This window comes from Erinaceus europaeus, chromosome 6, assembly GCF_950295315.1.
Source record: "Erinaceus europaeus chromosome 6, mEriEur2.1, whole genome shotgun sequence".
In the NCBI taxonomy this organism is placed as follows: Eukaryota; Metazoa; Chordata; class Mammalia; order Eulipotyphla; family Erinaceidae; genus Erinaceus; species Erinaceus europaeus.
The window spans coordinates 22,114,658-22,175,605 of record NC_080167.1 but is presented as its reverse complement, the minus strand read 5'-3'; the positions used below and the strand labels follow the sequence as shown (position 1 = coordinate 22,175,605).

Genomic DNA, 60,948 nt, shown 5'->3' with positions numbered 1-60,948 from the left:
ATCCAACAACGACTACAACAATAAAACAAGTGCAACAAAAGGGAATAAATAAATAAATAAATAAATAAATAAAAATTATTGAGTACTGAAGTCATGCTAATTTGAGAGTCAGAGCCACGGCATTGAGGAGGTTGAGAATTTTTTCCAGCTTCCCCTTCTGTGTGCATCACTGTAAGAAGCATTATTGTGTGACATTGCACAGTGATAGTCAGCCTCATCCTCAGGCTGGAGTCTAGAGATGAGCAGGAGCCCTGTATTGGCTGAGGCATCTTTGGATCCAGAGAATCGGTTGGGGACACCAGAACTCTGGTGCTTATTTGACTCAGACAAATATCTCAGAAGATACCTGGGAGGGATTTCTGACTTCTGCTGGTACCAGTATATGTTTTTGTTGCCAACACTGATATCATGGTTCAGGGTGCAAGTGAGTCTGGCTGTTGATCCAGGAGCTGCAGAGAGGGAGGGAGGCAGAGTTACCTCAGACTGGGACAGGTAACCTGCAAATAAAGACACTTTTGAATCTGAGGAAAAGATTAGGGCAGAATATTTGAGGATTCTGATCAAGGAGAAAGAAATGCTGGGGTTGTCTTTTCAGCTTGTCCAGACCTGTGGAATGAGAGAGGAGTATGAGGAGGAGAGGTAGCCAGGCCATGATGAACATGAGTCTCCGGTCCCACAGTGAGTCTGAGCTGCCCCACGCCCCTTTTTCTTCTACACTCTTGGTGAGAGGAGGAAATTCATGCAAATGAGTTTCCATTCAGTGATTTTCGAGCCCCTGCATGAGTCTTGATGCTGGAGACAAGCGAATACTTCAGACTGATGAGGATGCATGCTTGCCTCACCCCTTGGGAGAGTCCTGGGAGGAAGAACCTGCAGACACCACACCAAGGTTCCTGCTGCTAGGTCACTGCCAGACCCAATAGAGCACAGCTGCTGAGTTCCCACCAAGGGGCACAGGGCCCAGTCTCTATGTTCAGGCTCCATTATGTGTATAGTCTTGATTAAACAATTTTTTTGAGGACAACTGGACAGTGTCATATCACCCCCTGGTGGTTCCAGGATGTTACCATTTCTTTTTTATTTTATAGTTTTAATAATGATTGACAAGTCTGTTGGATAAGAGGAGTACAATTCCACACAATTCCCACCACCAGAGTTCCACATCCCTTCCCCTCTACTGGAAGCTTTCCTATTCTTAATTCCTCTGGGAGTATGGACCAGGATCATTACAGGGTGCAGAAGGTGGAAGGTCTGGCTTGTGTACTGACTTCTCTACTGGACAGGAGTGTTGGCAGCTTGATCCATACTCCCAGCCTGTTTCTATCATATTGAAAATATGTCAATATGGGGGCAGGCTCTAGAGAGATAACACTCACCATTTCCATCATAGAATATATACAGATTCTGGTCAAGGAAGACACAGAATCGATTGCCTTCAATGTAAAACAAATAAAATGTATCTGCTTACTTTAAAAATAGGAAATGCTATTATGGAATCATTCCACAGACTACTAAAAAGCCATAAATAGTTTCAGTGGGAGCATTAGCAAATCTGCAGTGATCAAGTGGTTGATGTTTTGTATAAATTAACAAGGAAGGTGTAATGTATGATGTCTTTTGGAAAGTAGTCATAATAGTAAACACTGTATCTGAAAAATAAATTGAGCAAAAGAAAAATATGCCAGTAACATTAAATATTAATCTAAATATTATAAATAAAATGTAGCATAGAAATCCCACTGGCAGATTAACAAATATGTATTCTATAGCCAAGTAGAATTTATATCAACAAAGCCTACTGACTTGTTTAAAAATAAGATTTTATTTATTTATTTATTTTATTTAAAACTTTCTATTTATTCTCTTCTGTTGCCCTTGTTTTTATTGTTGTTGTAGTTATTATTGATGTCGTCGTTGTTAGCTAGGACAGAGAGAAATGGAGAGAGAGGACAAGAGAGAGGGGGAGAGAAAGACACCTGAAGACCTGTTTCACTGCCTATGAAGCGACTCCCCTGCAGGTGAGGAGCCAGGGGCTCGCTGGTCCCTGGACTCTGCGCCATGTGCGCTTAACCTGCTGTGCTATTGCCTGACTCCCTTAAAGATAAGGTTTTAATAATGCATCTTAGTAATACATCAATACACCATTACACCACCCCACCACCATGGAATGCTGGTTATGCTCCCATCTGGTACTGGGATCAAACATATGACCTCATGCAATACTAAGGTATGCACCCTAAATGCTGAGTCATTTCCTGCTTAATAGCACATCAAAACCAGAAGGAAAATACAGTGTCAAAAGAGTCAGCATTTGTTCAGTGTGGTGCCTGGCCATGACTGGAAGGGCACACAAATACCAACAAGGAAACAGGCCCACTGGGAAGGTAAAGATGATAATCCTATCTAGCTCCAACAGGACGGTGTGAGAGATTTTAGAATCACATACAGAGACTCTTGCTTAATTGTGAAAAACATCTGAAGCCAGTACAAAGGATGGTATTATATTAAGGATTAAAAATCAGAACAAGGAAGGTGATCTGTATCTATCTCTACCTCTATAGAGAGAGAGAAAGAGAGAGGGAGACTACATGCTAATTTGGTTAGCAGAATCATATCTAGTACCCTGGAGTTTAGAGAGGAGGAGAGAAAATAATTTAACCTGATAATTTTTACTTATTTTGCTATCTGGATCAAAAGGCAGTGGCCATGGACCCCACCAGGGCCATTCATGTTTCACTTAATGCAGGGACTTGTCCATTCATTGTATGAGGGTGAAGAAGGTCTTTATCTATACTAAGGCAGGGAAGCTCTGAGTTTTTGCTGAGGCCTTTTTTTCCCCTTCTCCCTAGCATCACCATTATCTTGAGCTGAACAGTATTCTGGTGTTTCTGGTGTGTCTTTCTTATGGGATTTGTGTCATGAAGAGAAAATGAAAACAATATTTGGAAAAAATATAAGATATCTTTGGTTGGATCTAGTCTCTCATAAGGTGCATTCTACTCTGTGTCCACAGTGAGGCCTATTTTTGACACTCTAGTTTATTTCCTTTTTTTTTTTTAAATTATCTTTATTTATTTATTGGATAGAGAGCCAGAAATCAAGAGGAAGGGGGTGATAGAGAGTGAGAGACACAGAGAGACACCTGCAATACTTCCTCACCACTCACAAAGGTTTCCCCCTACAGGTAAGAACCGGGGGCTTGAACCTAGACCCTTGAGTATTATAACATATGCCCTCAACTAGGTGCGCCACCAGCCAGCCCTGAGACTCTAATTTCTAAACCTTGTTTATATTGTTCAGAGAGACCTCAGATCTCACAGTTCCTCATGCAAGTCAATTCATGCTGCGTCTTATTTAATCTAGTCCATCCTGGATTCCAGGACTGACGATGACTATATGAGGAGAAAAAAATGAATGCTGAGGCCATGGTATAGTTTGAAGTCAAATACTTACATGGTTCCTAGAGTTCAGGTACAGAATGTCACACTTTAACAAGGATATTCCTCACTTGTATGTGGGCGATTCAGTGGAATATGTTTCTGGATGACCAAGTCGAGAACTCTGCTGCCACAAAAGAGTCTACAGAGCAATGTGCTGCAAGCAAATTCATCTATACTGAGACCTCGTCATCTGCTTAATGGAGCAACAACAATGTCGTTGGACTATTGGTTTCCAGAGATTCATTAGGTGGAATCATCAAAAACTAGGAGGGATTCATAGCTGTCCCTCTCACATCCCCATGCTCTCTTTCTCCAGTGACATCAATGGTCTCTATGATTACTAGGACCTGGGGATTCTCCCTCTGTTTTGTTTTCTAGATGTTCTTCTGAAGAATTCACACACTATCTCATTATTCACCACATATTCTATTTGTAATATGTGGACTTTTTCCTACAGGGACCTTCATGAATATTTCTCAAGTATAACTGATCTCAAACACACTCATTTTGGTCAATATATTTCATGTACCCATTGAAAGTCTACAGATCAGCAGAATTATCAACCCAGAGTGATTCTCTCTTCTAAACAAGGACCTTTTGGCCACATATAGATGTCAAGGTTCGGAATATTTATAATGTTGGGCATTTTCTTTTTTCTTTTCTTTCAAATGTTTTTAAAGACTCAAATGAAGGAATATATATATATATATATGAAGGATTATATATATATAATTTATTTATTATTGGATAAAGACAGAGAGAAATTGAGAGGGGAAGGAAGAGAGAGAGGGAGAGAGACAGACACTTGCAGCCTTACTTTACCACTCGTGAAGTTTTCCCTTGCAGGTGGGGGCCAGGGGCTTGAACCTGGGTCCTTGCACACTGTAATGTGTGCGCTCCTTCAGGTGCGCCACTGCCTGGCCCCATGTTGGACATTTGCTAAATGGCACCTTTACAGAAGAGAGGGGATTCAACTTGGAACCTAAGTAACTACAGTTGCAGCTTTGGCTGTAACTGTTGTCCTTGACAGTGAGGTGCTGATGAGCCCAGGCAGCCCCAGCAGAGGGGTTTGCTTCAGTTGCTTTTGGCCTGGAGCACAGTGTGGCCAGTGGCTCTGCTACCCATAATTGCCAGTAATGAGCAGCTTCACACACGGGAAGAACAATACTTTAGAAAAGGGCCTGAGTTCATAGTAACGTCTTTGGTCCTAGATAAGTACCTAGATTTGTAGGGTGGTATAACTGACTTGAGATAGAAGAAAACCACGGAAGGAATGACAGAAAGCTCCCTGATTCTAAGTAACACAATGTATTTCTTGCTACCAATATCATGACATTTCTGTACCCACTTTAATGTTGCTATGATTGATGGTTGGATCTTAGCATTGATATAAATGGCTAAGTAGTTATTCTAAAGGAACCAACTGTATGATATACATATTAGAGTTCTGGTGCTGTTGTAGAAGTGGCAGAAGAAATATCTCCAATGATCCAAGTAATCAAGTTTTTACAGTGAAATGTGATGAAAAAATTATATAGTGCTGGAAAGTTCTGGAAATAGAAAAATAGCCAAGGATGGAGACATAGGATTCCCTAATCAAGATCTCCACACATAGATTTGTACATTCAGTTCATCTATTCTCAGTGATAATAAATTCTAATTGCATGGGGGAGATTATTTTTTGTGTTCTTATCCTATTAATATTTTGTTGTAAATACGTTTCAGAACAGAAGAAGAGGAGTTATCTTCATTCAAGAGAATGAATTAAGCTGAGGCCCTTGTGGCAAAAGCAGATGAGTAAGATCAGATGAAAATTTACAGGTTGGGTTTGAGCAGTGAGTAGTCAGTTAGCATACTCTCACTGGGGTATATGGACTTTGAACTGTCACAGAGAAGCATAAAGACAGTCTCATCCTAGGGTTTTGACTCTCTGATGGCCAAGCATACATTCTTATGATGAAATTACTTGCATGAAAGAGTTTCCAAGGCAGCAACTTTAAGAAGATCAATCTGAAGTATGCTTAGCTATATCCTTCCTCTCTCCTGTTTCTAACATTTAGGGAAAAGATTTATTGGTCACTGACCGCATAATAGCCAGAGGAAAGGAATTCTATTGCCCAAGGACAATTGGACTCAGAAGTGTCATTCAGAAGGCCCATATCTGAGATGTGAAAAGTAACAGAGAAGGGACTATGACCTCAAGGTCTAAGATAACTGTGGTCAAGTTTAGAGACAAACATGTTTTTTCCCCCCCCTGCAAAGATCCAGTCTGAGTGTGTTTCACAGGTGGTGACTGAATGAGAAACAGTCATGCCCTAAAGTCACAGGGCAGGTTATGTCTCATGACCTCACAGATCATGAGCCCAGTTTTACTGAACTGTGGCTGAGGTTCTGGAATAAATACGTTCAAGAGAATCGTATTTTGACTGAAACCCTGAGATGGTCACGAGGCCTGATGTGCTGATCTTGAACAGACACTTACACTGACTTTCCAGACCTTTAAGCTCACCCCAGTGGTGTGAGTTTTCAGTATATTCCCTCCTTGTCCTGAAAACAGGAGCCAGTTACACATGCTGTCACTGGTGTTTCCTGCTGAGGGAGATTTTGACTCTTGGAGATTCTGCTGCTGAGGATAGTGGATCAATACAGAGTCTTGGCATCTGGAGACCTAAAAGCAGCCAAAAAAAAGCTCAAAAGCAGAATCAGGACAGTAGACAGAGGGCAGACTAAGGAGGTTTTTGTCTTACTTCTCCTCTGTCTATATCACTGTGGGTTACACGAAACTACTCCCACTACCATGATTAACTCCACAGTAGTAGTCAGCCTCGTCATCTGCCTGGATGTTCTCGATGTTCAGGTACCGATTCAGGCCAGAACCTGAGCCTGAGAAGCGATCAGGGATCCCGTTCCCCTTATTTCCGACAAGACCACTGGTTCCCACACGCATTACAAACCGGGGACCCTTCCCTGGTCCCTGCTGGTACCAGTTCACACTGTAGCTATTGTAGCCGCTGCTGAGGGTGCAGATGAGCTTGGAGGAAGCTCCCAGGGAGACGCTTACAGAGGGCGTCTGAGTCAGTGAAGGCTGGGAGAGAGACCCTGGGAACACAGATAACCATTATGAACTGGGGGATGTAAACAAGGAAGGTTGCTGTTGCTGTGAGTGGGAGTTATAATTGGGGAGCTGGGGAATGATGGTACTGAAGACAGTCCTGACCTTTGCAGTTGAGGAACAGAGTGAGGAGGAAGAGGGGACTCCAGGCCATGGTGCAAATGTCTCAGACCTCTGCTGAGGAAGACACACTCCAGATCTCTTATGGCCTCAGAGCCTAGAGAAAGAGGATTTATATGCAAATTTTCTTTTCTCCTCTAGAAAATTAGACTCCTCCTTGTTTCCTGTGTGTCCTCCCAGTATCTGGGTGCCTGAACTGTGTCAGATGGAAGTGAACTGGGCCAAGGCTGATAGTCACCAGGGGTCCAGAAAGTATTAAACTTTTGGAGCAGGATAACCTGTGTAGAGATCAGGGGTCAGATGTCTCATTTCCTAGCTGCAGTTTTCCACACTCCTTTTAATCACAACCCAACAGTGCCTGGCCTGCTTTTTGCCCAGGTCCCCTCCCCTCCCCTTCCCTTCCCTTTCCATTTTTTTCTTTTCTTTTCTTGCCTCCAGGGTTATCACTGGGGCTCCGTGCTTGCACTATGAATCCACTGCTCCTGGAGGTTATTTTTCCCATTTTGTTGCCCTTGTTATTGTGCTTGTTGTAGTTGTTATTGTTGTCATTGTTATTGTTGTCATAGCTACTGTTGTTGTTGGATAGGACAGAGAGAAATTGAGAGAGGAGGGGAAGACAGAGAGGAGGACGGAAAGATAGACACCTGAAGACCTGTTTCACCACTTGCAAAGCGACCTCCTGCAGGTGGGGAGCTGGGGGCTTGAACCAGGATCGTTTCGCTGGCCCTTGACCTTTGTGCCATGTGCACTTAACTCACTGCACTACTGCCCAGCTCCCTTCCCTTTCTTTCCTTCTCCTTCCCTCTCCCTTCTTCTATTTCATTTGGTAGAACAGAGAGAAACTGAAAGGATAGGAGGAGATAGGTTGAAAAATATAGACACCTGCACACCTGCTTCCCCATCCATAAAGTGTCCCCTCTGCAGATGGGGCTTGAACCCATGTCCTTGTGCATGGAAACAGGTGTGCTCAACTGGCTGTCCCATGCTGCTTGATGCCCATAAATATTTTATTTATTTATTGGTTAAAGACAGAGAAATAGAAAGGGAATGGTAAGTCTTTTGCATCTGTAAAAAAAAATTAAGTAAAACTTTTTTTAAAAACCTGACTTTTTGGGAGCCTACTCTTTTTATGTTTTTAAATGTATTTTTATGTTTTTTTATGTATTTTTATGTTTTTAAATGTATTTTTATGTTTTTTTAATGTATTTTGGGTAGAGACAGAATGAAGTTGAGAGGAAAGGGGAGATAAAGAGGGAGATGAAAAACCTAAAGCATGGTTTCACTGCTCATGAAGCTTCCATGCTGCAAGGGGGGTCGGGGGCTTGAACCTGGTCCTGATATCTAGTCATCATATTTGTGTCCATACTCAGTCGAGAACTGGGTTATGGTTAGTTTTCATTTGGGTCTCTCATTCTAATCTACTACAGAAAGCAGTAGTGCTCCTCCTCATCCTCAGCTTGGGTCCCCAGAATGTGAGTGAAGCTCAGCATACAGGAAAGAGCCTGATAAATGAGCAGGTATCTGGTCACGTTCTGTGTTTGTTTCATAGACCAGTTATTTGGGGTCTTGATCCGGTTTCTGCTAGAACTAATACAGATAGTGGTGATTAAGACTGCTTCAGCGTTGGAACCACAGGAGAAAGACTATCCCTGCTGGAGGAGACATGATTAGCAAGGCTGAGAACTGGACCCTGAGATCCAAACCAAACACATACAAAGGTTTAGAAAAAAAAAGACAGATACATCAATTCAAAACCTGTGCTTTGAAGTTCCATGGACTTGAACAGGAAGAGATGGAGATAAGAAGAGGGGACTCCAGGGCACAGTGTGGATTTTGTGAGACAGTGTGGATTTTGTGATAACCTCCTGGCCCAGTCCTGGTGCTAAATTCTCTGAATTCTCTTCTATCTTCTCTGTAGCCTCCTGAGGGTGAGTGAATTGAGGAATGGCTTATGCAAAATGTGAACCTTACCCCATCACCATCACCACCAAGAATTCTTGGCTTAGGGAGGAACTTCATGCCACTGGGGTAGTTTTCAGCTCTGAGTTTGCCCCTTGGGAGGAAACACCTGCTGTAACATCTAATTTAGTTTATTGAGCAGGAATTTAGCCCACACCCTGTGCTTTTAAGCCAATTATTATTACTTATCTCTTGCTCACTACTACTACAAAGAGCCACAGTGCCACCTTTTGGTGTCCTACAGAGAATGCTAATGGTAGGTATAAGGCAGAACAAGTGTTAGCTCTGCCTGTCAACAAATTAAGATGAATATTTATATTGTTTTGCCTCTGGTCAAGTTAAAAATTCTTTGTTTTATGTACGTTTACAACTAGCGCTTGTAATACATTTCTCTAGTTGTGTTGTTGATCTTCTGTGTTGACATTTATAGTTCAGCGTTGCCTGTTCTTGAGACCCACCAAAGTGGCTTTTTGTTTGTTTTTCATTTCATCTACTGGGTATTTTCATTCTATGATTTATGTGTAGCATGCTTTGTGACTTCTATTTGTATCTTGTGATTTTTTTTCCTCTACGCTTTGGTTCAATAGTGTCCTTAATTGATTGTGAAATAAGTTTTATAATTGCTTTTTTTTTAAAAAAAATTTATATTTATTTGTATTTATTTTTCCCTTTTGTTGATCTTGTTGTTTTAGTTATTGTTGTTGTATTTGAGGTCATTGTTGTTGGATAGGACAGAGAGAAATGGAGAGAGGAGGGGAAGACAGAGAGGGGGAGAGAAAGACACCTGCAGACCTGCTTCACCACCTGAGAAGCGACTCCCCTGCAGGTGGGGAGCTGGGGGATCGAACCAGGATTCTTATGCTGGTCCTTGTGCTTTGCACCACATGTACTTAACCCACTGCGCTACCGCCTGACTCCCTATAATTGCCTTTTTAAAAGTCTGTTGTGGAGGGCCAGGTGGCAGCATACGCAGCTAAGCCCACACATATACACAGGGACCCAGGTTCGAAGCTCAACTTCCTACCTGCTAGACGGACCCTTCTTGAACAGTGAAACAGGTCTGTAGGTGTTTATCTTTATCTTTCCCTCTCTATAGCCTCCTCCTCTCACAACTTCTCTCTCTCCTATCCAATAAATTCAAAAGGAAATGATGACCATCAAGAACAATGAATTCACAGTGTAGGTGAGGAGTCACAGTGAGAACCCTGGTGGCAGGAAAAAACATATTTGTTATGGTAGGTGACGCATCCAGTTGAGTGAACATATTACCTTGTCCCAGGACTAAAGCTCAAGCCCCTGGCCCCCACCTGCACAATATTTTTTTTAAAAATAGTTTTATACACAGGCTCCTAAGCTGAATATGGGCCCCAGATCAAATAGATGGGGTTTACAGTCAATAGAATTAATACATCTTTCCAATATTTGGGAACTACTCTCTCCCCTGATCCAGCTTTCTAGCCTTTTTTCCAGCCATGACATCATCTCCCCAGACAATAACTTGAATCTACCTGCATATGAGATGTCAGGCTCAGGAAAAAACTAGTATAGTCATGGGCCCTTTGGAATATTACTAAAATAGGCCTACTAGCTATCTCCGGAACAGAAACCCCAAATCTTCATCTGCAATATTCCAGCCTTTAGGTTCATGATTAGTCAACAATGTGTTTGGCTTTATATGTTAACTCTTTTTTTTTTTTTTTTGGCCACTAGGTTCCAGATGCTAACATCATGCCAACTGGACTTCCATGGGTAGACAACCCCACCAATGTGTCCTGGAACCCCACCCCCCTAGAGCCCTGCCCCACTAGGGAAAGAGAGAGACAGGCTGGGAGTATGGATCAACCTGCCAATGCCCATGTTCAGTGGGGAAGCAATTATAGAAGCCAGACATCCCACCTTCAGCACCCCATAATAACCCTGGGTTCATACTTCCAGAGGGTTAAAGAATAGGAAAGCTATCAGGGGAGGGGATGGGATACAGAGTTCTGGTGGTGGGAACTGTATAGAATTGTACTCCTCTTATCCTATGATTTTGTCAGTGTTTCCTTTTTATAAATAAAAATAAAAGATGATTATATGTATGAGAGAGGGAAAGGAAGGATGAGAAGGAGAAGTTAAAAGGACGACGAGGAGGACAGAGGTAACAAGAGTATCACTCTGGCATATGTGATGCCAGAGATCAAACTTGACCCTCCTTCTTTAGAATTCAAATATTTACCCACTGTATCACCTCCAAGCTTACAAACACATGTATTTAATATAATAATTTATAAGAAAACCTTCAAACCTAAAACTTTAGTCTCTGGTGTGCATAAGGACAATATAAGATGGAATTTCTGAATCCAGTAAGTATATATTTTTATCACCTATATTTTTATTTATCTCATTAGTTGAATTTGTTTTCTTAAAAATAGTGGTGGTGAGTATACCTAAAATAAACCTACTAGCTTTTTCCAAAACAGAGACCCCAAATCTTCATCTGCAGTAGTCTTGCCTTTAGGTTTATGATTAGTCAATAATTTTTTCTGCTTTATATCTTAACTCTTTTTCAGCCACCAGGTTTCAGATGCTACCATGATGCCAACTGGACTTCCTTGGGCAGAAGACCCCAGCATGTGTCCTAGAGTCACACCTCCCCAAATCCCTCTACCCCATTAGGGAAAGAGAGAGAGGCTGGGAGTATGGATCGACCTCTCAATGCCCATATTCAGCAGGGAAGCAATTACAGAAGCCAGACCTTCCACTTTCTGCATCCCATAGTGATCCTGGGTCCATACTCCCAGAAGGATAAACAATAGGGAAGCTATCAAGGGAAGGGATGGGATATGGAGTTCTAGTGGTAGGAATTGTGTGAAAATGTATCCCTCTTATCCTATGGTCTTGTCAATATCTCTGTTTTATAAATAATAATTAAAAAATGGTAGTGGTGTATGCTGTTTAAAATGTAATGTTCACAAACTGGGAAGATAGCTCTTTGGGAAAGTGTACTTGTTCTATCATGAGCATGACCCAAGTTCAACCCTGGCCCCTGCTGCATTGAAGGGAGTTTTGATGTCTGTTTCTATATGTTTTTGTCTTTCTCATAGGGTTTTCTATTTTTTAATATTTAACTTATATATTTTAATAATAATAAAATTATATACATATTTGTATATATGTATATTCATGTATACACACACCTATACATGGAGAGAGAGAGGACTGATCAGCTCTGTCTTATAGTGGTTCTGGGAATTGAACCTGGGTCTTTGGAGCCTAAAGCAAGAAAATCTCTTGCATAACCATTATGCTGTCTCCCTATTCCTATCTCTGTATTTCTTTCTGAAACTGTCTTTGGATCCATGAAGCCCCAGTGACAACAAAGCAAATAAATACCACTTAATGATCATAAGTTGGACTAAAAAATATGCTTTCAGTCAGTGAATTAAGTTGGCTATCCTGGATAAATGAAGTCTCTATAGAATTTGAATTTAAGAGTGTCTTTGTGGCTGTGGAGCTATTTCTACCAGGAGTTGGACCTATTTTGTCATACATGATCTCGGTCTGAGACCTGGAACACAAGGGAATATCACTCGCACTGGGAGAAATTTTAGTGTTATGGTATCTGTCCTTTTCTCTGTCTCTATTTTTGTTTTTCATTTTGTGATATTTATTTATTTATTTATTTACTATTGGATAGAGACAACAGAAATTGAAAGGGGAGGGAGAAGTAGAAAGGGCAAGAGACAGAGAGACACTTGCAGCCCTGCTTCACCATTTGTGAAGCTTCCCCCCCTGCAAGTGGAGACCAGGGGCTTGAACTCAGTTCCTTTCACACTGTAATGTGTCTGGTTAAACAGTGCACCACAACTTGGCCACATTCTATTTCTGTTTCTTTATCCCCTGTCTTTCACTGAATGAAAAAGTGACCAGGGGCAATCAACTCATGAATGATACATGGGACACTTACAGAAAGGTCGTAACATTTTCCGTATACGTATGTTAGGTTACTTTTAATGTTGATGAGTGTGAAAAAAGTTGCTCTAATCTGCCATATGGATGTTTCAACAAGATAGCCTTGGAAGCAGCTGGAGTAACTTGAATGACCACTGACAATCACCCAATTCACTCCTCTGAGTTTGACCTTTATCCTGTGCTAGAGATGGGAGAGGACAACTGTTTCCTTTCTCATACATCATTTCTCTGGAGGGATAAGAACTGATTTATGTCTAGGTATCTACCAGGGCTAGAAAAAAATAACTTTTATTTATTTATTTGATACGTTAATAGGGGTATAGAGTAACATGGTTCCCACCACCATAGATTTATGTCCCTATGCCTCCCCCGCCTACAAATGATCTTAAAATCTATCCTTTCCCTTTCCAGAGTCTTTTACTTTGTGCAGTGCTCCAAATCTAGCCCATGTCCTTCTTTGTGTTTCTCTTTCTGCTCTTTCTCAACTTCTGTTGATGAGTAGGATCATCCCATAATCATCTTTCTCTCTCTGGCTTATCTCACTGAACATAATTCCTTCTAGTTCCATCCAAGATGGGTGAGAGAAAGTGGGTTCATTATTAATAGCTGAGTAGTATTGCACAATTGTGGAATATTGTGTATTGTGTATATATACCGCGACTTTCTCAGCCACTCATCTGTTGGTTGTTGGACCCCTAGGTTACTTCTAGGTTTTGGCTATTAAGAATTGTGCTACTATGAACATATGTAAAAAAAAAAAAACTTTTAAAATAAGAAAAATGAGAAGGTTGTACATCCACAAGTCTTCACAAGAGGATCCTGTCAGAACAAGTGACCTGGATGTTAATAAGTTAGACTTATTGCCAGCAGAGCAGGATGACTGTTCCAGTCAGGGAGACACAGGAAATGTTTTAGTCTCACTTCCTCTTGGGTCTAGAGCACTGTGTAACTATTACTGCTGCTATGCCATGTGCTGCAGTAATAGTCATCCTCTTCCTCAGGCTGGAGACCAGAGATGAGCAGAAGTCCTGCATTTGCCGAGATCTTTGGATCCAGAGAAACGGCTGGGGACCCTGGAGCCATGGTGCTTATCTGAGTCTGATTTGCAAGTCAACAGATACCTGGGAGATTTCTCTGGCTCTTGTTGGTACCAGCGAATCCAATAGCCACCAACATTATAACCACTATTCAGGGTACAGGTGATTTTGGCCGTTGATTCAGAAGATCCAGAAAGGGATAATGGCTGAGTCAGCATAGGTTGGGAGAGGGAACCTGAAAAATAGACACTCAGAGTTGATGGGACAGAGACAAAGGTAAATGTTTTCATGGATCTGACCCAAAGTTGTTGTCACAGGATGCGGGAAGGCAGGGGTAAGGGACACCCTTTGCTGCCAAGGCCTGTCCTTACCTGGGCAGTGACAGAGGAACATAAAGAGGAGAGGCGTCCAGGTCATGGTGCGCACAGCTCCTTGAGTGCGGCAAGGCTCAGTCAGCCCTCCTTTTCTTCTCCTCATTCTACCAGACATGCAAATATGCTTTCATCCAATGAGGACCCAGACACTCCCTGAGTCCTTGTGCCGGAGCTGAGCTCTCAGCACAAGAGGAACATAGAGGTTTGCTTCAGTTCTTGGGGGAGTATGCTGAAACCATATAAAAGGCCATGCTCAGAGGACTCTGTCACACCAGAGAGGACATAGCTGCTCCAGTCCTATGAGTGAGCCCAGCCCCCAGGACCAAGTTCCTCTGAGTGAATGATCCACTTGAATAGTGAGTAGGGACCATGGGAGCAGTCCCACAGTGTTACTGTCTAATTACAGGGCACAACTTCAACATAGGCTCTAAGTCTTGAGATTTCAGAATCTTTCTTATTCCTAAGGTCACTGTCTTTATTCAAACACTCATATTTTCATTTCTAGGTATATGAACACACAATTATGTGCAGAATACTAGAGTGATTTTCACCCTTGGCATGAAATTTGTTCTATGGGTCTAAAAATCACATAGTATTTCACAAGTTCACATGTTATTTATCAAGTAATAGGGTACTCAGTGTTAAACAATTTATAATATACAAATATTTTGTAAGCAAGAGATTCCATACTCTCATACAAAAATGTTTTGTACTTTATTTTCCTATTTATTTTATATAGATGCAAAGAGGCAGAGACAAACACACACATTAAGAGAGAAAGAGAAAGAAAAAAAGTCAATACCAAGACTTTCTTTATCGCTATGGAGGTGGAGTTGGAACCTGGACTACACACATGACAAAGCAAAGTGCTATCTAAGTGAGCTATTTTTCTGTTACTGAATAATACCATACTGTAAAAAAAAAAATTAAAGTCCAGTATGGCATGTCCATTCTCAGATAAGCAGTCATTGGCATATATCATCTGCTCTATCTACCCAGTGTAGAACCTTCTTTTATATATACACTGTGGTGATCAACACTTGAAAAAATTTTTTTTATCTTTATTTATTTATTGGATAGAGACAGTCAGAAATCGAGCATAAGGGAGAGACAGAGACCTGCAACCCTGCTTCACCACTCACAAAGCTTTCCCCCTGCAGGTGGGGACTGGGGGCTCGAACCTAGGTCCTTGAGCATTGCAACATGTGTGCTCAACCAGGTGCGCCACCACCTGGCCCTGAACCTTTTGCTCAGGGTAGATTCACTGGTCTCATTAATCTTTATTCAGGAAATTTGTCAGTAGTACCTTTACTGGATTTTTTTTTTCTACCAGGGTTATCATTGGGACTCAGTGCCAGCACTACAAATCTACCATCCTCAGTGGCCATATATTTCTTTCTCTTTGTTATTGAATAGGACAGAGAGAAATTGGGAGGGGAAATGGGATAGAAATTGGGAGGGGAAATGGGATAGAAATGAGAGAGATAGACACCTACAGACTTATTTTACTGTCCATGAAGCTTTCCCCCTATAGATGGGGGATGGGGGCTCAATCCTGGATCCTTGTGCATCATAATGTGTGTGCTCAACAGGTGTGCTACCACCTGGCCCCATTAAGTTCCTTATTCTTTTTTTTAATTAGTGATTTAATATTGATTGATAAGATTGTAGGATAAAGGGTGGATAATTCCATACAATTCCTACCAACAGAGTTCCGTATCCCAATGGCTCCATTGGGAGCTTCTCTACTTTTTATCCCTCTGGAAGTATGGATCAAAGATCTTTATGGGGTGCAGAAGTTGGAAGGTCTGGCTTCTGTAATTGCTTCTCCACTGAACATGGACATTAGCAGGTTAATCTATACCCCCAACCTGTTTCTATCTTTCCCTGATGGGATAGGACTCTGGGGAGGTGAGGTTTCAGGACATATTGGTGAGGTTATCTGCTAATGGAAGTCAGGTAAGACAAGTGTTTAAAGATCAAACTATTATTATTATTATTTTCTTTCAGGGTTATAACTGGGGCTTGGTGCCAGCACTACAAATTCATTGTTCCTATGGCCATTTTTTTTTTTTATGTTATTAGATAGGACAGAAAGAAACTGAGTGAGGAGAGGGATAGGCACCTGCAGACCTGCTTCACCACTTGTGATGCCTCCCCCCTTCAGGTGGGGAGCCGGGTGCTAGAACCATGATCTCTGCTTGTGCTTCGTACTATGAGCACTTAACCAGATGCACTAGTTCTCACCTTCCCCTTATCACTTACTCCTCTTTAGCACTAATAGATATATATTGATATCCCTTTCTTAATAATAGACAATAATAGCTGTGAACTAAAGTACCCACTAATCTTACTTGCCTGGATTGACTTGTATCTAAGTAAGAATTCACAGTTCTGGGGGTTAGGTAATAGCACAGCACATTAAGTGCACATGGCACAAAGTTCAAAGACCGGTGTGAGGATCCCAGTTCGAGCCCCTGGCTCCCCACCTGCAGCCCCCCCCCCCCCACTTCACAAGCAGTGAAGCAGGTCTGCAGGTGTTTATCTTTCTCTCCCCCTTTCTGCCTCCCCCTCCTCTCTCCATTTCTTTCTGTCCTATTCAACAAAACGACAACAATGACAAAAACGACAACAACAATAATAACCACAACAATGATTAAAAAAAAAAAAGGACAACAAAAGGGAAAAAATGGCCTCCAGGAGCCGTGGATTCATGGTGCAGGTACCAAGCCCCAGCAATAACCATGGAAGCAAAAAAAAAAAAAAAAAAAGATGAAAAATAAAAAAGAATTCACATTTTTGGAAATTAATAGTTGTTCTTATTTTTTATTTAATTTTTAAAACATTTTTATCTTTATTTATTGAATAGAGACAGCCAGAAATCAAGAGGCAAAGGGGTGACAGAGAAGGAGAGAGACAGAGAGACACTTGCAGCACTGCTTCTCTGCTCGAAAAGCTCTCTCCCTACAGGTGGGGACCGGGGGCTCGAACCTGGGTCCTTGTACATTGTAATACGTGTGCTCAACCAGGTGCACCACCACCCAGCCCCTTTATTTATTTTATTATTATTATTTTTAAATAGTTCTTTTAATGTTATCTCAATCCCTGAGGTGAAGCACAGTAGCTGTTAAACCCTTTTATTTTTTCTATGTTCCCTTCTGGCTATGGAAGCCTGAGGGCTTTTTAAGTATAAGTAGATTGTTTATCTTAGTCACTCACTTGTGATCAAGAGATTAAACAGGGTGGAGGATAGTTAGCACAGTGGTTATGCAAAGCAACTCCTGTGCCCTGAAGGTCCAAAGTCTTGAGCCTATTCTCCACCTCACCATTTGCTGGAGCTCTGTGACCCTGTGTTTCTATCTCCTAATTTCTGAGGGAATTGTTTACTGTTTCCTAATTTATCATGAGAACAATGTGAAAAGGTGTTATGACGTACATGTCAGAGACCACCCAAGTTCAGCCAAATTTAAGAGTATTTAGCCAGCCTGCAACTACACCCACAGATAAAGCGCTGCTCAGAGTGCATCCCCGAGCTCAATAATTTATAGAAACAGGTGCAGGAAGCAAGCTTGGTCACAGAAGCCAAACATCAGGGTGGTCTGTTACTGTGGTCAGGACAACCTGTTATGGAAACAATCCACAATCAATGATTAATCAATAATTTCAAAACTCTAAGATCTACTTTTTGTTGGCAAGTAAAGCGGTTGCACAGGTTCAGGTTCAGGTTCAGGTCAAGATGGAGTCATTTATGCTAAGAGAGTGGGGAATATAGCCACAGCTCCTGACTACTGAGAGTGTAGATTTTCTCATGAGTCACCTGGCCCAGCTCTCGCCAACACCCCCGCCCGCCCATGTCAGTATAGGGCTTCCTTGCTGCTTTTATAGCCCCCTGAGGGGTAACAGCAGAGGAAACCCACAGTTGTAGATTGGCTTAAAATTTCCTCCCTTCAGCAGTCTTTGTTGATAAAGCTGACTGGAGATGGTGTTTCAACTGGCAGACTTATTGGACTGGTGAGCCAGAGACGACCCGAACTACCCCTGCAGCTACAGACAATGACCCACATAGTCAATGACTGCCACCTCTCTAGATTCAAAGGAGGTCTCGAAACTTTACATCAGACTCAACCTGACGCTGTTAACTGGCTATGGAAGAAGGGCAAACGCTAGAAGAAGAAGATTGGACTGGTACTAGCCCCTTCTGAGTAGGTATGAACTTTCAGTCCCAGGAATCTCCCCTTAAGTCCCTCTGTCTATGACCCACACGTTTTCACTCACCTGTGGTTTGGTGGATTCCTGGAGTTACCCTAATCTTGCCTTGTTGCATTCTCCGGTGATGTTCTTTGCTATTCCTAGTTGAGTTAGGCAACAAAACTCAACTGTTGCTAGTTTTGTGAGCTAAAGTATCTGTATTAACAATAGTAGATGATAACTAGAATTTCTTAACAGTAATTTTTCATCTCTTATTTGATTATAATCTCTACCTCTCCTATTTTCATGCATATTATTAAGCATATGTAAACCACATGATTATATTTTTAGGCTCAAAATTTAAATTAAAAAATTATCTACAGATGTTTAAAGGTACAGTTGATGCACAGAATATCTTGAGCATTAATATAAATTACTGTTTTACCACAAGGATTTTCTTGTTACTCTACAGAAACAAACTATCTCTCTATCCATAGCTATCTATCTTCATCATGATTTATATTTTGTTTATCAATATATTATCTGTACATTGGGAGAATCAAGAAAGACTTTTGTCTCTACTTACCACATTAATTCATCTCTTTTGGGAGCTTTTCTGTATGTGTAGAATGTGACTGATGAAAGTTGAAGTTCATAATGCCAATTCTTCAAACATGGTATAAGCTATGGTGCTGCTGTTTTGTTATCAAGATGGGTTATCTGAATGTGGGCTAACTTTTGGCACACATGCAGCCCTTAGTCATTGATGTTGTGATGTCCCTGATGTGTACTGCAAATATCCCTGTTTTTGTCAAAGGGCTTTCTTCATGGAATCTCTAGTCAGCTGTACTCTGATATCTACCTTCTGGTACTTAACAAATTGGTTGTTTAACCCAGTGGAAGATAATATGTAAGTAAAAACTACCTCAATTTTTCTTTCTTGAAAGCCAATGAGCATAGCACACTTTTTTTGAAAAATGGCAGTGAAAATGTTATTTTATTACAGAATGTTACATTCTACTAGAATCAGGACATTCAGAATAAATATAACAGTAGCAAGTCCTGGAAATTTATATCTTCTAACTTTTCAGGCATTATAATTAGCAACAATAACTTGTAATACATGGAAATGCTTATGTGCATTCTTGGTTTCTTCATCTGAACTTTTAATGACATTTCAGTGTGAAAACTTGTCTATTTTGTCAGACATTTAGGTTGATTCCATGCTGTGGTGTTAATGGAAAATGATCTATATGGTTATCTGCACAGACAGTTGGTTACCTTCACTTTTGTGTGACTATGAAAATGTTGCCATAATAACAATAATGAGAAAGGATGAATAGTGGAGACAAGAAATGCAAGGCAGTTTGTTTAGTGTTCTTTGTACGGATTCCATATGGGACTGCAGGGAGACAATGATAGTGGGCTGATTTGAAACTGGTTTTCAAAAAGAAAGAAAGGGAGGGATAAAGGAAAAGAAAAGAAAAAAGAAACAAGTTTTCTAAATGCCAGAGGACAATTTTTTATACAGGCCTGGGACTATTGGACAACAGCAGCTTCTCTTATGGAAGATAAAGCTTTGGGTAGAAAGGTTTTGGGTGAATCTCTTATGTACTAACAAACGCCCTTCATTCATGGTGTCATTAAAGTCATGCTGAAATAGCCACCTAGTTGGGAATATTCTTGAAAATTCTGTGTATTCCAAGGATTCTGGTACATATCATTCTCCTGTCTATATTAGGTCATATCATGAGAAACCCTGGTACCTCTTTTAAACTATTTATGATCCAAGAAACTAACCAAAGTGCTAAGAATATTTAAATAAGATAAGAAGAGTTGCTGTAAATAGTCATATGGAAGGTTTTCTTTCCTCACTAGGGTTATCTTTGGGGCTCTATGCCCACACAACAAATCCACTGCTCTCTTTTTCATTTGACAAGACAGGTAGACATTGGGGGGGTCAGGTGGTGGCACACTAGGTTGAGAACACATGGTACCATATGCAAGGAAGGACCTGGTTTCAAGTCCCTGATCCCCTGCTTCACAAATGGTGAAGTAGTGCTGCAGGTGTCTCTCTTTTACTCTCCATTACTCTCACTATTCTTTCCATTTTGGTTTATTTCTGTTTATATCCAATAAAGGAAATAAACCAAGAAAATATTTTAATAAATAAATATTGGATTAATAAAAAATTGAGAAGACAGTGGGAGAGAGTTAGGGAGAAAGAAAGAGACACCTGCAGTACTGCTTCACCACTTGTGAAGTTTCATTTCTGTGGGTGGGGACCGGGGACTTGAACCAGGATCTGTGAGCATGGTAATAAGTGCACTTGCTGCGTGCACTGCAGCCTGACCCCACATGCTAGTCATCAAGGTATGACTTGTGGCAGCAGGGCCTGCTAATGCTCAGCAACACCCATACCACACATGTCTCTGAATCAGACCTTGACCCTGGGCTGTGTATGGAAGGTGCAATTATCTCCTTTATCCATCATCTCCTAGAAGTGATACATTTAAGAACCAATTTATGTCTATGTAGACACCAGGGTGAAGGTAATGACTTGTAAACTAATGGGAAGATGTGTGTACATGGTCTCACAGAGCAGTAACTATCTAAAGATGTGACACAGATGTTACCCAGAGTAGTTATTTGTCCCTGTTCAGAGTAAGATGACTGCATCAGGTGGAGTGGCTCAAGGGAGGTTTTAGTCTCACTTCCTTGTGACTCTGGAGCACAGTGTAACTTTTACTATTGCCATGCCATGTATTACAGTAATAGTCAGCCTCATCCTCAGTCTGAAGCCCAGAGATGAGCAGAAGTCCTGTATTGGCAGAGGCATCTGAGGATCCTGAGAATCGGTTGGGGACTCCAGAGCCTTGGTGCTTATCTGATTCTGATTTGTAATATAAGAGATACCTAGGAGGGTTCCCTGGTTTCTGTTGGTACCACCTAATCCAAAAGTCACCAATATTATAGCCACTGCTCATGGAACAGGTGAGTCTGACTGTTGATGCAGGAGATACAGAGATGGAGGGTGGCTGAGTCAGCACAGGCTGGGAGAGGGAACCTGCAAACATAGAGAGAGGCACGTGAGTGATAGGCAGGGACAGACATAAAGCTCATATTTTAAGGCAAAGACTATCACATGTTGGGGGGTTGTCCTTTGTCTTCAACTCCTGTTCCTACCTGTGCAGTAAGAGAGGAGCATGAGGAGGAGAAGAGTCCAGTCCATGATGCACAGTTTCTTGGATTCCACAATGGTGCATGTCTGCCCCAGGCCTCCTTTTCTTCTCCCTGTTCCGCAGAAGCGAAACTTCATGCAAATGAGTTTTCATCCAGTGACTGCTCAGCCCCTCTTTGAGCCAAGTATTGAAGCTCAACTCACACTCAGTCTGAGAAGGGAGACCTTGAGGAATGTCCAAGGAAGAAACACCAACAGTTTTATGCTATAATTTATTAAGTTTTTCCTAAGTTAACTTACATTACTAAGTGCCACAGTGATAGGATTTTTTTTTTTTTTTTTGCTTCCAGGATTATCTCTTGGCCTTGGTACCTACACTATGAATCCACTGCTCCTGGAGGCTATTTTTTGCCCTTTTGTTGCTCTTGCTGTTTATTGTTTATCATTGTTGTTGTTATTGCTGTTGCTGTTATTGGATAGGACAGAGAAAAATTGAGAGAAGAGGAGAAGACAGGGAGAGCGAAAGATAGACACCCGCAGACCTGCTTCATCACTTGTGAAGCGACTCCCCTGCAGTTGGGGAGCCAGGGCTCAAACTGAAATTCTTGCACTGGTGCTTGTGCTTTGTGCCATGTGCACTTAACCTGCTGCGTTACCGCCTGCCCCCTGTGATAGGATTTTTTTTAATGAATTGTAAGGCTTGTAGAAACTGTTGAATAATGTCACATGGTAGGAGACAGAGTCCTGACACCATACAGCCATGCATACACAGGTGATTCCCTGAGCCAAACCAGAGAGGGCAGAGCTGTTGAGTCAACATCAGTGATCTCAGTCTCTGACTCAGACCCCTGGGAATCACAATGAGCAGCTGAGTAGGGACCACAGGGAAATCACACTTGCCACCTTCTGATTACAGGACACACACTGAATGCAATCTCCAAGTCCAGAACATTCTGTAGATCCTGGCCCTCTTCAACAGTCATACTTTCTTTTTTCTTTTCTTTCTTTCTTTTTTTTTTTTTTTTTTTTGCCTCCAGGGTTATCTCTGGGGCTTGGTGCCTGCACCACTAATCCACTGCTCCTGGAGGCCATTTTTTCCCATTTTGTTGCCCTTGTTGTTGCTGTTATGGTTATTGTTGCCATTGATGTTGTTGTTGGATAGGACAGAGAGAAATTGAGGGAGGAGGGAAGATAGAGAGGGGGAAAGACACCTGCAGACCTGCTTCATCGCATGTGAGGCGACCCCCTGCAGGTGGAGAGTTGGGGGCTCAAACCGGGATCCTTATGCCAGTTCTTGTGTTTTGTGCCATGTGCATTGAACTCACTGTGCTACTGCCTGACTCCCTCATACTTTCTTTAAGTACTTAGAATACACAATTATGTGCTGAATACTGTCGTGCAATTCATTCTTAGCATGAAAGGGTCTTATAAACCTGCAATAATGACAATTACAGATGTTGCCTCTCAGAGAATACATTGCATTAAACAACATTAACCACTCAATGGTATACAATTACACACACACACACCCCCACACACATTAGTGTCCCTAAACTATTACAAGTTAAAACAGATTTCAAACACTCTCAAAATGTTTTCGGGTGTAATTTATTATTTTTTCTAATTTAACTTATTTTACTAAGTGACACAGTGATGAGATTTTTAATGAATCATGAGGCTTGCAGACACAGTGCTGAGTAATGCCATATGGTAGGAGAACAGAGTCCCTCTGACACATTGATTCTCAGTCATACGTTGCCATCTCTCATCCAGTCCTTCCAGTGGAGAATCCTCTCTTCTTTCCACAGAATTCACAACAACTAGCAATCTTTTTTCAATAAGAGGGATAGGTTTTTCTCTAGAATTTTTCACTAAGAAGTAACAGCCAGAGGATTTGAACACTGAATAACCCACATTGTGTCCACAATCTCCCTGATCCCATTCCAGAGTGAAAGATTCCATCCCTGGTTATCTGCCCATTAAAGGTTTTCCTATGCTTGAATTCACCATTTATCTAATTTATTTACTTCACTATAATAGAAACAGTTTTTCATATCTATGTGATGAGTGACATCTTAGATTTTTGTTATTAGTCCCTCAAGAATTGTCTCCCAATTAAGGGAAACAAATGTATATAAAACCACATTCAAGAACTCTATGCGCCTATTGAAAATAAATCACCACTATTCTTTTGACCATTTTCTTGTGAGCTATAATTACTTTAAGTCTGAAAATATTAGGAATCAAGTTATCTTTGAATATCTGATATTTCCAGCTGTGTAAGAGAAGGTATCATACTTGACTTGAGTCATATTTGCTGGGTAAATAACTATTCTATAGCCCTTGAATTTAAGATCCTGTTCAACTGCATTTCTCTAGGGAAATAGGACTTAACTGAGTGTAGGAACCACTCTTAGTAAACACTTTGAAAACTGAGTAAGTGTCCAACAAAAGGTGAGTGATTGAGTAAGTTGCATATATACACAATGGAATACTACTCAGCAATTAAAAATAGTGGATTCACCTTCGTCACCTCATCTTGGATGGAGTGTGAACAAATCATGTTAAGTGAGATTAAGTCAGAAAGAGAAGGATGAATATGGGATGATATATCATTCATAGACAGAAGTTGAAAAATAAGAACAGAAGGGAAACACAAAGTAGAATTTGGACTGGAGTTGGCATACTGCACCAAAGTAAAAGACTCTGGGGTTGGGGGGAGGGTTCGGGTCCTGGAACATGATGGTAGAGGAAAAATTAGGGAGGATTGAACTGTTATGTGGAAAACTGAGAAATGTTACACATGCACAAATGACTGTATTTTACTGTTGACTGTAAACCATTAATCCCCCAATAAAGGAAAAGAAAATTGAGTAAGTTCAAAAATTCTCATATATTAAAAAAGAAAAAAAAGATAAACAATCTCAGATATTAATAGGAAAAGTTGACATATTATATGAATAATAGCATTTAAGCCTGTAAAGTGATAAAATAGACTTCTAGACTAAAATCCATTTATATATATATATATATATATTTCTTTATTTATTCCCTTTTGTTGCCCTTGTTGTTTTATTGTTGTAATTATTCTTACTTTCGTCATTATTGAATAGGACAGAGAGAAATGGAGAGAGGAGGGGAAGACAGAGAGGGGGAGAGAAAGATAGACACCTGCAGACCTGCTTCACCGCCTGTGAAGCGACGCCCCTGCAGGTGGGGAGCCAGGGGCTTGAACCGGGATCCTTACGCCAGTTCTTATGCTTTGAGCCACCTGCGCTTAACCCGCTGCACTACCGCCCGACTCCCACTAAAATCCATTTTATCACTTTATAGGCTTAAATGTTAGGCAAATCTTCCAGAGCCTTTCCTGTTTTTCTCACTATGCTCATTCAATTTAGGTCTGGGCTATTGACAGTCCTTTAGTGTAGAGGGACCTCTCCTTGACATCTCCAGCTGCCTTGATTGGAATGAATGATTTCTCAAAACTTTCCACCTTCCACATGGACCAAAACATTTTTTTTTCCTACAGGATTATTGCTGGAATGTGGTACCTGCACAGCTTCACTATTCCTGTTGGCCATTTTGCATAGAAGGTAAGAGACAGAGAGGTAGAGAAAGAGATATATATAAGGAGGCAAGGACATATGTAGCACTATTTCACTGCTCATGAAGCTTCCTCCCTGAAGGCAGGGAGACCTGGGGGGGGGTGTCAAACTTGCATTCTCATGCATGTTATTATTTTTTAAACTTTATTTATGTATTCTCTCTTTTGTTGCCCTTTTTATTGTTGTAGTTATTGTTGTTGTTATCAATGTTGTCATTGTTAGATAGGACTGAGAGAAATGGGGAGATAGTGGGGAAGACAGAGAAGGGGAAAGAAAGATAGACACCTGCAGACCTGCTTCACCACCTGTGAAGTGACTCCCCTGCAGGTGGGGAGCTGGGGGCTCGAACAGGAATCCTGATGCCGTCCTTGCGCTTCATGCCAGGTGCGCTTAACCCGCTGCTCTACCACTGGACTCCCTCTCATGCATGTTAATGTATGCTTTCTATTGGTGAGTCATTGTCTGGCCACCTTTAAACTGCAGAAGGAAGTAGAAACCCATACATACCAAACCCATTTATACAAAGTAGTACAACAAACTTGACCATCCATGCTTTCATTAGTGTCAAGATGGTCTTTATCCCATTCACGTGGATGCATTAACTGAAACCTTATCTCCATGGAGGTGGTGGAGAGCATGAGCTCCAGGTCAATCTTGCTCCATGAGTGCAGCTCCCAAATGTTAAACAAGGATTTAAGAAATAGAGGAGAGGATGATAGTGTTTGTGCACCAGTAAACAAATCTCCAATCTGGAACCTAAAACCCTGTAGGCCCTGCTATCAATGAGACATGTCCATTGAGATCAGTAATTTTCCATGAAGAGACTAAGGACACTTAAAGCTAGGGCAGATTTTTCTGTGGATCAAGACCAGTGTGGTGTACAACCTCCAACAAGCCTCAGAGCTGAATCTGGAACTGAAAGAGCTGGAATAAAGGAAGATGTCAAAAATGAGTACTATTAGGGCAGTGGGAGGCTGTAGGGAGAGGGAAGGTCAGGAGAAGTTGTTGACCCCTTAACTCTGAGTCATCACTGTGGGTCACATGATTATTGCCACAACAGTGATCAGTACTGACCTCTACTTGGGTGCACTGGATTGTCAGACATAATCCCGGCCAAACTCCAGCTTCATGAATCAGCTGTGTGTCCTTACTGAATCTAACTTTATATGGGTGTGTCCGTTCACCTCAGGAATCCCCCCCCCCCCCCGCCAAGTCTCTGAAATGGCCATTCCTAGCTGGATTGGTACTCAGGTGTAGGCAAGCTTGACCAAGGCTTTCAGGGAGACACTTGTAGAGAGGACCTGAGTTATATAAGCTGACTGAGGCACTTGTTAAAAGCAGGTGCAGGTGAGGGCTTGTTGGAGGGGATACACATGTGTGATGTGTGGGAGCTGCTAATCCCTCTGCACTTCCTGATTTCTGCCTTCAGGTAATCTACACCTTTAGTGAGAAGGGTGAGGGAAGCCCAGACTACAAAGAACACACAACCATAGGCTTTTCAGCTTTCAACTGGTGCCAGACTCTGATGTCTCCTTTATCTCCTCTTTAGCTTCTTGAGGGACAGTGAGTTGAGTGATGGGTTATGCAAATATAAACCTTATACCATCACCATCTTTGGAGCCATCTGAATTCTTGGCTTAGGAGGAGCTTCATAGAGACACTAGAGTGAATTTCAGCTCTTAGTCTGCCCCTTGGGAGGAAGCACCTGTTATAACATCTAATTTGGCTCACAGAACAGTGACTCTGGGCCCTTGACCCTTAATTTGGAAGCACTAATTATTTTTAACTCTCTTGCTCACTGCTATGAAGAGTCACAGCTCCACCTTTTGGCAGAGGATGCTAACTGTAGGTATTAGGTAGCACAAGTGATAGTTCACTCACTTAATAAAAATGCACATTTTTAAAATGTGTTTTCTCTGGTGAAGTCAAATTTATTGTTTTATGTACTTTGTTAATTATTGTTTGTAATATTTTTTCCTAGTTGTGTTGGTAATCTTCTATGCTGACATTTGGTGCATATTTCCTTAAGAATAATATAAGACAGAAATACTGAACCCAATAAAGTATTTATTTCTATAATCTATTTTAATTCTTATCATTGGTTATATTTCTTTATATAACAAAGAGGTAGTGGTGTATGGTGTTAATGCCTTTTCTTTAAAAATGTAATGACTGGGTGGGGGTAGATAGCATAAAGGTTATGCAAAAAGATTCTCATGCTAAGGCTCCAAAGTTCCAGGTTCAGTCCCCTGCATTGCATAAAACAGAGCTGAACTTTGCTCTGGTGGAAAAAAATAAGTAAGGACTAATAATTGATTAGATGGCTGAATTGGAAAGTGCACTTGTTTTGTTATGGGCATGACTCAGGTTCAGGCCCTCCCCCTACTGCATGGAGGGGAGCTTTGATGTGGTGATATCTTTCTCTCTATCTGTATCTCCTATTTCTATCTCTGAAAAACTGTCCATAGGAGCCACAATACCCCAGTGACAACACAACAAACAGACAAACAAAATTTAATGATCATAACTAGGTTTGAAAAAAATGTGCTCTCAGTGAATCCAGTCTATTGTTGTACATAAATAGAGTTTCTGTAGGACTGAAAGTTAAGAATGTCTTAAGATGAGGCACTAGGAAATGGCACACCTCGTTGAGCACACACATTACAATGTCCAAGGGCCCTGGTTCAAATCCTAGTCCCTATCTGTAGGAAGAAACTTAAAGACCCCTGGTACATACTCCCAGAGGGAAAAAGAATAGGAAAGCTATTAGGGGAGGGGATGGGATACGGAGTTCTGGCTGTCGGAATTGTGTGGAGTTGTACTCCTCTTATCCTATGGTTTTTGTCAGTGTTTCCTTTTTTATAAATAAAAATTTAAAAAAAAAGGTGAAACACTCCCCAAAGCCCAATTCCACTAGGGAAAGGAAGAAGACAGGCTGAGCGTGTGGAACGACCTGACAATGTCCATGTTCAGGGGAGAAGTAATTACAGAAGTCAGACCACCCACCTTCTGCATCCCATACAGAATTTGGTCCATACCTCCAGAAGGATAAAATATAGGGAAACTTCCAAAGGAAGGGATGGGATACAGAACTCTCATGGTGGGAACTGTATGGAATTGTACCACTGTTATCCTACAATTTTGCTAATCATTATTAAATCACTAATACAAAGAGTTGGCACAAAGGGAAGTTTTAGTCTCACTTCTCCAATGGTCTAGAGCACTGTGTAACTACTACTGCTGCTATGCCATGTGCTGCAGTAATAGTCAGCCTCATCCTCTGGCTGGAGTCCAGCGATGAGCAGAAGCCCTGCATTGGCTGAGGTGTCTTTGGATCCAGAGAAGCGGCTGGGAACCCCAGAGCCCTGGTGCTTATCTGAGTCTGATTTGTAGGATAGGAGATACTTTGGAGGACTCCCAGGCACCTGCTGGTACCAGCGAATCACATAGTTACTAATACTGTTGCCACTGTTCAGAGTGCAGGTGAGTCTGGCGGTGGATCCAGGAGATGTGGAGAGGGAAGGAGGTTGAGTCAGTACAAGTTGAGAGAGGGAACCTGAAAAAATAGACATCCTCAGCTGATGGGACAGAGATAGAGGTAAAAGTTCTTAGACATCTGATCCACAGTTATTCTCACAGGACAGGTGGTGCCTTTTGTCCCCACAGCTTTTCCTTACCTGTGCAGTGAGAGAGGAACACAAAGAGAAGAGGAGTCCAGTCCATGATGCACACAGCTCCCTAACTCCACACTGGGGCAGGGCTGTCCAGCTCTCCTTTTCTTCCCTCCACTCTACTAGATATGCAAATATGCTTTCATCTGATGAAGACTCAACTCCTCCCTTAGTGCTGGTGCTAAAGCTTAGCTCTCAGCCCAAATTGAGGAGTTTGCTGCAGCCCTTAGCAGGGTCCTGGGAGGAAAACTATTGTGACCATATAAAAGGACATGCTCAGCAGAAGCTCACATCCAAAGGGACATAGGTTTATAGATCCCATCAGTGAGCCCAGTCCCCAGACCCAAATTCCTCTAGGTAAATATTCTCTCTGACCAACTGGGTATGTATCACAGGACAGTGCCACCATCAAATCACATGGCCCAACCTCAGTGCAGCCTTAAATTCTTGACGTTGCAGTCTTTGTTGTTCCTAAGGTCATTGTATTTATTTCCACACTTATGCTTTTATTTCTAGTTTTGTGAATATATAACCAGTGTTGAAGACTGGAATGATTTCTGCTTTTAGTATGAAATTTGGTCAATGGGCTTTATATGTATGTAGTAACTAAAATTTTTGCAAGTTATATCTCAGAGAATATATTACTAAATCATTCAGTGGTATACAATTTATAATATAAAATGTTACTCTTCTTGAACTAATTGTTTTAATTTATTATTATTTTTACTTATTTGTTTAATAAAGACAGTGAGAAATTGAGGGAAGAGAGAGATAGAGAAACACCTGCAACACTGCTTCACCATTTATAAAGCTTTCCCCCTGCAGGTGGGGATCCAGGGCTCAAACCTGGGTCCTCCTACATTGTAATATGTGTGCTCAACCGGGTGCACCAGCACCGACTGCCTCTTCAACTATTATATTGCACGCAGTAGATTCCAACACGCGAAAATGATTTCAACTTTATTTTCCAATTTATTTTAAATATATCTATATGTGCATATATATATATAGATAAATATTTAAGTTGACTTATTTTACTGTACAACAAATTGAACACATCATAATGACTCTCAAACTTCTCAGCTACAGGACTGTGTAATGACATACAATAGAGACTTGCATAGTCCAGTACAGCACATCTATTCTCCAACAAGCTGCCACTTGTTTCTATCATCTGCTTTTCCTAATACAGGACTCTTTGTCCTAGCACAGTGCTCTGAGGCCCCCTGATCTTGTCTCACAAGATTTGACAGTAGTTATCTTTCTTGGATTTTTTTTAAAGTAAAGAGTTGAATGTTCATGTGTAATTATTCACAGGATCATCGTAGGATTAGCAGACTATGTCAGCGTTGTACTCCCCACCCTCCGTCTATACTTTCCTTGGTCCTTACCCCTCCTTGCTGCAATGCCTGCTTCATTTCAAGTTTCTGAGTGCCAGTGCCTCACTCTGCTCATCTGACTGTCAGAGCTTCTCCCATGTTCTGATAAACCATTCAACTTACTCTATTTCCAGTATGAATGTCTGAAGGGTTTCTCATATCCCTGTGCTGTCTGACATTTCAGAGCCCTGCTCTCAGTCTTTCAATGATTATCTCTCAATAAAGAGCCTATGAAAATATTGAGGACCCCATTCAAATCTTTGTGTGTGACTATCTTTGTGTGTGTTTTTTTCCTCCAGTTTCTGGCCTCTTGTGTAGGGTCAGAACTTGTTTGAAACCAGGGGAAGGTCTCTTATGGAGAGCAGATATTTAAACATGCACTGCAGTCTCCCCAAGTCTTTGGGATTCTTTCATCCTCTTGTTCCATCCCTGACCCTCATCTTTTGCATCCAGGCACCCAGTTATCCCATGAGTATACCTGGTCATTGAAAGAGGAGTGAAAATTACCTTTAATAAATATATTTTATATGAAAATGGCCAGGCCAAAACAGTCTGTTAGAAAAAGTGGTTACTTATGAAATTACAAATATATATTAGAAATAAATTGATATCATGAACTTGACCATTGTTTCTTAGTAGCTATACCTACTTAGACAAGAATATTAATTTAAAAAAAATATTTAATTATTTATTCCCTTTTGTTGCCCTTTTTACTTTATTGTTGTAGTTATTGATGTCGTTGTTGGATAGGACAGAGAAAAATGGAGAGAGGGGGGAAGACAAAGAGGGGAAGAAAAAGATAGACATCTGCAGACCTGCTTCACCACTTGTGAAGGGATTCCCCTGCAGGTGGGAAGCTGGGTGCTCGAACCGGGATCCTTCTGAAAGTCCTAGAGCTTTGCGCCACCTGCGCTTAACCTGCTGTGCTACTGCCCAACTCCCAAGAATATTAATTTTATCCAGATCACTATTGATTTCAAACTACTAAATAGTATAGTCATTACGCTATCAGATATTTTAATTTATGTGACCTTTTTCAATTTTTTTCATTTTTATATTTATTTATTTATTTGATTTGATACGACAGATATAAATTGAGAGCAGTGACTGAGACATCTGCAGCACTACTCATCCTTCTGAAGATTCTCCTCTGCAGGTGGGGGCTGGGGACTTGAACCTGGGTCCTTGTGAATGATAATGTGTGCACTCAACTGGGAACCCACCTCCCAGTGCCACCTGTGAGATTTCTTATACCAGGAACTTGGGGGCATTAACATCTCCAAAGTGAACCCAATTTAAGACCTTCACTTTCCCTGGGAACACTTTTGGTTCATATGTGTTTAAAGTTCTAAGGTTTTCATCCTTATAGTTCAACATTTTTTTTTTTTATTATAAGGCTCTCATGTGAGAAACTATGTACTCATTGTATATGACCTGACTTGTGATAGTTATATTTATGATGGTCTCAAATATATATATATTCCACTGTGAGTTTTCATTTCCTTTTGATATTAGTCTAAAAATTCATTATTTTTTCTTTCTATTCTTCTATGGTCAATATTATTTTTGTTAGTTTAGGCTATGCTTAGTCTCAGTACAAACATGGATAAATAAAATGTTACTATACAAGAAAACTTTCTTATAATTTGTTTATATAATCCCAGATTAGGAATCCTCCAGGATCTGACATCTCACCAACACTGGACCCTGATGGTTTGTTTGGTGAAAGCAACTCTAGTCTGATGCTTAACTTTCTAGAGTCGTTCTGTGATATCAGGCTTCTATGTGACAATTAATGTTTGCTTCCTAGACTTTTTTTAAAAAGTAGTGAGATGAACAGATTCGGAATAAGCAGCAGTTGCTGGGTATTCATGCTCTTAGACAGAAGAGAAAGGGAGTTTTTGTCTTACTTCCTCATGAGCCTGGAGCACTGGGTAGCCTTGAGACTATCATCGCAAGACTGACAGTAATAATCAGCCTCATCCTCAGTCTGGAGCCCAGAGATGGTCAGGATGCCAGAGCTGCCAGACTTAGAGCCAGAGAATCTGTCAGGGACCCCTGAGGGTCTTTTATCATTATAATATATAATGCTTCTAGGAGCAGTTCCTGGGAATTGTTGGTACCATCTCACACTGTTGCCACCACCAATGTCATTGCTGCTTCCAGCACAGGAGATGGTGACTCTCTGGCCCAGGGTCCCAGATACTGAGGCTGGTTGAGTCAGCACAGACTGAGACCAGGATCCTGCAAGTGAAAGAGACACAGCAATGATGATGATTTCATGATTCTTTCATTTAGAACAAAAAGATGGTCTCAAGAGGACACCATACATATTTCCAGGGCCCATTCCCTAGTTCCAGGGTTCAGTTACCTGTGCCATGAATGAGAAAGGTGAGGAGGACAGGGGTCCAGAGCATGGTTGCACAGTTCTGCTATTCCCAGTGTGGGATTGGACTGTCCCTGACCTTCTTTTATGTCTCCCCTATGCCAGAGGAGGGACTGCATATGCAAATAGTTTTCATCAGTGACTGTCCTGGTTCTTCTGTGAACACTGTCACTGAAGTCAGCGTCACACCTTCACACCTTCACATCTTCACTGAAGATTTGCTTCACCTATTGGAAGAACCCTGGTAGGAAGCACCTATTGAGGCCTCATAAACAATTCTGTTCAAGGGACACTGCCAGGCTAGACAGGAAATTAGCTACTAAGTTTTCATTATGAATACAGAACCCAGCCACAAACCAGGACTTTGGTAAGAATTTTGCTGTCCTCACTGAAGCCCAGTAAAAGCCAGGGAGCAGTCCCTGAACTCCCCCTTCTGGTTAATGGACACACATGCACTGTGAGAGAACAGCCATTCTCTCTGTAAATTAGGGATTCAATATTGATTTACAAAATTACATGTCAACAGGGGTATAATTCCACACCATTCCCACCACCAGAGTTCTGAATCTTCAATCCCTCCATTGCAAACCACCACAATTCTCCCAAGGTTGCAGACATGGGTTAACTGTCATCTATACAGCTATCTGTCTACATTTGTACATAAATTCCCCCTTTGTCTTCCAGGTCCAATCCTCTCTTCCCCTCTGAGCCACTCATAACACTATTATTTCATCCAAATATCTCTTCTTTTTTCATGCTCTCTCTCTGGGACCTTATTGAGTGGAAGGAAGTTCAGAGCCCTCTTATCACTTCTCCCCTACTGGGGATATGGTTCAAAGTTGTTTTGGGGTTGCAGAAGGTAGGAGTTCTGACTTCTTTAATTGCTTTTCTGCTTGACATGTGCATTGTTAAGTTGATTCATACCCCCAGGCTGTCTCTGTCTTTCCCTAGTGGGGTAGGACTCTGGAGAGGTGAGGCTCCAGGACACACTGGTGAGGTTGTGAAACCAGCTATTCTCTGCAGTGTGTCTCTGGTCACATTCATGGTTTGATGCCTAGAAATTATTTGCCTGAAAAGTTTGTTATAAAACTTTTATTTCCAGGGAGCTTCATACAGAAGTAATGCAGTATGCATAAATGCCTCAGACCCAGGAAAGTCAGTCTTCACTCTCTTCATCTGCTTGGGTCTAGTTGAAATTGCTGTATTTTGTCCTGGATTTTTCTATTCCTGAGAGAAAAATGTACTTGTTTTTATATACAAACTGGGAACTCTCCTGGTATGTCTTCTTAGTAGTTCATTGTAGTTATGAAGTCAGAGTTTGTGCAATGAAACTTGGAGAAGGAGTAAAATGAATGTTTATTTTTTGTATATCTGTGTTTGCCTCAAAACTATTAAATTTTAAAAGTTTAAATTAAAGAAAATTTGAACTACATTGGTTGGTTTAATGAATTGTATGCACATATATATATATATATAGTTATGAAACTATATTGAATATTAGAATTTTTTCTCTTTAAATTTATTTTGTTGACAGAAATGGAAAGATATTGAGAGGGAAGTTTTATATATATATATATGGAGAAGGAGGGAGAGGGAGAGACAGAGAGAGACATAGAGAGAGAGACAGAGAGAGAGAGACACAGAGAGAGAGACCTGTAGACCAGCTTCACTGCTTCATGCTAGTGATGCTTTCCCACTGCAGTTGGGAACTGGTGCTTGAAAATTAGGTCCTTGGGCACAATAAAATGTATGTTTTATAGGATGTGCCAAAGTGTTGCTATATAAAATCTTTTTGGGAAAGCCAGGAGGTAAGGCACCTAGTTAAATGCATATGCAGGGATCCAGGTTCAGGCCTCCACTCCCCACTTACAGGGAAAAAAGCTTCATGAGTGGTGAATAGTGCTATAGGTATTTATCTCTCTATCCTTCTCTTTCCCCTTTTCCCTCTCAAGTTCTCTGTCTTATCAAATAAAATAAAACAAAACAAAAAGCTTTACAAAAAAGTAAAAAATAAGAAATCCAAGAAATCTCAGCTCTCTCTTTTTTTCACTCTCTAATTGCCTCTCTCTCTCTCACTTCTTTCTTTTCAGACCAGGTTTATCACTGGGGGACAGTTCCTGCACAATAAGTTCACTGTTACAGATATTCATTTTCTTTCTCTTTTAAAAAACAAAACAATAGTTGATAGGGCATAGAAAAATTGAGAGCAAAAAGAAGACAGGGAGATGGGGGGTGGGTGGAGAAAGAGAGATGCCTGCAGAATTGTTTCACTGCTTGTGAAGCTTCCTTCCTGCAGATGAGAACTGAGGACTTGAACTCAGGTTCTTGCTCATGTTAATGTGTATGCTCAATAAGTGCATCACAACCCAATAAGATCTTAATGTATCGTAAACTACAGTTACAACAGGAAATGATGTAAAATATTTTAAACCTAGTAAGTACAGAGTACCTGTATGTTTTCCATATTTACAACAATGAATATCTTACAAAGTCAGTCATATTTAAAGCTAAATACCAAACTTTAACAGAATCATGCTAAATAAAATGCACTATTTATTCAGATCCATTTTTCTACTAATAGACTTATTCCATTCTGATGTCCATTCCAGCAGTACAACTAAAAGCTAAACATCACAGAAAACAAATATTTATATTGACTATCCCTATTTGATTTCCCTTTTTCATTTTTATATTTCTGAATACTAAATAGTCCAAAAAGACCAGAATAAAATAACCAAAACTGACTTCACACCTCACACCGCAGTGTTTTGTCATCAGGTGCAGGTACTGACCGAATATCTACATCTCTTGCCCAGTCACCACAAGTTCACTGAGGGTGCTGGAGTGAATCTAGAAGCCAGTCCTGCATGCAGTGTCCTCTACAAGCTAAATACTCACATGAATCACAACATGGGGTTTTGTTTGTTTGCTTTTACAAAGCCCTCGCAATTTATGTTTGTAATATGAAACCCAGTCACTCAGGGTTGAGGTTAGGTTTGGACAGAGGTAAAATTCTCAGGAATCTGAGTCAGACAGGCTCACAGGTCACCAGTTTCCCAAAGCCTATCATTATATCTTCTCAATGATGGTATCAGACTGCAATGTGTTTCTGAGGGTCCTGACTATTAGAATAAGTATTACAGAGTGATTGTGCTCCAGAGGCAACCCTGATAAAACCTTAAATGGAAATGCCAAGAAATGACTTCAGAAGGGAGAAGTAGAGATGACTTAATGCTCATCATGTCTCTTGGAGTGTTTGTCAACAACAGATTTTCGATGGTTGGGTGGCAGCACACCTGGTTGAGTGCACATGTTACCATGTATAGAGACCTAGGTTCAGATCTCCTCTTCCCACCTGCAAGTGGGAAGCACCGAGTGGTGAAGCGGTCCTAAAAATGTCTCTCTGTCTCTCTCTCTCCCTGTCTATATGTCCCTTCCCATTCAAATTCTCTCAGGGCCATCAAACAAACAAATAATAAAGGAAAAATGTGCAAGAATAGAACCCCAGCAATAAACCTGATGGCAAAAAGTAAAATAAAATAAATTAGTTTTTCATGACATAATAGGTGATTGACTCAGGAAGCTCATCAAGGAATAGAATTTTAGTGAAGAATATTCACATTTTAGTGTTACACAAAATATTCAGTTGATCCCCTGGGTAGAATGGGCTGCCATGGGGTGTCTCTCCTCAAGGTGGTGGTGCTCATTACCACCATCTCTCTTTCCCTCCTTTCATAGAGGCTGAAACAAACAGAGCTACGAGAACGTTTTGGTTTCATTTTCCAGGAGTTTGAGTCATTGTGCAGAGACCACTCTCCATGTGGAGAGCACAGTGATAATCAGCCTCGATCTCTGGCTGAGCTCCTGTGATGGTGAGGGTAGCTTTGTACCCAGAGATGGAGCCAGATAATTGAGCAGGGACCCTGAGAGGGGTGGCTGTTGGTTATGTGGATAATTTGTGGGGAGCTTGGCCTGGTATTTGTTGGTGCAAGTCAGCATAGTGACACAAAGAGACTAACCCAGAGCCAAGGCTACAGGTGAGAGTAATGGTTCCTTCTGAATACACCTGTTGCATGCAGCGGGAAAGGAGCCTAAGTAGGGGTGACAGTGTTTTACAGATTACGTTAATGGTTATCTAGGTCACCCAGGATTTTCTAAAATCAGAACTTTATGAGTGAGTTGCATGGGTTCTCCTACTCCTCCTTCTTTTCTTTCTTTCTTTCTTCCTTTCTTCTTTTCTTGAGAACTTGTTTAGAGGTTCTAGCAGGGGAGTGCAGCTACTCATATTCCCTTGACCTAAGACTATCTGTCTCTATTTGGGCAAGGCCTTCCTCTTCCACCAAATGTGTAGCTTCTGTAGGGAGACTCACATGGAGTGGTGAGGGAGGGAGGGGACACCACATAGCCAGCCAGATGGGCTGAGTCAACCCTGGAGATCAATGGGGTGACAGATGTCACAGCTAGATCCCCCTCACCTCCTCTCCATGAAGTTTTCTATCTTCCTGAAACTACATTTGGGTTGCTACAATTATCCCAAAGTTTGATCTGTGACTTCTTCCTCTCCTAGGTTATAAGTGCAAATTTCTATTTGTACAGTGATAAATCAGGTTTATCATCACTTGCCAAGTCAGGTGTTTAGTTGGTTAAATATTACAGTACACACCACAGACATCACTTGGAATTTTTCTGAGCTTCGTTGAGTTTCAGCACTCCTGGTAGATATTTTCAGTTAGAAAGCAAGAGACAGAAACAAAGAGGGAAAAGACTGCACAGCACCAAAGCTTTCTCCAGTATTGTAGGGACTGAGCTTGAAGCCTGGCTATATTCATAGCAAAACGGTTACTCTTCCCAGGTGAACTATATTGACTGTTCCAGGCATACCACAATGCCTGAGACCCATAGCTCATGAGAGCACCATCATCAGTGAGACAGTAAAACTCATTGGAAGATTCACCTTCTTTTAAAAATGTTTTATTTTAATGAGAGAGACAGAAAGAGAAATCAGCAAACTGCTCAGCTCTGGTTTATGGTGGTACTGATGATTGAACCTGGTGCCTTGGAACCATACGCATAAGAGTTTTTTGCTTAAGCATTATGCCATCTCTCCAGCCTAGAGAGTTACTTCTGTTTTTTTTTAATTGTTAAGTCACCAATATCTTCTCTCCAGCCCCCTCAATAAGGAGAGGTTGTTCATAATTTTATAAAACAAGATGATGTTATTGCATCATTTGCTATCCCTAATGACTTACCTGTAGGCTCACATTAAATACCTGCCAAGGGGCTTAAGTTTTTAGCGAGTGCTGACAATTCCTAAGGCTACTTAAACATAATTTCCATGTTGCAGTAATATTTCAATATTTTAAAATGGATTTTCTGTGCCTATTCAAAAATGTCCTTGAAAATCCATGAGGACTATAGGTTTTTAAATATTATCTTGATTTTCCTTGTCACAAATATGATAGAAGGAGTATATAAAGCTTTAAATTTTATTTTATTTTTCTTAGGAAAAAAATTAGTGTATTAAAGATACTCAACAGAAAAGTGCATGCCTCTGATTTTTTAGACTCTGTATTCAATTCCTGGCACTCTGTGTAGAATATATATATAATATATATATATATATATACATACACACATATATGTATATTCATGTGACTGTATATCAAGATGAATTATTTTAACTCTGAATATAACCAATTGCATAAATGCTAGAGGTTATGTTAGATGCTTACAGTTGTCTTTTTTAGATACAAAGTAAAGTAAGGATCCCTGCTCCAACTTTTGGCTACATTCAGTATAGGTGATTATACATAAGCATTCACTTTTGTTGTGGCCAAGATTTTTGGATTTCAAATTAGAATAAAAGTTCAGAATAAAAGAAACTTCTTTTTCCTCTGGTGGGGATTATGGTAATCATCCCATAGGCAAAGAGTACTGAATCAATCCTCTTTCAACCTCAGTGGGAATAGTGCCAGATTGCACTGATAGGTTCAGAGGACACATGTAAAAATATCATTTATAGATGTATTTAAAGAGAAAATCAATATAAACTTGTCTAAAAATAAGTGGTGCCCAACATCATGATAGCAAAGACTTTGTGCTATCATGAAGCCCCTCTGTCTAGAAGTGCCATCTTAGGGGACTTTCTGGGTGTGCATGCTCTCAGGCAGCAGAGTAAAAGAGTTTTTGTCTCACTTCCCCTTGAGCCTGGAGCTCTGTGGGGACTACTGAGACTATCATCATAAGACTGGCAGTAATAATCAGCCTCATCCTCAGACTGGAGCCCAGAGATGGTCAGGGTGCCAGAGCTGCCAGACTTAGAACCAGAGAATCTGTCAGGGACCCCTGTGGGTCTTTTATCATTATAGTATATAATGGTTTTAGGAGCAGTTCCTGGCAGCTGTTGGTACCATTGCACACTATTGCCACCACCGATGTTGTTGCTGTTTCCAGCACAGGAGATGGAGACCCTCCCGCCTAGGTTTCCAGACACTGAAGATGGCTGAGTCAGCACAGACTGGGCCCAGGATCCTGGGAAAGAGAAGCAACAAGGACATGATTCTGATGTTCAGAGACAAGAGGAATACTTAGCATGACCCAAGACATCTTCCCAGAATACTATCATTGTCACCATTCTCAGTCACCTGTGCAATGAGTGATGAGGGTGAGGAGAAGAGGAGCCCAGGCCATGATGACACAGCTCTGTGATTCTCTGTGTGAGGTTGGGCTGCCCTAGGCCACCTTTTCTTTCCCACCCCCTGATGTTGAGGGAGTGTTTATGTAAATAATTTCCTGTCTGGTGACTGTCCAGCCCCTTCCTAAGCCATGAGGCCATTCTCATTTCATCCTTACAATAAAATGACGGGTGGGATGAAGGTTTTATTATTTTTTTAAAAGTTTATATTTATTTATTTCTTTATTTATTGGATAGAGACAGCCAGAAACTGAGAGGAAAGGGGAGATAGAGAGGGAGAGAGAGGCAAGGAGAGACATTGGCAAACCTGCTTCACCACTCATGATGCTTTCCCCCTGCAGGTGGGGGTTGGGGGCTTGAACCCAGTTCTTTGCACATTGTAACACATACACTCAACCAGATGAACCACCACTTGGCCCTAGGATGAAGGTTTCCTTTATCCCTTGGGAGAACTCTGGAGGGAAGTACCACATAAATGTTCCTGGTCAGGAGACATTGCCAGACCAGAAAGGACATTAATTACTGGCTTCACCATCAGCAACGGACCAAATCACATATGAGGACTATGGTGGTTATCTTTGGGAGGTGGGAGGGTGGGGATACAGAACTGTTTTGGTGGGTGTGATGTGGAACTATACGTTGTACTCTTAACAATCTTGTAGCAAACTATTAAAAAAAATAAAAATTAAAAAAAAATAGGGTCAAGTCACAAACCTGGGAGCTTTTGTGTGCATCATCATCATTAAGAGCTGACCATAAAATGGTCTCACCACACCCCCTGCTGGTCTCTGGGCAAACACTCCCAAAGGTTCAAAGTTCAAAGAACATTTGTACTTTCTGCAGTTTACGATGCAAGAGGAGAAAGGTTTGTTGATTTGAAAGATGTATAAATATTATTGTGGGGAAAAAGTTTAGAATGGCAATTTTATAGGGAGTAGCTACATATCGTATTCAGAAAACATAACTAAATACTAAACATTCCCAAATTCAAGAGATAATTTCAGAGAAAAATTTTAAATTTGACCGATAGGCACAACATTTACTGGTAAGAGCATACATATTTATAAGTGAAGGTAATATGATCTTCTTAAGTTAGTAGGTTTTATTTTCTCTAAATTTGTGTCATATTTTCTGTGCAAAGGATTGTCTTAAGTACCATGAAATTTCCCCATCTATAGTGTTTTACTCACTATTTAGTAGTCAGGTGTGACATTTTCATGTTTTTTTAATTTTTTATTGATGAATTACCTCAGAGTAAGAGTCATATTTTCTTCCCTCTGTTTGTTACCTACAGATTCATATCCCTAGCACCACCATCAGCCAGAGGTGAGCAGTGCTTTGGTAAGGAAAAGCCAACCAACCAACCAACATGCAAAGAAGGACGGACAACCCTTTGCACAAAAGAAGTATGCTGATATAAGTGACTTTGAGAGCACAATAAGAAGGAGCACCTGACCAGAAGAGAAGATGCAGAGGTCTTTTAAGTCTACCCAACAGCTCTTGGGCATGTACGGTCTTTTCAGAAGAGAAAGGGAGTTTTTGTCTCACTTCCCCCATGAGCCTAGAGCACTGTGTAAGCACTGAAACTGCTATCGTAGGTCAGACAGTAATAATCAGCCTCATCTTCAAGCTGGAGCCCAGTGATGGTCAGGGTGCCTGTGGTGCCAGACTTGGAGCCAGAGAATCTCTCTGGAATCCCTGAGGGTCGATTGCTATTTTTGTAGATGATCAATTTGGGGGCTGTTCCTGAGGGTTGTTGATACCATTGCACATATTTTTTCCCAATATTGTTGCTGTTTCCAATGCAGGAAATTGTGATGCTTTGGCCCAGAGTCCCAGACACTGATGATGGTTGAGTCAGCACAGACTGGGCCCAAGAACCTTTGAGTGAAAGAGGCATAGAAGTCGTGATTAAAGTTATAGAGACAAGGGGAAGAAATGCACTTTCTCCTGCTACCAAATCCAGGTACCTGTGCAGTGAGCAAGGAGGGGGAGAAGAAGAGCAGTCCAGGCCATGGTGAACTCAGCTCCCTGAAGCCCGCGGTGGAGGTGGAGCTATGTTGAGCCAGGTCTCCTTTTCATCTCTACCTTTTGCTGGAGGAGGGGCGATTCATGCAAATAGGTTTATAAGCAGTGACACCCCAGCTCCTCCCTGAGCCCTGATTCTCAGTCATACTCCAAACAGAAGACAATGGATATTTGTTTTACCATTTTACTGTAAGGGCCCTGCTCAGGGCAACTGTCAGACCACAGAGGACACAGCTGCAGACTGTGCATCAGAGAGCACACGGTCCAGATCCCAGGTTCATGTTTCTTTGAGTGACTGTTCCTCTCTAGGTAGCTGTGTTAGAGACAATAGTACAATCCCACAGTGCCCCCTGCTGGTCTACAGCGCACATTCACCATGACCCAAATCCCTGCCAGGTGGACTGGCTTCTGCAGCTTCTTATATCACTATCTCCATTCACGTATGTGGGGGTTGGTTCACAGACATTGTGATAGGACAATGCTATATTTCTGCTCACTGTCAGAATGAGTCCTGGTCCCCCAAAGATGCAAACAGATACCTTAACAACAGATTGATTTGTTGGTATATATTGAGAAGATACTGCACATGTCATCATTGTCTACACCATTCAAGCATTTTTGGTGTTTGTAAACATATGAATAAAATTAATGGGTCCAAAAATTCTTACACCTAATGGTTTTTCACCTTAGTGTCTTGATTTTAGTTAATTTCTTTTTTTAAATTTCTTGTTTCCTTTATTGGGGGATTAATGTTTTATATTTGACAGTAAATACGAATGTTTGTACATGCAAAACGTCTCTCTGTTTTCCACATAACAATACAACCCTCAATAGATGCTCTGTCATCTTTTTCTAGGACCCGTACTCCCCTCCCCACCCACCACCCTAGAGTTTTTTACTTTGGTGCAATACACCAACTTCAGTGATTTTGTTAATTTCATTGCCACACTGATTCATGAAAACAAGAGAAGACTAATGACTTCATTTTTATTAGGTATAATAAACAGAAAACTCCTTTATAGATGCTGTTATTGGTTTGTGTCTAGTAATGTTTTAAATGTTAAAGTTTTTTTTACCACTGTCACCTTTAAAATGTTGCATATTTTAAATTTTGTTAGTAGTTCTATGACCTGTTTTTATCACATTTTTATATGGTAGACTGTTTGGACAAGGGACACTGTCTTCTATGCATCTGCAATTGTACTTCCACTATTTGTGGAGAAGTCTACACTATTTCTCAGAAAAGTGCATGGGTTTATGCACATTAATTATTAATCCTTTAGTGTACCTGCTTTTTAAAAATACTACATTCACATGTGTGTCTAGCCACCTATTTATAGTACACTGTTGTGTTTTGATAAGCACTGCATTAAACTTATGTGTTATTTTGGGAAGAATTGAGAGAGAAGCCTAAATGGTTGGGGGCTCTGACTCTTGGGGGGAAGCACCTGCTCTCACTTCTGATTCAGCAAGAGTCCAGGGTCCATTACACCTAATTGATTGCTAATCATCTTACATAGAGCAGACGTACACCACCGCCAAATGCTGACATCCTTAAGAGTATATGAATAGTAATGGTAATAACTCAGAGATAAAGATTTATTTCCCTTTGGTAATGAATATTTAAAAAATATTTAAAAATGGAAATATTCACAAGACTATATGACAGGGGCTGGATGTTGGTGCACCTGGTGGAGCGCACATGTTACAATGTGCAAGGATCCGGGTTCGGGCCCCTAGTTCCCACCTGCTGGGAGAAATCTTTGTGAGTGGTGAAGCAGTGCTGTAGGTGTCTCTCTGTCTCTTTCCCTTTGTTTTTCTTTTTTAAAAAGTTTTTATTAATAAAAAGGAAACATTGACAAAACCATAGGATAGGAGGGGTACAACTCCCCACAATTCTCACGACCTGAACTCTGTATCCCATCCCCTCCCCTGATAGGTTTCCTATTCTTTATCCCTCTGGGAGTATGGACCAAGGGTCATTATGAGGTTAAGAAGATGGAAGGTCTGGCTTCTATAATTGCTTTCACACTGACATCAGTGTTGACAGGTCTATCCATACTCCCAGCCTTCTTCTTCTTCTAGCATTTGCCCTTCTTCCATAGCCAGTCAACAGCATCAGGTTGAGCCTGATGTAAAGAGACCTCTTTTGAATCTGGAGAGGTGGCAGTCGTTGACTATGTGGGTCGTAGTCTGTCTGTAGCCGCAGGGACAGTTCGGGTCGTCTCTGGCTCCCCAGTGATGGAACATAGTGGCGCACCGGTCATGGCCTGTTCGATAGCGATTGAGGAGGGCCCAATCATAACGTGCTAGGTCAAAGCCAGGTTGAAGTTTGCAGGGGTCTGTGATGAGGTGTTTGTTCTTTACCTCAGCTGACTGCCAACTCTGTTTCCAAGAGTCTGGAACAGAGAAGTTCAGTGTAGGCGTAGGAGACCAGATTGGATGATGAGATGTCAAGCGTTGGACAGGGTGGGCAAAGATATCCGTGTATATTGGCAGGTCCCGTCGAGCGTAGACGTGGGAAATGAACTTAGATGATGCCGCATCCCGACGAATATCTGGCAGGGCGATGTTGCTAAGAACTGGCAGCCATGGAACCGGGGTGGAACAGATGGTTCCAGAAATGATCCTCATGGAGGAATATAATTTGGAATCGACCAACTGGACATGGGGGCTACGGAACCATACTGGGGCACAGTATTCTGCAGTGGAATAGCATAATGCCAGAGATGATGATCGTAGTGTGGAAGCGCTAGCACCCCATGAAGAGCTGACCAGTCTTGCAATGATGTTATTCCTCGCGCCCACCTTTGCTGCAGTTTTTGTGAGATGTTCGTGAAATGACAGGGTGCGATCGAGAGTAACACCAAGATAGACTGGCTGGGCTTCATGCCGGATTCTCGTATCGCCAAGCTGCACATTAAGCTCACGCGAGGCCGAGGCATGGTGTAGATGGAAAACAGATGATACCGTTTTTGCAGTGCTAGGGATTAGTCGCCATTTTTTACAGTAATCAGATATCAGAGACATGTCTTTCGTGAGTGTTTCCTCGAGGATATCAAACTTGGATGCCTGAGTTGCACAGCAGATGTCATCAGCGTAGATGAACTTCCTTGAAGAAGTTTCTGAGAGGTCATTGATGTAAATATTAAATAGCGTAGGAGCCAGAACAGAGACTTGGGGGAGGCCACTTGAGACAAGTCTCCATCTGCTAGACTTGTCATCCAGATGCACCCGGAATCTTCTGTTTTGGAGAAGAAACGATATAGTGTTGGCCACCCATGGAGGCAGGCATCTTGAGATCTTGACTAGGAGACCACGGTGCCAGACAGTGTCATAGGCTGCTGTGAGATCAACAAAGACAGCACCCATCTTTAAATGCTTCTGGAATCCATTTTCAATGTAAGTTGAGAGGGCCAGGGCTTGTTCACAGGTAGATCTTCCTGGGCGGAAAGCAGCTTGGGTGAGTGATAGGAATTTCTCTGTAAGAGGAGAAATACGTGACAGAAGCAGCCTCTCAAGGAGTTTGTAACACACGGAGAGGAGAGAAATTGGTCTATAGCTGGCGGCCAGTGTTGGGTCTTTCTTTGGTTTCAAAACTGCTATTATCTTTGCACGACGCCAAATTTTGGGCATAGATTCGGATTCCAAGATGTGGGACAGGAATGAAGTGAGCCACTTCTTTGCCGCGGGGCCCAAGTTAAGAATGAGTTCTGGGGTTATGTTATCATAGCCAGCCACTGTTCCTGGTTTAACCCTCTTCAAAGCGTCTTCCAGTTCAGACATTGTAAAGGGAGAGAGTTTTGGAGATGGACAAGATAAACGGAAGTGGGATGACCACTCATGGGAAATTTCTCTTTTCCAGACTGGGTCGATCTTAGCATGTCCAACTTGAGTTAGGTGACTGGCCACTGAGTTTGGAGATACAGGAGGATGGGAGACCGGAGAGGGTTGGCTATCGGCACCCAGACTATGAAGAAGCTTCCAGGCCTTCCTACTTGAGTGGGTGAAGTTCAAGCTTTCTGTGAGTTGTTGCCAGCAGGCTTGGCATGCTGCATCCAGGGAGGCAATGAGATGGTCAGCCTAATTCTTTCTTTCCCTCTTGGGGCAGGGTTCTGAGGTAGCAGGGCTCCAACACACATTGGTGGGGTTGTCTGCTCAGGGAAGTCTGGTTGACATCATGGTAGCATCTGGAACCTGGTGGCTGAAAGAAGAGTTAACATATAAAGCCAAACTAATTGTTGACTCATCATGAACCTGAAGGCTGGAATCATGCAGATGAAGATTTGGGGGTCTCTGTGTTATAGATAGTTCGTAGGCCTATTTTAGTTATATTCCAAAGGACCCATGATTATACTAGGTTTCTTCTGTCCCAGTTCAAATCCTCTTCTTTTAGAACCAAGTTCACATATCACTTCCTGGACTTGTCTCACCAGTGAGAGATGAGTGACCCTCTTTGTTGCCTGTTTCCAGCTGGAAGCTGGCACTGGCTGAGGGGGCGACATGCTACTGCAGGGAAACCGATAGTGAGGGTGAGAGTGTGGAGAGAGAGAGAGAGACATACTTCAGGGAGTCCTTCAGAGAGACAGCTCAGTTTATTTTACAGTGGGCGGGTTAATACACCAAGGTTTAGGGAAGGGGATGTAGTAGCCATCCAATCACAGAGCCAAACCTCATACCATACCATACCATACCATACCATACCATACCATACCATACCATACCATACCATACCATACCATACCATACCACATCATGCCTGTAGCATCACACCATATATGTCCTCTACGTCATGAGTTAAGGACCTTGTGATGAGAAGATCTCTGACCCCCACTATGGAATCCAGGCACCATCTTGGGTCCACATGGTTGAGAAGGGACACACCTACTACCTCTCTCTGGGATGGCTCAGGGTCCACCCTCTCAAGACTCAATGTAGAGATGATAGATCTTGACCCAGGCTGGAGGGGGGGGTCAATTTCTCCCACACCTCTTGATGCAAAGTATAATTTTAGTTTGGTCTTCTTGGTCAAAAATTTAATTTCATCTGGGTTCAAGCCCCTGTTTCCCACCTGCTGGGAGAAAGTTTCATGAATGGTGAAGTAGGACTAGAGTTGCCTGTCTCTTTCCTTCTCTATCTCCTTCCCCCTTCTCAATTTCTCTCTGTCTCTGTTCAATAATAAGTAAATAAAAGAAAAGAAGGAAAAACCCTACAAAGAAAATTAATTTTAGTTCTTAGCTTTCTCTTTTGCTTTAGAAAATAAATAACCGTAATCATTTATTATTCTATTTAACCTCCCTGATAGGTGGTAACTCAACACCTACCTGTTGCTGTTCTAAAAAGCTCCAAATTGAGAATCATAGCAGAGTTGGGTACAGTAAGTGATGAGTCAAGAAAAATCTATGACTAGATATGCTTCTGGGTCCTTATGGGTATCAATTGTAGGAGATTCTGATTCAGGGATAGACTTCACAACTAGCAGTGCACAAACTCAGTGTTTTATCTGTACTTGATGCTCCAAATAATTCCTTTCTCAACCTCTTTATCCTGACTTTACCCCCAGAAGATTTGATAGATTAGTTATATCTTTGTGGTCTGTGCCCTGTGTTGAAATTTACTCCAAGTTTAAATCATAATTTTGTTGCTTTGTTCATGAAACATATGGACCTCTATGAGCCCTACACTCAGGAATCTAGGAAAAACAGAGAATTCTTTTCTTTTTTTTTTTTTTTTTACTTAATTCCTCTTTATTTTTTAAATCATTTTCATTTATTTATCGGATAGAGACCACCAGAAATCAAGAGGGGAGGAGGGAAGAGAGAGAGAGAGAGAGAGAGAGAGGCAGAGAGACACCTACAGCTCTGCTTCATGACTCACAAAGCTTTCCGCCTTCAGGTGGGGATTGTGGACTTGAACCCTGGACCTTATGTGTTCTAACATGTTCGTTCAACCAGGTGCATCACCACCAGCCCCCTTAACACCTCTTTGTTCAGATCTTTTTTTTTTTTAATTTTTTTTTTTATTTAAGAGAATTCTTTGAGTTGACCCCTTAACTGAGTTCATGCTGGGTGATTGCCAGACTACAAGCAAGAAACTATAAGGGTTACATTGCCTTTTTAACCCATGCCTCACTAGGGGAAGAGAGAGACAGGCTGGGAGTATGGATCAACCTGCCAACACCCATGTTCAGCAGAGAAGCAATTACAGAAGACAGACCTTCCACCTTCTGTATCTCATAATGATCCTAGGCCCATACTCCCAGAGGGATAAAGAATAGGAAAGCTTTCAAGGTAGGGAGTGGGATAAAGAGTTCTGGTAGTGGGAATTATGTGGAATTTTACCCCTCTTATCCTATGGTCTTGTAAGTATTTCTATTTATAAATATAAATTAAAAAATGCTTTTTTAATCATAAAATAGTTGTCTAAATAATTATGACTGGAATAAACAGATAACACAGCCATGTCATCTTAATTTTAATAATTATTTTTGAGAGCTTAGATATGTTAAATAGGCAGGTGGGGAACAGTTGTTATTATTAGAAGTTATTTTCAGGGCTGGGCAGTGGTGCACTGATTTAAGTGCACATGCTACAATGCACCAGGAGCCAGGTTCAAACTTCTAGTCCACACTTAATGAAGTGGGGGTGTGGGAGCTTCTTAATAGGTGAACCAATACCACAGATGCCTCTTAATCTCTCTCTTTCTAATCCTCCTTCCTTCTAGTTTCTCTGTCTTTCCAAAATAAATAAATACAGGAAGAAAGAAAGAAAGGAAGGAAGAAGAGATTATTTTCAACTAAAATTTTGTAGAATACAATACTTAAAATTTTTTTTTCTTTTTATCTTTATCTATTTATTTATTTTTCGTTTTATTGCCCTTGTTGTTTAACATTGTTGTGGTTATTGATGTCATTGTTGGATAGGACAGAGAGAAATGGAGAGAGGAGGGGAAGACAGAGAGGGGCAGAGAATAATAGACACCTGCAGACCTGCTTCACCGCCTGTGAAGCGACTCCCCTGCAGGTGGAGAGCCGGGGGCTTAAACTGGGATCTTTATGACGGTTCTTGCACTTTGCACCAGGTGCGCTTAACCCGCTGCGCCACCGCCTGACTCCCAGAATACAATACTTTTAAATCGAGTTCTAGTTGAAGTCCCTAAACTAGTTCAGGTCAGAACTTTTCCACGTTTTCATGTGTGAGTGTCCCTGTGAGAACACACCATTGTGCTCAGTCCCAAGCACAGAGGTGAGCAACACCCTGCATCATCAGAGGCACCATCCTGATGCTGTTGACTGGCTACGGAAAAAAGGGCAAACACTAGAAGAAGAAGATCAGAGGCACCTTTTAATTCGAAGAAACAACTGGGGACCATGGGGCCTCAGAGCTTATTGGAGTTAGAGCCATAGTACAGGAGAAATTAGGCAGTGATCCCTGACTCTGGCTGGCACTGTTTATGTAGCAATCTCCACAACTGATGTCACTGCTCAGAGTGCAGGTGAGTCTGGCTGTTGATCCAGAAGATGCAGAGAGGGAGGGAGGCTGAGTCACCATAGACTGGGAGAGGGAACCTGCAAACACAGACACTAGTGATATCAGGGCAGGGCAGGGATTAGGGTGAAGTTTTTCAGGATTCTGAGTAAAAGCACATCAAAATGAGTGAAAAGCTCTTGACTTTAAAATTACAATTTTAGAAACAACCACAAGGCTGATTTGACTTGATTACAAAGGATTTGCATGAAGATCCTTTGTGTAAATGAATGACGATGTGAGTAATTTTGAGATCCTCCACAGAATGTAGGGGAGGACCTCTGTAGGAACGTGGGTCATGACATCGAGACTGAGGACGCAGAAGCAGAGGGTAAACCTGACCAGAAGTTGCTGGATGTGTATGTTATGTTGAGAAAGGGAGATTTTTGTCTCACTTCAGCCATGAGTCTGGAGCACTGTGTGAGTCTTGAGACTATCATCATAGGCCAGGCAGTAATAATCAGCCTGATCCTCAGACTGGGGCCCAGAGATGCTTAGGATGGCTGAGATGGCAGACTTGGAGCCTAGAAATTGATCAGGGACCCAAGTGTAGTTTTCTAGTCTGTGTCTAGTCTCTACACTAAAGCACTTACGGTAGTTCAGATCTGTTATGGAGCTGTGTCTCCACCAGTGATTTTTGGGGAGTCACTTCATTTGATACCCTCCTTTGTGCTGGGGTTTTTGTCCCTCTCCTCTATCTCTGCACTGGTGACTAGTTGAAGCATTATTAGAAGTAGATCACCCTTAAGTCCTTCTTGTGTGATTTTTTTATTTATGCCTTGTGGAAAGCTAATTTTTAAAAATTTCTTCTTACTTTTATTTCTTTACTGGCTAGAGATAGACAGAAATCAGCAGTGAAGGGGGAGGATAGAGAGGAAGACAGACACACCTGCAGCACTGCTTCACCACTTGCAAAGCTTTCCCCCTGCAGGTAGTGACCACGAACTCGAACCTGAGTCCTCGCACATTGTAACATGTGCACTCAACCAAATGTGCTCAAACTGGTGCGCCACCACCCGGCTCCAAGCTAATTCTTTGTATCAGTTTGTGATACTACTTAAAATTATGGAAGAAAAATGTGATTCCCTTTTTCATTGCTTGTTTGCTTTGGTGTTAGAGGGGCCTCACACATATGTAATTATATTGCTTTGGGCCAACTTTTACAGTTAGAAGTAACAAGAGAAACCATAGCACTGAAGGTTCCCCTAGAACTCTCTTAACGATTCCATGAGGTATGTTGGGCGTTCTACCAAGTAAGATATCTCACTGAGTCTCTAAATTGCCATTTTAAAGAGATGAAATAAACCATCTTGGCATAGTAGTTATAAAAAAGACTCTCATCCTTGAGGCTCTGAGGTCCCAGATTCAGTCCCCAGCTTCACCATAAGCCAGGTCTAAGCAAGGTCCTCTTTGTTTCAAAATCAAATGAACAACAACAGTAACAACAACTAAAAGTCCCTGCACTACCATAAGTCAGATCTGTGCAGTGACCTGGTAAAAATAAAGCAAAATAAAATAAAATAAGCACATAGAACAGCTCAATCAGTTCTGATTTCTATCACAGAAACTTACACTCCACCATTGTGCTCTAACATCAGAATGACCCCCGTATATACACTAAGTCTTTTACTTTGGTACAATACCAAAATTAAAAATAAAAATAAAGATACTGGGTTTGGTCCAAACCTAGTCCAAGTTCTGTTTTGTGTTTCTAATTTTCTTATTTCTCATCTTCTTTCCATGAAAGAGATCATCCCATATCTATCCTTCTTTTCTGGATTATTTCACTTAACATGATATCTTCAATGTCCATCCAAGATGAAGTGAAGAATGTGAATTCATCATTTTTAATAGTTGAGTAGTACTCCACTGTGTATAGTATCACAGTTGGTTTCAGGGAGCTGAGTGCACCATGTCCTGGACTCCTCTACTTCTCATCATCATTGCTCATTGCATAGGTAACAACAGTTGATAACAGGATAAGGATCTTTTCTATTTATTTATTTATTCATAAAAAGGAGACATTAACCAATCCATAGAATAAGAGGGGTACAACTCCATATAATTCCCACCACCAGATCCCCTCCCCTGATAGCTATCCTGTTCTTATCTGTCTGGGTGTATGGACCCAAGGTCATTGTGGGATACAGAAGGTGGTAGGTCTGGCTTCTGTAATTGCTTCCCCGCTGAACATGGGCGTTGACAGGTTGATCCATACTCCCAGCCTGTCTCTCTCTTTCCCTAGCGGGGCAAGGCTCAAGATGTTTCATTGCTATTTTGTCTCTAGACTCCCTAATCAGCACTTCCATGTTTTTTGTATTTGTTTTCAACTTACAGGATCCTGGGTCCAGCCTGTGCTGACTCAACTATCCTCAGTGTCTGGGTCTCTGGGTCAAAGCATCAGAGTTTCCTGCATAGGAATGAATCAGTGACAATCTTGGGGGAAAGTATGTGAGGTGGTTTCAACCATTCCCAGGAACTGCCCCCCAAGCTCCTGATAAAGTACAAACTACCATGTATTAAGACTCAAGTTTGAGTTCCTGACATCACAGAGACCACCATGCATAGCCAGGGAAAGCTTCATGCATGGTGGAGTGATGCTTCAGTGTCTCTCTTTCTCTGTTTCTTTATCCACCTGTTTTTATTTCCCTGTTTCTATCCAAAATCAAAAGAAAAAAGAGACCTGTGGGATATGTAGGATTGTTCAGCTTTAAATTCCAGGTGTGGGAGGGGTGAAAAGGTGGAGACTGTTCGTTTTTCTGGGGCCGGGTGGTGGTGCATCTGGTTGAGTGCACATGCTATACTGCACAAGGACCCAGATTTGAGCCGCCAGTCCCCACCTGCAGGGGGAAAGCTTTGAGAGTGGTGAATCAGGGCTGCATGTGTCTCTCTGTTTCTCTCCCTCCCTCCCTCCCTCTTCCCTGTCAATTTCTGGCTATATCTATCCAATAAATGAAGTTAAAAAATTTTAAAAGCCTGAAAGTCATAGAATTAATTTGGTTAATTTAAAAAAGAGAGAGAGATTGTTCATTTTTCTACTTTTCTACCAGAGGAATGTGTGTAGGTAGACTAGTCATGAGCAGTTAACACATATGGTTTGTGTATGTGTGTGTGTGAGTTACATGCTGGTTTTAAGTACTTGAAGAGGTTTTCTTTCCCATATTTACTTTTATCGAGAAGATAATGTGAGCAAGAAAAAATAGAAAGAGAAACAGAATATAACACCTAACACCACAGCACCAAAATTTCCTTCAGTGTACTGGGGCTAAGCTTGAATCTAGGTCATGCAAATGGCTATTCAGGACATTATCCAGGTGAACACTTTTGGTGAACTAATATTTCCAGATATGCAAATTTTGGGAATAAGATTATAAAGCTAAGATATGCTAATATTTTGTGAAAAGTACAATAGGGGGCCAAAGAGTGGCATGCCCTATAGAACATGCACATTACCTTGTGCAAGGATATGGTTCAAGACTAGTGTCCGACCAGCAAGGGAAAAGCTTCCCAAGTTTTGGAACACCATTGTAGGTTTCTCTTTTTCTCTCTCCTTCTCTACCCCTTCCCAGTATGTCAATGTTGTCCTGTCCCTTATATAGAAGAAAATGAGTGAAAAAAATGTTACCACGAGAATTGGATTTCTAGTGTATATACCAAGCATCAGTGATAAGGACGGTAGAAATCAACCAACAAACTGGCCCGGGGATAAACAATCACCAGTAATGGAAATAAAGGGTTTTATGTCTCCAAAATATCTCTTGACTACATAAGTTCAATCTTGAGGGATATTGAGAACAAAGTGGAGAGAGAGATGTTTACTACAGAAGAAGCCCTGAAGAAATAGTGCTCAGTACCTCAGCTGAGAAGAAACAGCTGAGTCTGAGTGGGAACTGCTGTGTGTTCACGTACATAGCAGAAGAGAAAGGGAGTTTTTATTTCACTTCCTCATGATTCTGAAGCACTGTGGGAGCACTGATGCTGCTATCATAAGAGTGGCAGAAATAATCAGCTTCATCCTCACTCTGGAGTGCGCTGATAGTCAGAGTGCCTGAACTGCCAGACTTGGTTCCAGAGAATCGGTCAGGGACACCAGAGGGTCGATTGCTATTACCATAGATGAGGAGTTTGGGGGCTGATCCTGGGAGCTGTTGGTACCAGTGTACATCATAACCGTTTCCTATGTTGTTGCTGCCTCCAAGGCAGGAGATGGTGACCCTCTCATGCAGACTCCCAGATACTGAGGGTGGCTGAGTCAGCACAGACTGGGCCCAGGATCCTACAAATGGGAGAAACATAGACAGTAGTTCCAGAGGCTATATACAAAAGGTAAAAGCAGCACCCCAGGTATGCTACCAACACCCTTCCCCATCTCCCTTTTTTATTGTCACCTGTGCAGTGAGCAATGAAGGTGAGGAAGAGAGGAGTCCAGGTCATGGTGCACACAGTCCCCTGTCACCACCATATGCTGTGGCTGACAAGGCCTCCTTTTCTTCCCCCTGTGTGCAGAGGAGGGGCTGTCCATGCAAATACTTTCAACTTGGTGACTGGTCATCTCTTTCCTAACTCCTAGAGCTGGAGCTCAGCTTACATGAGGAAATAGAGATCGTTTTACCTCTTGGGTCAACTGTGTGAAGAAACACCAGCAGAGAGCATACAGAAGTATGTTTTCATGGATTTTTCCATGCCAGAAAGGTGTGTTCTCATGAGGGAGCAGGAGAATCAACTTTGATCAGAATCTTTTGACTGGTTCTCACCAAGGAATTATTTGTATGATGAAAGCTGAGTAGGCCCACATTGCCCTCTGCTGGCTCCAATGCACACACTCAGTAAGATTCAAAGCTTTTAAGACCTTTTTATTTTTAATTTTATTTATAAAAAGGAAACACTATCAAAACCATGGGATAAGAGGGTTCACACCATTCCTACCACCAGCACTCCACATCTCATCCCCTCCCTTGATAGCTTTCCTATTCTTTAACCCCCTGAGAGTACAGACCCAAGGTCATTATAGGATGCAGAAGGTAGAAGGTCTGGTTTCTGTAATTGCTTTCCCGCTGAATGTGGGCATTGACAGGTCAGTCCATACTCCCAGCCTGCTTCTCTTTTTCCCTAGTGGGGTGGGGTTCTGGGGAGTCAGAGCTCCAGGACACATTGGTGGGGTTGTCTGTCCAGTGAAGTCTGGTTGGCATCATGCTAGCATCTGGAACCTGGTGTTTGAAAAGAGAGTTAACATATAAAGCCAAAACAAATTGTTAACCTAATCATTAACCTAAAGGCTGGAGTAGTGCAGATGAAGAGTTGGGGGCCTGGGGAATCTCTGTTTTATAGGTAGCTAGTAGGCATATTTTAGTTATATTTAAAGGGCCTGTGTTTATATGAGTTTTTTTTCCCCCTGAGCCTGATATTAGGGCAAAATATATACCTGAAAGCAAAAGGACACAATAGTCTGCAGTGGGTTAGTATAAAGTGCATAATGAAATAGTTTCTACTTAGACTAGGTACCATCCTCACCTACTTCCTATTATACTTCTCTCACTCACTCCAAAGCAAGGACTGCAAAAGCTGAATAAGGGCAAGAGATTGGCATCCTTTAATGATGACTCTTTAGTCACTATCAGGCCACCCCATCAGCTGGTGTCCTAATAGGGGAGTCCTGAGATTTCCAAACAGACATGATGAGCCTAGACGTTGAGTAAATCCCTCTCTCCATTTTTACTGGTCATCTCTCATAGGAACAACAAAAGAGACCCCTTTGTTGGCCCCCATAGGAACTTGCCCTCAACTTCTTCAGCAATGGTAGAGAATTTTCTCTCCTCCAAAGGGAGGCTGGACAACATACTCTATGCTATACCTGAAGAAGATGGGCCCTGATTTGGGGGCAGGTTGGAATGTTCCTACTCATGACCACAGAATGTGATCTCAGATATATAGGGATGCAGAGGTCACATAGGTTCTTAAGCTGTATATGGGCCCTAGAAAATATCACATCAATGTAGTTTACAGTCAACACAACTTATACACCTTTCCTGCATTAGGGAGCTACTCTCTTCCATGATCCAGCTTTCTGTCCCTTTTCCAGCCATGATATAATGTCTCCAGACCAAAACCTGGATCCACCTGCATATCAGATTTCGGGCTATGGGAAAAAGAGTATTGCCATAGGCCTTTTGCAATATAACTAAAATATGCCTACTAGCTAGCTACAAAATGAAGGACCCCCCACCCCAACTCTTCATCTGCACTATTCCAGTGTTTAGGTTCATGATTAGTTAACAATTTTTTTGCATTAATATCTTTTAATTTTTTTCTTCTCTTTTTTATTTTAGAAAGGATTAATTAACAAAACCATAGGGTAGGAGGGGTACAATTCCACACAATTCCCACCACCCAATATCCATATCCCACCCCCTCCCCTGTTAGCTTTCCCATTCTCTATCCCTCTGGGAGCATGGACCCAGGGTCATTGTGGGTTACAGAAGGTAGAAGGTCTGGCTTCTGTAATTGCTTCCCCGCTGAACATAGGCATTGACTGGTCGGTCCATAGTCCCAGTCTGCCTCTCTCTTTTCCTAGTAGGATGGGTCTCTGGGGAAGCGGAGCTCCAGGACACATTGGTGGGGTCTTCAGTCCAGGGAAGCCTGGCCGGCATCCTGATGACATCTGGAACCTGGTGACTCAAAAGAGAGTTAACATACGAAGCCAAACAAATTGTTGAGCAATCATGGACCCAAAGCTTGGAATAGTGGAGAGGAAGTGTTAGGGAGATATTCACTGCAAAAGCTTTCAGGTATATATTTTGCAGTAGTTTACGGATATGTGTGAACATATGCTCTCTCTCTCAGAATCTGGTGTATATCTAGCTTTTGGGACTTTGTTAGAAAGTGAACCACCTGAGATGGAATTAGAGTATACTATGAAAGTTAAGGTCTCACCCGAGTAATGAAGCTGAAGTGTTGTCATTCCACACGTGAAGCCTCTGGACACAGTCTGAGCTGAAGTATGTTGAGGTGGCAATTGTTGCGTTGATTAGGTTGTGATTGGCAGATGCAATATTATTTGATATGGATTGGGAGAGGCATATGGGAAAGTGGGCCCTATCCAATGGTTCCAGCACTGGGGGAAGTAGAGGCTCTATAGTGGAGATGTGAGGTTCCTGCTGTCTTAGGGTTCCAAAAGACACTCGATAGTTAATGTTGTCATCACATTATTTGGTAATTGGTTTAACTTTGAAAAGTCTTTTTGTTAGGGTTTGCTGTACAGTACCCAGTATCTTATATATAGCTGTGCTATTGGTTGCTTCTGATCTACTTGGTCTAGCCTTTTGAGAGAGTCTGCATATCAATTACACAGCCTATATATTAAAAAGATTCAGTTTGTGTTTTGAAATACTTCGAGACATACAATTAATTTTCCCCCTCTCGTATTAATTAACTAGTGATTTATATGACTACATTTTACTAGGAGTGTATATAAACACCATTCCCACCACCAAAAGACTGTGACCCATCCCTCCCACCCACTCCCACCCCCCACTGGCCCAGGAAGCTGCATGTCTACCCCTCACCACAGGGTTTTTACTTTGGTGCCCTACTTACAATTTGGTCAGGTCCTGCTTTTAGTTTCCCTTTCAGATCTTCTTACTAAACTTCTGTTGATGAGTGGGATCATCCACTGTCATCTTTTTCTAGGACCCATACTCCCCTCCCCACCCACAACACTAGAGTTTTTTACTTTGGTGCAATACATCAAGTTCAGTGATTTTGTTCATTTCATTGCCACACTGATTCATGAAAAGAAGAGAAGACTAGTGACTTCATTTTTATTAGGTATAAGAAACAGAAAACTCCTCTATAGATGCTGTTATTGGTTTGTGTCTGGGAATGTTTTAAATGTTAAAGCTTTATACCACTGTCACCTTTAAAATGTTGCATATTTTAAATTTTGTTAGTAGTTCTATGACCTGTTTTTATCACATTTTTATATGGTAGACTGTTTGGACAAGGGACACTGTCTTCTATGCATCTGCAATTGTACTTCCACTATTTGTGGAGAAGTCTACACTATTTCTTGAAAAGTGCATGGGTTTATGCACATTAATTATTAATCATTTAGTGTAACTGCTTTTTAAAAATACTACATTCACATGTGTGTCTAGCCACCTATTCATAGTACACTATTGTGTTTTGATAAGCACTGCATTAAACTTATGTGTTATTTTGGGAAGAATTGAGAGAGAAGCCTAAATGGTTGGAGCTCTGACTCTTGGGGGGAAGCACCTGCTCTCACTTCTGATTCAGCAAGAGTCCAGGGTCCATTACACCTAATTGACTGCTAATCATCTTACATAGAGCAGATGTACACCACCGCCAAATGCTGACATTCTTAAGAGTATATGAATAGTAATGGTAATAACTCAGAGATAAAGATTTATTTCCCTTTGGTAATGAATATTTAAAAAAAATATTTAAAAATGGAAATATTGACAAGAATATATGACAGGGGCTGGATGTTGGTGCACCTGGTTGAGCACACATGTTATAATGTGCAAGGATTTGGCTTCGGGCCCCTAGTTCCCACCTGCTGGGAGAAAGCTTTGTGAGTGGTGAAGCAGTGCTGTAGGTGTCTCTCTGTCTCTCTCCCTTTGTTTTTATTTTTTAAAAAGTTTTTATTAATAAAAAGGAAACATTGACAAAACCATAGGATAGGAGGTGTACAACTCCCCACAATTCTCAGGACCTGAACTCTGTATCCCATCCACTCCCCTGATAGGTTTCCTATTCTTTATCCCTCTGGGAGTTTGGACCAAGGGTCATTATGAGGTTAAGAAGATGGAAGGTCTGGCTTCTATAATTGCTTTCACACTGACATCAGTGTTGACAGGTCTATCCATACTCCCAGTATAATTCTTTCTTTCCCTCTTGGGGCAGGGTTCTGAGGTAGCAGGGCTCCAACACACATTGGTGGGGTTGTCTGCTCAGGGAAGTCTGGTTGACATCATGGTAGCATCTGGAACCTGGTGGCTGAAAGAAGAGTTAACATATAAAGCCAAACTAATTGTTGACTCATCATGAACCTGAAGGCTGGAATCATGCAGATGAAGATTTGGGGGTCTCTGTGTTATAGATAGTTCGTAGGCCTATTTTAGTTATATTCCAAAAGACCCATGATTATACTAGGTTTCTTCTGTCCCAGTTCAAATCCTCTTCTTTTAGAACCAAGTTCACATATCACTTCCTGGACTTGTCTCACCAGTGAGAGATGAGTGACCCTCTTTGTTGCCTGTTTCCAGCTGGAAGCTGGCACTGGCTGAGGGGGCGACATGCTACTGCAGGGAAACCGATAGTGAGGGTGAGAGTGTGGAGAGAAAGAGACGTACCTCAGGGAGTCCTTCAGAGAGACAGCTCAGTTTATTTTACAGTGGGCGGGTTAATACACCAAGGTTTAGGGAAGGGGATGTAGTAGCCATTCAATCACAGAGCCAAACCTCATACTGCGCCGCCCTGTCACGACCACCAGAGAGACTGACAAAGTCATCTCCTCTGGACCTGCATTCAGACTTCAAAGAAGCTGGGCAGAAGGACGGGAATGGGTCGATGCATTCTCCCCCCGTTATTGCTACAAACAATTATACTGTCACAATTGATTAATAATGCTTTGGCAGTGCCTGGTGAGAATGAAGAGTCAGAAGCACCCCCTCTCCCTTACACAGGAACATATTTGAAAGTTACATTATTGAAAGTGGAGAAGGTGGGTCAACATAGACGGACAAAACAAGTCATGTTATGACTTGCCCCTCATAGAAACAATACAGAGATTGAGGCCTCCCAGGTACAAGTTGACATATTGAAACAAAGAAAGATTAATAGTTAAACTGTACCAGACCTAGATGAGCAGTGGTCCACGACTAGGCAAAGATCTGTACGCCCCCATAAAAGATTAATGGTAGAGATAGCCCTCAGCAAAAGTCTAAAACAATTCTGGGTATGACCTCCCCTGAGAACAGAACGATACAAAATATTGTACCCATTCTTTACAGTTATGAGAAAATAACATGTAGCCTGCCAAAGCCACAAGACTATTGTTACTTCTTTATGAGCTGGTTGCTTAGGCAACCTGTATGTAACCTGAAAAAAGTATAAAAGCTAATGCAGTTTCACTATTAAAAACGAGTCCAGATTCACCCTCCAATAGAGTGTGGTGTCTATCTGTTCTCCCTCACCGACTCCTGACCCACCTGGGAGGTTGCCTTCAAGACCTCTGACCCTCCTGCTGCTCGTCCACTGAGTGGTCCGTGGCAGGTGGCGCCCGAACAGGGACTTGGGGGAAGACCACCCAGGTAAAGTAGCAATCTGAACTATTAAGAAATTCAGGTCAGGATAGGACCCCGCACGTTAAGGGGACTGCAGCCCCGTCGCTGGAAGTAGCGGTTTCATAGGAAGTGGGAAGGTAACATGGGGCAGGAGAGCTCAAAGAATGAAGGGCTCTTCCTCTCGGTCCTCCAGCAGATGCTGCTGGGACGAGGAATTAGGGTACCCCACAAAGAGCTAAAGCAATTCTTAGCATTTATTAAGAAAAGCAGTCCATGATTCCCAGAAGAGGGAACATTATCATTAGAGGACTGGAGAAGAGTAAGAAAAGATCTGAGAAAATTTTACTCAGAACATGGGCCCAGCGAGGTTCCAGCTGTAACATTCTCTTTATGGAGCCAGCTGAGAGACTTATTAGGAGACAAATCAGTGTATGAATGTTTGGTAGAAAAAACACAGTCTAATCCTAGAAAAAATAAAGGCTATGGAGCTCTTGAGGAACAAGTTAGTCGCCCACTACTAGAGAAATATAAGTGGCAGAATGATGACTGGTTAGATCCTGAAGAAGAGGCAGAATTAGATGATGAGGCCGCCCATTGTCATAATGATGATGACGGTCTTTTGCCCACCATCCCTATGGCCACGGTGCCTCCCTTGAAGCTCAAAGACAGACAGGGAGGACGTAGAGTCCCTGCTAATGCTGGGTTTATGGCCGCCGTAAAAGAGGCAAGAAGAGAAGGGGATGTTGGGTTCCTCTTCCCGGTAATATCATTGGATGATGAACCTGAGTGGGAGCCTTTACCATTAAAAATGTTAAAGGAATTAGCTCAGGCAGTTCAGTCCACAGGAGCTTCCTCACCATACACTTTACAAATAGTAAAAACGGTGGCAACTGTGTGGTTAACTCCCTACGACTGGCAGCAAACAGCCCGGTCAGTTTTGAAGCCAGGACAATATATTTTGTGGAGAATAGAGTTTGAAGATCAGGCCAGAATTTACTTGCAACAGGCATTGTTTAAAAGAAGCAGGGCCCCCAAGCCAACATTCTCTATGTTAATGGGCAGAGATGACTGGGGAGATCCCCGGCAGCATGTGAAAATTCCCAGAGAGTCCTTACAAGCTATTTCTAAGATAGCCATCTCTGCGTGGCGTAAAATACCACAGCCTGAGGGAAAGGTTTCGGTTCTCTCTGGTATCAGGCAGAGACCGGAGGAGCCTTTTGAAGAATTTATTGCTAGGTTAGAAGAGACTGTAAAAAAAATGATGCCTGAGTCAGAGAGAGCAGAAATTTTATTAAAACAATTGGCTTGGGAAAATGCCAACACAGTCTGTAAAGACTTGCTACAGCCATTAAAAAGGACAGGGACAATAGAAGATTTTATCAGGGCATACATGGACGTGTCTCCTGCAGTTATTCAGGGAATGGCCATGGCAGCTGCCCTACAAGGACAGACCCTGCCACAATTCATTAAAAACAAGAACGCAGGGAGAAGACAAAAAGGGAAGTGTTTCAAGTGTGGCCAGACAGGACACTTTGAGAGGGAGTGTCCCCAAGGTAGAGGAGAAAACCGGGGGCTTGGACCCCCACCTGGTCTGTGCCCATGGTGCCAAAAGGGACTCCATTGGAGGAGAGACTGCAGGTCTAAAACTCAAAGGATGGGACCCCACAAGAGGATTTAAAAAACTTCATCACCCAGATGTGGTAATCTAAAAATAAAAATTATTTTGCTAAGGTAAATAGATATGTAAGGTAAAAGCCTAAGTATTTAAACTGACTAACTTCTTAGAGGTGTCAACGTGACAATTCTTCATCTCCAAATTAAAATACAAATTATATGTATGTTTTTAAATCAGAGAGGTTCTGAGACATAATGGAGGGCCCCCATGATGCCCTGTGAAACTATTTCTGTGGAAATTAGTCCACAACAAAATTTGTTGTTTGTTTGGCACTGTAAATCTTCTGAAAAACATTGTCACAAATGTGTGTTG

At 41.7% G+C, this 60,948-nt stretch overlaps 2 pseudogenes and 6 gene segments (V, D, J or C); all 8 read right to left on the bottom strand.

The window, feature by feature from the left end:
• Window positions 1–6,213: 6,213 nt before the first annotated feature.
• On the bottom strand, window positions 6,214–6,757 carry LOC107522835 (immunoglobulin lambda variable 9-49-like). The segment is given in 2 exon segments: window positions 6,214–6,539; window positions 6,658–6,757. Coding segments are annotated over 2 exon segments (375 nt in total).
• Window positions 6,758–12,157: 5,400 nt separating this feature from the next.
• LOC107522828 (immunoglobulin lambda variable 5-39-like) lies at window positions 12,158–14,039 on the bottom strand (annotated as a pseudogene).
• A 6,823-nt stretch (window positions 14,040–20,862) lies between these two features.
• Window positions 20,863–21,430, bottom strand: LOC103118576 (immunoglobulin lambda variable 5-52-like). The segment is given in 2 exon segments: window positions 20,863–21,251; window positions 21,371–21,430. Coding segments are annotated over 2 exon segments (435 nt in total).
• A 6,755-nt stretch (window positions 21,431–28,185) lies between these two features.
• Window positions 28,186–28,753, bottom strand: LOC103118575 (immunoglobulin lambda variable 5-45-like). The segment is given in 2 exon segments: window positions 28,186–28,526; window positions 28,648–28,753. Coding segments are annotated over 2 exon segments (387 nt in total).
• A 3,173-nt stretch (window positions 28,754–31,926) lies between these two features.
• LOC103118574 (immunoglobulin lambda variable 1-40-like) lies at window positions 31,927–32,451 on the bottom strand. The segment is given in 2 exon segments: window positions 31,927–32,264; window positions 32,392–32,451. Coding segments are annotated over 2 exon segments (384 nt in total).
• A 6,117-nt stretch (window positions 32,452–38,568) lies between these two features.
• LOC103118573 (immunoglobulin lambda variable 1-40-like) lies at window positions 38,569–39,127 on the bottom strand (annotated as a pseudogene).
• Window positions 39,128–40,661: 1,534 nt separating this feature from the next.
• LOC103118572 (immunoglobulin lambda variable 1-40-like) lies at window positions 40,662–41,131 on the bottom strand. The segment is given in 2 exon segments: window positions 40,662–40,981; window positions 41,071–41,131. Coding segments are annotated over 2 exon segments (366 nt in total).
• Window positions 41,132–52,586: 11,455 nt separating this feature from the next.
• LOC132539058 (immunoglobulin lambda variable 1-40-like) lies at window positions 52,587–53,125 on the bottom strand. The segment is given in 2 exon segments: window positions 52,587–52,930; window positions 53,043–53,125. Coding segments are annotated over 2 exon segments (390 nt in total).
• Window positions 53,126–60,948: the final 7,823 nt, after the last annotated feature.